This window comes from Sciurus carolinensis, chromosome 3 (assembly GCF_902686445.1).
Source record: "Sciurus carolinensis chromosome 3, mSciCar1.2, whole genome shotgun sequence".
NCBI lineage: Eukaryota > Metazoa > Chordata > Mammalia > Rodentia > Sciuridae > Sciurus > Sciurus carolinensis.
The window spans coordinates 18,835,249-18,902,413 of record NC_062215.1 but is presented as its reverse complement, the minus strand read 5'-3'; the positions used below and the strand labels follow the sequence as shown (position 1 = coordinate 18,902,413).

Genomic DNA, 67,165 nt, shown 5'->3' with positions numbered 1-67,165 from the left:
CAGAGGAAGATGAGATATGCCCTTCTAATTGCCTTTTTGCCCTCCATGAAGGAAGATCTTCACCAGTCTCTGGCTGTCCCTGGCACACCTGGGGACTTGGAAAGGTACAGGTGAATCTTGACCAGTTCAGTGAATGCCTCTTTCTGTAAGCAGGCAGCCTTGAAGCAGCTTCCCAGGAACAAGGTCCCTAACATGGCAGTGATGATCAAGTCCCTGACTCGGAGTACAATGGATGCCAGTGTGGTTTTCAAGGACCCTACAGGTAAAGAGTTAGGTTCTATGAGTGTTTCCTGAGTGGCCTCTGTTGAGGTCAAGAGAGGAGGAGAAATCACCCCTTCCATTTGCAGGTGGGAACATTGAAGCAGTGAGCACCCCACTTCCCAGCCGGGGCTCAAACCTGTTGCTGTGTTGCTCTTGACCCTGAGACTGATGGACCATATGGTATTTGCAGGAGAAATGCAGGGGACCGTGCACAGGGTGCTGCTGGAGACACGCCAGAATGAGCTGAAGCCTGGCTCAGTGCTGTTGCTGAAGCAGGTATGGGAGTCCTAGGTGGGGGCCCTCCCACCCTGGAGAGGGCCCTCAGGTTGCCTGTGTTCTTACCTAGGTGGCTGCCTTCCTTCCTTATACCCAGGCAAAGAGGGACTGGACTATTGTTAGGCCCTGGCTTGCTAAAGCTGAGGACAGGCCTATGGCCCTTGAGCTGCTCCTATTCTTTGGAGACGGATGGAAATGGAGGGTTATGTTGAGGAGAAGGGTGTGGTAAGAGCTCCACTCTGGTACCAAGGGGGACAGGAGTGATTTGTGTGATGCTGGTGCAGAGGATTCTCAGCAAGAAGTAGGCAAGTACCAGGTGGCCATCTGGCAGCACCCAGTTCTCCATCAGGACACTGACCTTCCCCTTCCTCAACAACAGATTGGGGTGTTTTCTCCCTCACTCCGAAATCACTACCTCAACGTGACACCCAACAACCTGGTCCATATATACAGCCCAGATTCTGGGGATGGGAACAGCAAGCCATCTCAGCCCTTCCCCAAGGTAAGAGGAGCAGGATGGATGGGTACTCATGGAGTGTTCTTTCTGCCTGAATCTTTTTAGTTCTTCTCTCCTCCACCCTGGGAAGCAGAGGTAGGAAGGGGGCAGTTGCCCTGAGGTGAAGAGGTGATTTGGGGACAGAACCATGTCCTCCTGTCCCTGCTATAGCCACCTGCTAGACAGTTAACAGTACCTAGAAGCACAGTTGACTTCTTGATGATCCCTGAGTGTCTGGTGGCAGGCTTGAACATCTGAGAGGACAGCAGTCACTTGAGCACTAACCAAGGTGAGGGCTCACTAGGGGTGGTGACAGAAAATGACCCAGGGTCAGATCTGGCAGGGTGGGTATCAGTGCAAAGAACAGTGAGCTACAGTGGACTTTCAGGTGAGCTAACACTTGCTGTGTGTCTTCCCTCCTGGCCTCTGCCTTTGCTGGGCAAGGCAGAAACTACACAGAGTACTAGGGGAGCACTGCTTTAGGAATCGAGGTGACCCTCTACTATCTCTGGGAGGTGATGGCTTTCTAGGAAGCTCCACTCCAGTGTAAGAGTGCAGAGCCAGGCTTTTTTAGCTGTGTGCACCCTTCTTGGGATCCTGGCCCATAGGATAGGAGACTTGGGTCTTGTCCCAGCTCTGCTGATAATTTCTGCTGTGACCTTGGGCAAGTCCTTTCCCCTGCCCTGCCATTGCTTCATCTACAGTACAAGTGTGTAAGACTTTATGACAGCTAGTCAGCTTGAGCCATTAGCTCTAATTTTTCTACTTATATTTCCTTTATTTTTCCTCTCAACACCTCCACATTCTCTTAAAATCACCCCACTTCTAAAAATAATCCTTATTTTTCTTTTAAATTTCTAATTTTCCATACTCATTGTAATGGCATAGAATAAGCAAAAAATGAAACTCATCCTTCTCCACTTTCATTCCCTAGGGCTAACCATAGTTAACAATTTAATTGCCAGCTTTAATTACCTGCCCCTATATTAGCTAGTTTGGAGATTGTTAACAGCTCATTTTTTATCTCAGGCTAACTTTTCAACATATTTCTGAGTGGCCTCTTTGCTCTCTCCTCCACTTATATAGATTCCCTAAAACACTAGAAACCAACAGAATTAGGAAAAAAAAAATTACCCCTAAAAGGTTTGTTTTAACTGTCTATTGGTTTGGGTATTTGGTTTTTCAACTCCCTCCCATAGCCTGGGCCTGGGTAACCCCAGTCCCTGCCACATTCCTTCATTATGTTTCTTTCCTAAGTCCCTACCCAGCGCTTTGAGGTCATTTGGGTAAAGGTGGTACCCTCTGGAGGGATTTCATGGTCATGGGCACTGGTAACCAGCTCCTCTGTCCTCAGGATCTAGGAAGTTTCCATGGTGGCCTCCAGCAGGATGTGGCCACAAAACCTAGGGAAGTTCTCGGAACAGCACAGAACCCAGTGGCAGGGATGTCCCCTGAGGAAGAACTTCCAGAAGCAGGTAAGGCAATCAGCTTATCCGGATCAAGAAAGTCTCTTTCCTCTGGCATAGCTGGGCCAGAATCCTCCTGGCTGCATCTTGTTCCTCCTCCTGAGTATTTGGATCTTGCATAATCTTATTGAAATCAAATAGGGTATCTTGTTTGGCAAGGCTGCAGTCTACAAACTAGCTGACAGGCACTTTTTTTTTTTTTTGTGGTGCTAGGGATTTAATAGGGCCTTGTGCATGTGAGGCTAGCACTCTACCAACTGAGCTATATCCCCAACTCTGGACAGGCACTATTTTTGTGCCACATTTTGATTCCTCTGTGGGCTGAGGACCAGACCTTAGAGGCAGATTTCTCCATTCTGACTAAGTTCAGAGGCCCACTAGAGGGTGCTGAGAAGTTACATCTCCATGTGCTTAAGTGGGGGATCAGGATACAAACCTGAGAGGCCCAAGTGTAGACCTCTTGTGTGTAGGCCTCAGGAAGCTGTATCACCCAGTGAAACACAGTCCAGAGTTGTTTCCTTAGCTTTTTGATTCTAGAAATTCAATCCTGTCTGGCCCCAAACTTCATGGGATTATGGGTAGTTGTCTCTCACTAACCATTCACAGTATGCTAATGGATAGACTAAAACCCTTTTATAGAGTATCTGTCCCTATGCTGGGATCTTGCATTGTCTGGAATCCTGTGCAAGTTTGATGATAGGCCCAATTGTAAGAATATTACTTGTCAGGTGTGGTGGCACATGCCTGTAATCCCATTGACTCAGGAGGCTGAGAGGGAGGAGAATCACAAGTTTGAGTCCAGTCTCAGCAACTTAATGAGACCCTCAGCACTTTGGAAAATCTTGCCTCACAAAAGAAAAAGGACTGGGGAAATAGCTCAGTGGTAAAGCATCCCTAAGTTCAATCCCCAGTACCAAAACAAACAGTGGTTGCTAGTGTAGAGTGACTACTTTTTTTTTTTTTTTTTTTTTTTTTTTGCTATAAGGAAATTCTAGCCCTGCCTCCTGAGTACAGTGCTGATCGCCTTAATTAAAATTTGAAGGCTGGGTACAGTGGCACACTCCTGTAATCCCAGCGGCTCGGGAGGCTGAGGCAGGAGGATCGCAAGTTCAAAGCCAGACTCAGCAACTTAGTGAGGTCTTAAAGCAACTCAGTGAGACCCTGTCTCTAAATAAAATATTCAAAAGGGCTGGGGATGTGGTTCACTGGTTAAGTACTACTGGGTTCAATCCCTGGTACAAAAAAAAAAAAAAAAAAATTTTTTTTTAATTCTCCCCAAACTAACTTCTTTCTTAAATACTCAGCAGCAATGTGCATTGAGTGCTCTTACTAGACTTGGACCAGGCTCTTAGGTGTAGTACATGGAGAGTCTGATTTACTTTTAGAACTCCTTATCCTACTCAGGAAGTAGAGTTTTCTAATTGCCAGTAGTGGCTCTGGCATCACTTGAAACCTGAGTATGCTCATTTTGGGCAAGTTGTTCTACCTCTTTGTATCCTGTTCTCTCAGGTGAAGTGGGGTTTATCATAGAAACCACCATGAGATGCCCTGTGAAAGGTTACTGAGACACAGAGCAAGCACTTAGTAAGTTATTAGCTGCCATTATTAACAAAAAGAAGGTCAGTAAAGATTACTACACACCTGGAATCCCAGTTACTCAGGAGGCCGCGTCAGGAGGATTGCAAGTTTGAGAACAGCCTAAGCAACTTAGTAAGACCTTGTCTCCAAAAATTAAAAGAATGTAACTCAGTGGTAAAGAGGCTCTGGGTTCAGTCCCTAATATCTTAAAAAAAATAAAAAAATTACAAGGTTGGTTATGTTTCCAGAATCTTGGGCATAAACACACATTATCTGAGAACTGTGGTCAGAAACATTTTTTTTTTTTTTTAATGTTACAAGGGATTGAACCCAAAGGCTCTTTACCACTGGGTTACACCCCATCTCTATTTTTTATTTTTAGATAAGGTCTCACTAAGTTGCTGAGGCTGACCTTGAATTGATGATCCTCCTGTCTTAGCCTCCCTAGTAACTAGGATTACAGGCACTGTGTCACTTTACCTGACAGGAATGGTTACTTTGTGCCCCTACTCCCACTCAGGAATTTTGGGGAAGGAGGTGATGCTGTCTCCATCCATCAGCCGAGAAACCAGATTAAGGAGCTTTGTGATTCTGGACACATATAATGGCTTTTGTGTCTTCACAAGAGGGTTGCACTGGGGGACCTCACAAGCCTTCCTGCTTGGTACTGTGCCTCTGAATGAAAGGAGAGGATCCATTGAGCCCAGGGGGATTCCCTTTCTGAATGACCCAGGCATTATGCCCTGCCTTTTGTTGTGCACATGTACTTTGGGAGCAGAAGGGAGATGGAAGTTAGGCCTGTCTCAGGCCCATTGGCATGGGCACCGCTGCCCAGGGGAGCTATCCCGCTTTCTGAGTAGTCAGGCCCTGGCCCTCCTGAAAAGCAGGTACTTTAGGCGCCAATCATGCTGAACCTTAATGTTGTCACTGAGGCTACCCCCTTTCCCCTGCAGATGACTTGGATGGACTCCTGAGTGAGCTCCCTGAGGACTTCTTCTGTGGGACCAGCAGCTGGGACTGCCCCAAGGCAGGGCACCCACCATGAGCAAGCAGCCTCTCAGTTGCCAGGCAAGGCTCTGGGTATGTCTGGTTACATGCAAGGGAAAGAAGGCCCATACAACTGGAAACTGGCCAAAGCTTGGGCTTCTGTGGCGCTCCCATCCTGGATGATGAACCTGAAAAGTCCCTCATCTTGGATTCTGCAGTTGCAGCTTTGAGACTTCCTTGGCACTGGCATCCCAGACCTCAGCCAAAGACTGAATCTTAGCCTTCCTGTCTTCCAAGCCTCTGGTGCATCGTTCTTTTTCCCGCCAACAGGAAAGTTGCATCGTTCTTCCATTTCAGCTGAACTTTAGGGGATATTGGGCCTAGTTTGCTTGTCTCCTTACTCCCTACTCCCAGGAAAGCTGAGGAGCTAAGAAGCATTGCACCATGACAAAGTCGACAACCCACCTGTGCCCAAGGTTCCCAGGTGCAGGGGCAGCGGTGTGAGCTGTTGTACTTGGTTCTGAAATAAAGCAGCTTCAGGCAGATACATAGGCCAGGGCAAAACCAAGCAACTCTGGTTCTTTTTGTCTTTTTTTTTTTTAATACCTTTTTCTTTTAGACAATTTTATGTTTATAGAATTATTATAAAAATAGTTCAGCAAGATCCCATATACTGTGTCCAGTTTCCTCTATTATTAACCTCTTACACTTATCATAATTAATGAACCAATATCAGTACAATATTGCTAACTCACTCCACACTTTTTTCAGATTTACTCAGTTTCCCCTTATGTCCTTCCACAGTTTCAGAATCCCACATTACATTTAATCTTACTGTCCCTTTAGGCTTCTATTATTGGTGGCAGTTTCTCAGACTTCCCTTGTTTTAGACAACTTTGACAGTTCTGAGAAGTACTGACTGGGTGGAGTGTAGGATACCCCTCTGTTAGGATTTTGCTGATGTTTTTCTCATGATTAGACTGGGGTTATATAGGTCTTGGGGAGGAAGACAGAGGTAAGGTGCCATTCCCCTAATGTCTTGCTAGGGTTCGTGTTGACCTGGGTCACCTGGCTGAGCTAAGATTCAGGCTTCTCCGCTGCGTAGTCGCTGTTTTTTCTTCTCCTTTCTGTCACGTTGGAAGTCACCATGTTCAGTGTAGGGGAAGTTCTGCTCTACCTCTTTAAAGACAGAAGAGCTACATATATTATTTGGAATTCTTCTGCACAGGAGATATCTCTGTTCTCCCTCACTTATTCAATGATTTATATCAGTGTGGACTCAGAATTTATTTTATACTTTGGGTTGTAATCAAATACTACTTTATTTTGTTGCCAAGTAACTCTTCATTGCTGTAGCTTCTCTGTAACACCTTTCAGACAGGAGTTGACAAGGGCATGGGTGTGGCATAAAAGGACTAATTATTCAAGTTACCAACCTTGTTTTCCTTTCCGGAATGGGAGAGGAAAACTCTCCCAACTCCTAGGCAAGAAAGGGCAGGTTAAAGAGCCCAGATTGACGCCAACCATCCCCTGCAGCAGCCAGGGGCCTCCCAGGGACCTGGGCTCTGCACTGCTCTGGGAGGAGGTATTAATCTCCCTTTCCCAAAGAGCGGCTGAACCTATAAAGCTGAGTCTTAAGGCAGAAGTGAGCAAGTGCCTTGAAAACTCCATGTTCAGTTGACTTGATTGACGTGGGCCCTACTCCAGAAGGCTGTTGTGCTCCTAGGCCAGGACAGGAGAGGGCTAATTTCCCAGCACTCTTGCCCCTTCACATTCCCATTTGGCCTTCCTACTTGAACATACCATGCATTTCGTCCGCCCACTGCTAACTCACAGCTTTGCCTCTGTAGCCTAGATCTGGGACAGAGCCCATCTGTGCCATGGTAGCTAGATCCCCCAGCACCCTGGCCTGCAGTGCTCTCCCCGACCCCAGACACTTCTGAGTCCTGGACCCCACTGCTCAGTCTTGACTCATATCAAACTACTGCAGGTCCTGGTTTCTTGTGTGCTTCAGGCTCTGAACTCTCAAAAGGCAGGCTGGGCATTGAATCTCCTGGCACGGTTCCCTCTAGCACTTCTGGGCTCCTGTGGGCCCATGGGCAGGCTGAAGCAAAGGCTTTCTTTCTCTGCCCTCAGGAAGTGAATGCTAAGTACAAGGAGACCCACACACACAGGGATCTCTAAGGGACAGAGCTGTAGTCAGCACCTTCAGGCTTGTGTGGCAAGAAGGCAGGAAAAGAGGCCGGACTGGGACTGTTGTGTGCCTTAGGGGGAAAGGGGACGCCCACCACCTTGGCCCCTCTTGGCCCCACCTGGCCTTGCCAGATTCCCAACCCTGGGAACACAGCTGTGGGTGCTCAGCCTGACCGTTGGCGGGGCAAATAAAACACCAAATGGGTTCCAGCAGGGTTAATCACAGCTGCGTCTATAGAGGAGCCTTTCTCTGAGGATCTCCTGGCCCTTACTGTGCATGATCTCATTCCTCCTCTGGGATCCCCCACCCTGGACTACTACCAAGAAGTTGGGGCCAGGGAGAGAGTGAGTGAACAGAGGACCAGGGCAGTGCCGGAAAAAGCCCAAGCTGCTGCCACCCACTTGGGTGGGCGGATGAGTGTTTGCTCTGGCAGAGAGTAGGGGCCTCCATTCAATGCACTACACATAAGAGGCCAGTTTGCCTTGGGCCAAGCGCTCCTGAACACCACAGTCAAGACTGACTATGTGCCCTGGAGCCCCGTGCAGCATGGTGGAGCCATGTCTATAGCATGGTATAGGTGCTTCCAAAGCCTGCCTGGAGTTCTTTAGGAGCACAGATTGGGGAGTAGCTGGAACTTTAGGCTGGAACACCTGGGGTTGCTGTAGAGACATCTCCCCACTGCAGGTGACCTTGGAAGTGGGCTTGGAGGAATGAGTACGGAAGAGAGGAATGGCAGGGAGGAGCCTTGAGGGGAATGCTAATGTCATGGGGCCAGCCCAAGGAACTGGGGTGTAGCTGGAGAGGGCAGGTGCTGGATATCATAAGTTTTAGTTTTTAAGCAAGTGAATTAACTATTTTAGATCATTCTGGCAGGGAAGTAGAGGTGGGTATGGCCAGAGGTAGGAATACCAGGTCAGAAGTTGAGTTGATCTTGGTTTAAGGCTTTCAGAGCCTGAACTTGACAGTGACTGAGAGTGTGAGGACAGGAGCTAGAGCGAGTCTGTGTGCAGGGGACCAAGGAGAGGACAAAGTGAAAGACACCCAAGCAGAGGTTGCAGCAGGGCCAGGGCAAGGAGGGGGCACCAGGAGCTTACTGCGCTGTCGGGGCAGACAAATGCCACGGCTGCAGCCAGCCAACTCTGGGGTTAGAAGAACTTTGACCAGCTGTGGCTGGTGTCCCTCCGCCCTCCCCTTCCCCAGCGTGGCAGTCACACCAGCTGGGTGGTTTCATGGTCTCATTCCTCCCCCTAGAGGCTCCTGGAAGCAGAGCCGCCTCTTCAGGGTGAATAGGTTTGCAGCTTGAAGATCTTTTTTGGTTCAGTCCCCAGAGTTTCAAGGTCAACCCCTTGCCTCTCCGCAGGCAGGCATGTGAGTCCCCTTAGGAGCTGGAGGGACACTAATCACTGAGGGCAGTTTGTGGAGACCGTAGACCATACTGTCCTGCTCAGGGAATGGGGAGGCTCACAGAACTGTCTTCACCACACGTGGTCATGGCAGCTGGAGCCAAAATGCACCGTCTGCGGCGTCAGGCTCACTGAGGTCTTAGCTCTGGCCCTCAAGCCATGTGACCAGGCTACTGATTTTACCTTGTTAAGCCTTAAGTCTGTAAAACAGAGCTAAGGCCACCCCACTCGGTGTTCAACTGAAAATTAACCTAACCATATTATTTACTGTCCAAACCTGTTTTGTATTACTGTATTGTTTGCCTGGTCACCCAAATGAAGATGGATATGAATGTGACTTAAATTCTGTAAAGGTTCACACACATGCAGTGACTACTATTACTATGGATGCTGGGAAGAGCTCTGCATGTCAGTTATCTGCCTCAACCTCCCCTTATTTCCGTGCCGAGGTTGTCCTCCCCTCCATGCGCGCTAACCTGGTCTCCTGCCCTCTAGTCAACATCACAGGCTGTATCACCCTTCCTCTCTGTCCTTCCCATTCCATCCCATGGCTGCCTGCTTCACTCGTCTTGAACCTTGCCAACCCAAGAGGCACACTAGAGACATAGGAGGATACGAATCCTGGGGTCCTGAGGTGGCCTCAGTTGAGGACCTGTTGACCAATCAAATGGTACCAGCAGGGCAGGAGCTGGCCCAGCACCATCTCTGCACCAGGATCATGACTCTGGGCAAACTGTTTACCAGAGTAGTGGAGGGCCTATTTATAGCCTCAGCTGCTCTTCTCCCTGCTCAGGGGGCAGGGGAGGGGATAGGGTGGTTCTCCAGAGCAAGGGTGGTAGTTGAGCTGAGGAACAAGGATTTGCTCAGGTGCCACTGCCCGGACTCCTGGCCCCCTCCCCATGGCAAGGGAGACCTTCCCCTTCACCTCCTCTACGCTGCGTGCTCTCCGCCTGCAGCGGGAGTGGTTGGAATGGGAGGATCGGCGACGGGCTGCTGCCCAGCAGTGCCGCAGCCACAGGTGCGCCTCAAGTCTCCGGGCCCGACTCACAAGGCCTCGTCGCTCCTGCCGGGACCCAGCTGTCCACAATGCCCTCTTCTCTGGTGACCTACAGCAAGTCCAAGCCCTGTTCGAAGATGAGGAGGCTGCCAACATGATTGTGGAGACTGTGAGCAACCAGCTAGCCTGGTCAGCAGAACAGGGTAAGGAGCACCAGGGAGGAGGGAGAACCAAGAGGGATGGGGGTGGGGAGGCGGAGAGCCTAGGTCCATCCCCTCCCTGCACACCCAAAACGAGACCATCCCTTGCCACCACCCATCAGAAGTGGTGGTTTGTGTGTCTTTTCAGAATTAAAAGTTATATTCTTTTAGTATATTATATATAGATTGTGTAAATTTTATGTTTAGTTGACAAATAATATCTCCCACACATATGAATTTTTTTTCTTTCATAGAATGAAATTATATCCCACATGCAATTTTATTTTTTAGTGCTGAGGATTGAATCCAAGGCCTCTTGCATGCTAAGCATGCATTCTACCACTGAACTACACCCCCACCTCACAAGCAGTTTTATAACCTGATTTTTTTCTTGTAACATCCTTCCATGTCAATAACCATGTCTAGAAAATATTTTTAAGTAGATGCATAAATTCTACTATGCAGGTGTACACCATGATTTATATAACAAGCCCCCCAATACAAGGGGTAGATTGTTTCTTCTTCTTTTTTTTTTTCTTTTGCGGTGCTGGGGATTGAACCCAGGGTCTTGTGCTTGCAAGGCAAGCACTCTACCAACTGAGCTATCTCCCCAGCCCAGATTGTTTCTTCTAAAAAATATTTATTTAGGTCAGGTACAGGAGTGCATACCTATAATCCCAGCAATTTGGGAGGCTGAGGCAGAAGGATCACAAGTTCAAGGCCAACCCCAGCAACTTAACAAAACCATTAGCAACTTAGAGAAACCCTGTCTCAAAATAAAAAAATAGAAAAGAAATAGGGAGTTAGTTTAGTTACAAAGCTTCCCAGGTTCAAACCCTAATATCACCCCACCCAAAAAAAAAAAAAAAAAAAAAAGCTCTTCAAACGTTTATTTATTTATTTTTTGTGGTGCTAGAGTTCAAACCCAGGCATGCTAGGTAAGCACTCTACCACTAAGGTACATCCACAGTCACCCCTTAACTTTATTTAAATTTCATTTTATTTTTTGTTGTGCTGGAGATTGAACTCAGGTCCTCAGGCCCCCCTGATTATTTTAAATGATAGTGTGATGAATATCTTTATGTACTTGCCAAATGATTTCTCTAGGATGTATTCTGGCTAGCAGATTTATCCCTATTAACCAATACCTCAAGTGAGATTGCAATGAAGATTGACAGAAGATTGCCTCAGACCCCATCCCTGGATTGAGGGCTTCAAAATCCTGGGGAGAATTTACAGATTCAGGACTCACAGTTAAATACAGGCTGGAAACTCTGCCTGACTCTGACCTCACCCAGAGTATCCTGGTCTTGTCCTGCAGCATGCTCATTTTGGATGGAGTCTAGTCTTAATTTCAATCTTAATAAAAAACAAAACATGCTTTACCAAAGATTTAGAGAAATCAGGGATTTTTTTGCTAATATGCAAATAACCTATTAGGCATCTCTATCTTTTAAACAAGTCCTGGACTGTTTCCACCTTTTGACTCTAACACCAGTCATATGTCATCCCCCCTCCTCATTCCTTTTTTTCCCACCCTCCTCCATCCTTCCCCCTATTTCCACCCAACCCTCTCTACCCAAGGAGCACCCTACAACTCATTTCTCTTCTTCAACCACTCCCAGGTTCAGCCCAGGCCCACCTGTACATAACTATCTTTCCACGCTCAAAGCCAGAGGTGAACAGAAAGAGCCACCAAATCCATTAGCAGCTCAAAGACCCTGATGTTTCCTTAGTTGGCTGTTATGATTTTACAGCAACTATTTCTTTCTGTGACACATACTGTTTTGTTACAGACTGGGAAACTTTTCTAAAAAGCTGTTCACACTCCCAATTTAGGGCTTGAGTTCCTTTCCACAGGTACAGCCTGGCACAGTGTTTGTGTTTAGCAGACCGTGCAGGGGGAAGGCCAGCACTAGCTGTCAGCTGTAGGCTGGCATCCCTACTCTTGCCCTTCCTCATACAGTCCATCAACACTACCTATTCTTAGGGTTCTGGGTACTGACACCCAAGACCAAGCAGATGGTACCCCTCACCATCGCTGCGGCCAGAGGCTACACAGACTGCGCCCGCCACCTGATCCTGCAGGGAGCTGAGCTGGATGCCCGTGTTGGAGGCCGGGCTGCCTTGCATGAGGCCTGTGCCAGAGCCCAGACTGACTGTGTGCAGTTGCTGTTGACCTTCGGTGCCAAGGCTAATGTGCTGTCGGAGGAGGGGACTACCCCCTTGCACTTCTGCACAGCCCCTGAGTCCTTGCAGTAGGTACCCATGGGCTAGGATGATTTGGCGAGGAGTGTGCATGTGCATGTGTGTCTTCAGCTTGCATGGCCAAGACAAGGAGAACTTAACATCCATACACAGCTCTGTGGTTCCCAAAGAGCCCTACCACTGAGCTACAACCCCAGCTCACTCCCTTTTTTGAGATAGGGTCTTGCTGTGTTGCCCAGACTGACTTCAAACTTAGGATCCCCCTACCTCAGTCTCCCGAGTACTGGGATTGCCAGCGTGAACCACTGCCATAAACACTTACTTTATAACAACCTGAAGACAGGCCTCATTCTATGAATGAGGAAAATGAGATTCAGAAAGATTGTCTTGTCCAAGATCATGTGTTAAACTGAGGAGACAGAGCCTTGTTTCTTTTGGGAAAACCCCTATTCCAACTCAAGTTTCAGATTCCCTGTGAATCCTCTATAGCCAAATTCCTAGTTGTTTTAAGAAAGTTACCAGGAAACATCTAGTCACATTTCCCAGCCTCACCATGAGGCCCTCTCCTTTGCTTTTCCTTCCTTTTTTTAAGGTCAGCAGCTGTGACCCCTTTTGCATGATGATATTTGCCCTTTTACAAATCAAGTCAACAGACTGGGCTAGCAGGTAATGATAGCAGCCATATGCTAGGGAACTCTCTCCCTGCTAGATCTAGACCAGTGGTGGACCTGGAAGTGATCCAAATTTACCAGCCCTTTCTTAGGTTCTAATGGGTGTGTCTGATGTGCCTGGGCACAAGCACTTCCTAATAGACTTCATCCTTTTAAATAAAATGAAAATGGCCACTTTCTGGAACCCTACTGAGTGAACTTCTAAGTGTCACTTAAATTAGTATTTATTTATTTATTATTTACTGTGCTTAGGATCAAACCCAGGCAAGCATTCTACCAACTGAGTTATATCCCCAGCCCTATATTTATTTTTTGGTATCAGGAATTGAACTCAGTGGTGCTCAACCACTGATCTACATCCCCAGCCCTTTTTGAATTTTGTTTAGAGGCAGGGTCTCAGTGAGTTGGTTAGGGCCTAAGTTGCTGAGGCTGTTCTTGAACTTGCAATCCTCCTGCCTTAGCCTCCTGAGCTGCTGGGATTACAGGCATGCATCACCACAGCCAGCAGCTAAATTAAGTATTTAATAACAAAAATTAGACCATGATTAGAATTCGCTGAGGAAATGAATTCAGTAGTTCTTGAAAGACTGGATGTTACTTGATTCTTGGACACTGAGCAAAACACCTATTGGACTGGGGAGCTGGCATCCTAACCATGTGGGGAAAGGACACCTGGTTGTCAGGATTTCATTGGGGTTGATGAATCTGCTCTTAGCTTTCCAGCAGCTGCCATTCTGGCCTTTTAATTATAAATTACTTTTAGTTTAGTTTCATCATTATTAATTTAGTTTGTTGCATGTTTGGTTTTGTCCACAGTGGGTGATAATGCGTGTTTGCTGCAGTTGATAATTTTTCCAGGCTCTCAGAGACTGTGAAACATGTGCTCTCTAAAACGTTTTTTGCTTGATTTTGTTTTTTCTTTGGGCAGGTTGAGTAGGGAGATCCCCAAGTGCCTTTCTTTGCCCAAATGAGCATGGCTTAGTCTACAAGAGTGGTCTTCATATTTGGGGGCAGGAAGATAATATTAAAATTTCTATTTATTTTTATTTTTGCTTCATATGCTTTAAATTTGTTTCATAGTGTACATAGGAATGGGTTTTCAAAATCTTGTGCTATCAAAATGTTAGACCACTGACAAATGATTTAAGCTCAGGCCTTGGGGTTCCATTCTAATGAGGAGTCAAGGAGAAATAAAGGAGAGAATACTAATTCTGGTGCAGCCACTAATTTGCTGTGCGAGACTTTCTGGGCTTAACTTTTTCATGTGAAAATTAAGATGCTTCTGGTAGCTCTGATGGGGCCTTCTGGTTCTGGTGTCTGTCAAGGGGCTTTTGTGATCTGGAGAACTTGAGGCTGCACCTCGAAATAGAGGAGTGGGAAGGGAGGGGGTTGTTCTCAGTTCCGACCTTGGGCCCTTGCCTTCTGTTCCCAGGTGTGCCAAGCTGCTGCTGGAGGCCGGAGCAACCGTGAACCTACCGGCTCAGGAGAGCGAGGTGACGCCCCTGCACGTGGCGGCGGCTCGTGGCCTGGAGGCGCACGTGGTTCTTTACCTACAGCATGGCGCCAAAGTGGGCCTGCGCACCAGCCAGGGTGAGACAGCGCTGAACGCCGCGTGCGCTGGAGCTGAGGGCCCGGGCAGCAGTCGGCAGCACGAGGCCGCAGCACGCCACCTCCTAGAGGCCGGGGCTGATCCCCGGGCGGCTGGACGCAAACGCCACACGCCACTGCACAACGCCTGTGCCAACGGCTGCGGGGCCCTGGCTGAGCTGCTGCTGCGCCACGGGGCCTGCGCTGGGCTTCCCAACGGGGCAGGCCAAACACCCATGGACTGCGCACTGCAGGCTGTCCAGGATGCCCCCAACTGGGAACCCGAGGTCCTCTTCGCAGTGCTACTGGACTACGGGGCCCAGCCTGTGTGCCCTGAGGTGCGTAGGGGAGGCTGAGGAAGGAGGCTGTGATGGGGGTTAGGGGGCCGAGGTTGCAGTATCCTTGCCTCTGGGGAAGAGAGTGATCAAGAGATTGGAAAGGCCACCCTCAGTGGCCAGAAGTCTCTCCCCATCTTGAGAGTGGAGAGAGGGTTGAGGGGTGCAGTGTCCAAGGGTGGAAAGAACTCTAGCCAAGAGGTTGGAGCATGCTTGAGGCTGGGGTAGACAGAAGCATGGGAAAGGATGAGAAACTCAGATCCTAGTTCTCCAAACAAAGGTGTGAATGGGGATTTGAATTAGGCTGTGCTGGGTGAGGGAGGCAGGGTGCTCCTGAGACCCTCTTTTGATTCCTAGATGCTGAAACATTGTGCCAACTTCCCACGGGCTCTGGAAGTTCTGCTTAATGCCTATCCTTGCGTCCCATCCTGTGACAGCTGGGTGGAGGCAGTGCTTCCTGAGCTGTGGCAGGTATGTCCACCCCAAGGGCAGAGTTCCTTCCTGAGGGGATGAAGAGAAAGAATGAGCCACAGGCCTATCCCTCAGGGACCAGCTTCTGGAGGGAGGAGCAGGAGAGCCCCTGGCAGAAAAAGCTGGGCAGAGTGAAAGCCCTGGTTCCAGGCCTCCCACCCCTTGCAGCACAGGCTGACCTCTGCTTTTACGCACCTGCCCAGCCTCTCACCGACATGGCTGAGACCCTGCCCTCAAGTTGTAGGCCTGGCTCCCTCACCATGGCAGGGCCTCTCCCCTCTGAATCCAAGTCCTTCCAGATGTACCAAACACCAGGTAGATGCAGGTTGCAAAAGCCCAGCACCTCACTGCTTGGTTGCCCCCAGAGGGAAGGGCAGAGCCCCGGGTGTTGGGCCATCTGACCCTCCTTCCCTCCTGGTCTAGGAGCATGAAGCCTTCTACAGCTCGGCCCTGTGCATGGTGAACCAGCCGCGGCGGCTGCAGCACCTGGCCCGTCTGGCTGTGCGAGCTCAGCTGGGTAGTCGCTGTCGGCAGGCTGCCACCCAGCTCCCGCTGCCCCCTCTCCTCAGGGACTACCTACTGCTGCGTGTGGAGGGACGCATCCAGTGAGCCCCAGGCCAGGCCACTGCCACAGCTGTCCTGCCCCCTCCATCTGCCCCTGTCCCCAGCCCTAGGGAAATGATCGCTGGCCTTATCTTCGTGCTTCACATGCCCTCCTGGACCAGCTCATCCCTCCACTGGCTTCTAAAGCCCACTGATGCCCTCCAGCCAGCACGAGCTTCAAACCCTCTCCCCAGGGGAAGGTCTGTACTCAGCCTGTTCCCCAGCTCAGCCTTTGCCCACCTCCCCTGCCTGGGATGGCTCCTCTATCCACCAGGGCCCCAAACTAGGAGTGGTGTCCCTGTTGCTTCTCTCCCTTGGCACCATATACCTGTTCGGCTCTTAAAGAGTGACAAGACCCTGCCTCTGCCTGCACTGTTATGCCCAACCTGCCTTTGTCACTTCAAGGGAGGTCTTGAAACCCATGCCTCGAATGGATGCTGAAATAATCTGAGTCACAGCTCTGATCGTTCCCTGTAGTGGCTCTCTCTACCTTCAGGCAAAATCAAACCTCAACAAAAGGGGTACTGGGGGTGTAGTAGAGCACTTGCCTAGCATGTGCAAGGCCCTGGGGTCCATCCCCAGCACTGCAAACACAAACAAAACAAAGCAAAAAGACCTCAACAAAATGAAGTCTCTAGACATTGGCCTCTGCATGTTCTCTGGCTTCCTGACTCCCCTTCCTGTCCCAAGTTCCTGTAATCCAACCTTAGTAAACTAGTTACCAATTGCTGGATATGACCGGCTCTTCTTTGCTTTCAGGAGTTTGCCTGTGTGATTCCCACTGCTTGTGTACCCTTTTTTGGCCTGGTCAAGGCTGATTTGACCCTCAAGACTCAGTTCACATAGTCCTATCTCTTCAGGGCCTTCCTGGGACCATCCCAGCTGTAGCCTTTCCTGACTTTGTACTTCTTTTTTTTTTTTTTTTTTTTTTTTTTTTTTGCGGTACTGGGGATCGAACTCACGGCCTTGTGCTTCGAGGCAAGCACTCTACCAGCTGAGCTATCTCCCCAGCCCTGTACTTATTTCTTAAGTGCCCATGTCTGCTTCCACTAGGCTGAGACTAGAGCTCTGTTCCCTAAATAGGCATCTTAGTAAATGCATAAAGCCTTGGACATTTATGATGTGATCTCCCCACCAGCAAGTAACACATGGTATCTTAAATAGCAGTCACTACAGAATGGTCTCTGAGGGCCCATGATGGGAGGGCCAGCCACCAGCTGTTCCCCCTGTCACTTCTTCTGAAGTGACACAAGTACACTTACCTTGAGGAGTGAGCTTTTCAAGGCAAGCCAGTTTTTGTGAATGCAAAGAAAGGATTTATGCACAGAACTAAAGTGTGGACATTGTTCGGTGTCAGTGTGACTGAGGTCCTATCACTCTGTGCTTATTTTCCCACTCTGCTCTTTTTTGGCTTCCAAGTTTTCTGCCCTGAGCTACTATTACTGGTAATAGGAAAAGGTTATAGAACACAAGGTCCCTCACAGATGAGCTGATGGAAGTACCACAGGAGGAACAGAGGGGTGCCCAGCAGCATGCTCTCCTGTTCTTCAGCTGAGGGATCCTGGGCTCTTCCATTACCAGTTGGACTCTGGCAGCAGCAGTGGCAGAGACAGAGATCAGAAGCCCTGGGTCTGCCTCTGGCAGCCTGTTCAGCCCTCCTTTCTCCAGGGAGTTGTGTCTGCAGAGATTCCCTTTCACCAGCACAAGACAGTCTTTGACCTGGTTAAGCAGAGCAGCAACCTCTCCTTTCTGGGTGGAGTTTTGTTTTAGTTTCACATAGCCAAAAGGGCTAACAGAAGAAAAGGAAATCTCCCTAGTCCTGGACCCTGGCCGGGAGTCTCAGATGTTAAACTTTCTGTCCTGTTACAGCAGGCGGACCCCAGCCAGTCAAGCCTTTTCTATTACTTTTACAACAACAAGATAACCTGCTTAAAAAAAAAAAAGATACACCTGATTATATGTATTATTTTGTGACAGGAAAAGATTTTTCTAGTAACAAGCATAAAAGATTAATAGAGCAAGGATACAGGAAAAGGTTAAATTAGGTTTCATAAGCACCAAGTCATAAACATAAGTAAAAAGCAAAATACTGGAAAAGTTGTTTCCAGCTAAAAGACATCATTTCTTTGATCAGTGAGGGAAGGAAGGACATTTTTTGGGCGGGTATGGGGGGGCACCTAGGGACTGAACCCAGAGGCACTTTACCAATGAGCTACATCCCCAGTTCTTTTTACTTTTTGTTTTAAGACAGGGTCTTAAGGGCTGCGGTTGTAGCTCGGTGACAGAGCGCTTGCCTAGTGTGTGTGAGGCACTCGAGCCTCAGCACCGCACCACATAAATAAATAATAAAATAAAGGCATAAAAATACAATAACACACACACAAAGAAGATAGGTCTTGCTAAGTTGCTGAGGTTGGCCTCACACTTGGCAATCCTCCTGCCTCAGCCTCCCCAATTGCTGGGATTATAGGCCTGAGCCGCTGCACCCAGTGTATCCACCTTGTTCACTCAGTGCCTTGATGGTGCCTTGCAGAGAGCAGACCCTCACATACCTGTCAATCAATGAATGATGATGCTTCACCTCACCACCAATCAGGGAAATACAAATTCAAATAAAACATTATCATTTCCTCACTGGTTTGGAAAAATTTTTAAAGATTGGTAATATACAGTGCCTGTGATGAGATAAAGAAATAAAGAGCTGAGGATGCAGCTCAGTGGAGTGTTTGCTTGGTATGCCCAAGGCCCTGGGTTCAATCCCTAGTACTTAAAAAAAAAAAAAAAAAAAAAAAAGAGCAGGGCTTGGTGGTGCATGCCTGTAATCCCAGCAACTTAGGAGACTGAGGCAGGAGGATCACAAGCTCAAAGCCAGTCTCAGTAACTTAGTGAGACCCCCATCTCAAAAAATAAAAGGAGCTGGGGATGTGGCTCAATGGTTAAGTACCCATGGGTTCAATCCCTAGTACACCCCCCAATAATAATACTAACAATGATAATAAGAGGTGGAGAAATGAATTCTTGCAAATCTTGTTGGTGACAAATTACTTCTTTGGTGAGCAATTTGGCAGTATCTGTAAACACTGTTCCCCACTTACATAAAAGGCAGGCAAATACCAGAATAGTCATCTCAGCATTGCTTGCAACAACCTAACATGTGGGAGGGAGTTAAACAAGCCCATACTATGGCATACAATTTAGCCCTTACAAAGGGAGGTAGCCATAGCAAGATAGAACTGGGAAGAAATTCCAACTGACCAGCATGTGTATTGCCTTGAAAAGATTTTCAAGACTGTTGTTAAGGAGACAAAAACAGTTCGGGATATAATATGTACAGCAAACAAAACAAAACTCCATGAGAGTAAAATAGAAAAAGACCTGAAAGGTTGGTGACCAAGAATTCCCCTCTGGAGAAGGAAGAGAAACTGTGCTGATGGGATTTTTATTGTGGTATTTGAGTTTTTTTTAATAAAGGGGTATTCATGCATCCTGAAATTTTATATCATCTATCTCGATATATCTATGGCTCTCTGTACTTTTTTTTTCTTTCTTTCTTTTTGTGGGGCTGGGGATTGAACTCAACACCTCACACATGCTAGGCAAATGCTCTACCATTGAGCTATATCCATTCTCAGTCCTGTTTTTTAATAAAATGGATTTCCCAAAAACATTTATTTAAGGCAGCAGCCAGGATTTAGAGATATATTCACCATCTATAGCCATCATAATTATACATTAAAGGCATAAAATGCCTAAGTTCAATAATTAAGAAAAATAAACTACATCATGAAAATGTCCAAAGAGTTAAGATCCATTAAAATACTCTGTTAAACTGGGCATGGTGGTGCCTGTAATCCCAGCAGCCGAGGAGGCTGAGGTAGAAGGATCCCAAGTTAAAAGTCAGCTTCAGCAACTTAGTGAGGCCCTAAGCAACTTAGTGAGATTGTCTCAAAAAATAAAAAGGGCTGGGAACGTAGCTCAGTGATTAAGTGTTGCTGGGTTCAATCCCTGGTAACGAAACAAACAAAAACAACTTAGTTTTTAATTTTAAATATAATTGTTATTTTACCTGAAAGGAACCAGTATTGGGCATTGAGATAGTCCCTAGTGCGGGCTTTTCTTTCCTTGCTTTCCTCTTGCAATTTCTCCACCCCCAAAGACTCAACCCTAAAAGCCCCTCTTTCAAGACACCTTTTAACTTAGCTATATCTTTTTATTTATTATTATATCTTGTCTTTTGCTGGACACACTCCTCAAAGTCATCTCCTTGTCAGCTTCGTCCACTTTTCCAACCCTTCATCCCAAACTCTGGCATTCTGAGTCTGTCTCCAGCCCTAACCAGTCCTACCTTCTTCCTTTCCATCTATTTGACCTCACTGCCAAGACTATATTGAGACTTCACCTCTGGCCAGTAGATGACAGAAGTCTCTCAAGTTCCCGACCTCTTCCCATAAATCTTTATCAGTGAGCTGAGAATGTAGCACAGTGGTTGACCACTTGCTTAACAGTGCAAGGTCCTGGGTTCAGTCTCCAGTACTTGTGGGGAAAATCTGTATCAAGAAAGCTGAAATAGATTTTGGGGTCACAGGGGAAACATACACACACACACACACACAGTTCCTGATCTTAGGCAATTTGGTAAGACACAATAATAAAAAATGACAATGTAGTGTGATGTTATGGCAGATGTCAGTCCATGTAGTGGGGGGAGGGGAGAACATTGTGTGTTTACTTAAATGCACCCAAATGGGTGGGTCAGGTGCCCAGTGCCCTGGGTAGGCCAGATATCCCACCCACTGCCCGGGGCAAGCCCAGCCACCTGCTTGATCCTTCCCTACCTCCAAAGAACACTACTCAGTAATCACTCCCTTCTCAAATTGCCTTTCTCTTCACTTCTTCCCTTCTCTGCTTCTCCTTCTTGGCATACAAACATTTTTAGGATTCTCTCATCTCTTGCAACCTCCCCCATCTAGTCTATACTTCTCTAGACTATACCTTATATTTTTGGGGGGGAGGGAACTTCAGGGGTACCTCAACACACAGCTGGGAATAATGGAATTATATATAGCCTCTCCAGAGGACAATGTGACACTATGTATCAAAAACCTTAACAGCAGGGCACTGTGGTCCCCAGCAACTCCGGAGGTTGAGGCAGGAGGATAGCAAGTTCAAAGCCATCCCCAGCAAGACCCTGTCTCGGGCTGGAGATATAGCTCAGTCAGTAGAGTGCTTGCCTTGCAAGCACAAGGCTGTGGGTTCCATCCCCAGAACCACAAAAAAAAAAAAAAAAAAAAAAAGACCCTGTCTCAAAATTTTAAGACTCAGAGTGTAGCTCAGTGGTAGAGTACTTGCCTAGCATGTCCAAGGCCCTAGTTACAATCCCCACCAGTAGGAGAAAGGTGGGGGGAGCCAGACAGTGAAAGTGGGGACTCAAGCAGATATAAGCCAGGTGTACTAGTACACATCTCACAATCTCTACAACTTGGAAGGCTGAGGCAAGAGGATCACAAATTTGAGGCCACCCTTGGCAACTTTGTGAGACCCTGCCTCAAAATAAAAAAAAATTAAAAGGGCTGGGGACACAGCTCAGTAGCAGAACACTCCTGAGTTCAGTCCTCAGTGTTGGGGCGGGGGGATAAGCTCAGATACTTGTATATTGATGTTCATAACAGTATGATTCACAATAGCCAAAAGGTAGAAACAACCCGAATGTCCACAAGCAGATGAACAGATAAGGAAAAATGGTATATACATTCGGCGGAATATTACTTAATCTTTTTTTTTTTTTTTTTTTGTGGTGCTGGGGATTGAACCCAGGGCCTTGTGTTTGCGAGGTAAGCACTCTACCAACTGAGCTGCATCCCCAGCCCTTATTACTTAATCTTAAAAAGCAAGGAACTTGAGAGGCACAGTGGCACATGCTTGTCGCATATGCTTATAATCCTAGCTACTACTTGGGTGGATGAGGAAGGAGGTCCATGAATCCAAGGACAGCCTGGGCAACATAGCAGATCTCATCAAAAAGAAAAGAGAAAGAAAGCAGCGGTGGTGGTGGGGGACAAATACTATATGATTTCACTTAGGTGAGGTACCTAGAATAGGCAAATTTACAGACCAAAAGCAGAATAGAGGGTGAGGAGGAATGGGGAGTTACTGTTTAATGGGTGCAGAAAATGGACAGTAGTCATGATGGGTGCATAATGTTGTGAATTACTAAATGCCATGGAAGTATACATGTTAAAATAATTTTAACTATATATGTATACATGTTAAAGTAATCAAAAAAATTTTTTTTCAGTGTGGGATGAAAAAAATTTTTAAGGCCTCAAACATGCTAGGATTACACCCTGCCCTTGGGCTACACTTTCAGCTAAAATAAATTGTATATTATGAATAATTATCATACTAAAAAAACTTTAAAAAGAGCTAGACAACAAAATACATGTACTTTTTGATTCAATTTATTCAAAGTACAAAAAAAAAAAGCCTCTCAGAATGACACAAGCCTGTAATACTAGCTACTCAGGGGACTAAGGCAAAAGGATCATAAGTTCAAGTCCAGCCTGGGCAACCTATCTCAAAAAAAAAAAAAAAAAAAAGGGTTGAAGATGAAGGTCAGCAGTATATGGCCCCCAGAATCAATGCTCCAGTACCACACGCGCGCGCGCGCGCACACACACACACACACACACACACACACACACACAAAGGGGGGGGCATTGCCTGGATGGCACTCAATAACGTACAAAAAGAGGAAAAAATAATCTATGGTGACAGAATTGGCTACTCTTTTAGGTTAGTGGCTAGAAGAGGGCACGAAAGGGGTCAGCCGTAGAGTAATTTTCTATTGCTTGATGTGAGTGATGGTTCCACCCTAATGTTCACTTAGGTCTAAACCACCACCAAAAGTTCTTCCCTTATGTTTACCCCTGTCTGCATTATTTATACTTAAATCAGTAGTTCACCATAAACTGAGCACAGTGGAGCAAGCCTGTGATCGCGAGTTCAAGGCCAGCCTCAGTAATTTAGGGAGGCCCTAAGCAACTTCGTGAGACCCTGTCACTAAATAAAATATTTTAAAAGGGCTGGGGATGTATCTCAGTGATTACGTGTCCCTGGGTTCAATCCCTGGTACCAAAAATAAATAAATAAATAAATAAATAAATAACAGTTCACCATAAAACAAAACTCCTTAGCAAGTCTTTAGAAAAAAAATTAATCGTAAAAATCGGGATAAATTCTTGGATGTTGAAATTTTTCTTTTTTTGGTTCCTGCTTTTCTTGTGCTCTAACATTGTGCTAAATCTGTGTCTTCTTTGAAAGGCTTCCTCGAATTATTTATCAAGGTCCCACTCTTCATGCGCTGGATAACAAATAATTTGTCTCCTCGTCTGTCTTCCTGACTAAGCCAGAGCTGAGGGCGTTCTACTGCTGAGTTACATACCCAGCCCTTTTTCTTTTTTATTCTGGACAGGGTCTCCTTGAGTTGCTCAGGCTGTCCTCAAACTTACGATCCTCCTACCAGCCTTCCAAGTAGCTGGGAATACAGACATGCGCCGACTCAGAGATGAGTCCTTGGAGATCAGAAAGACCAGACCTAACTGATCCCACTAACCTGGAATTTGGGGCACGTTGCATAGTCGTAATGAATCCCATAAGCCCGGAAGGTACTGAGCAGGGATGGAAGAACCAGGATGGCAAAAGGGAAATCTCATTCAGGGTTTACCCAGTAGCGCCAACTAGGGCAAACCTTCCAGAAAGGAAGTCACGCCCCTTTCTCAAACACTTCCCTCAACTCATTCCCCCTCTTGGCCCTGCCTCTCTTCCCTAAGACCTAAGGCCCCGCCCACCAGGCGTGGCCCTGACCCCGGAGGGCCACGATCCCGCCAACAATGACTCCGCCCCTCCTTCCGCTGAGAAACCTGTCCCTTTTATTTAAAGATATGTTTACGTCAGTCCGTCTTACGTAGCTTTGCGTCATCAGTGCAAGGCGAGGAGGCGGGATTTCCTGTCCCTAGTTCTAACAGCTTCCGGGAAAGGCCGGAAGAGACCGGACCCTGAGCAAAATCGGGGATTGCCCGCCCTTCCCCCGGCCCGTACGGGAAGACGAGTCCAGGGGCCGACCTGGCGAAGTCAAAACATTTAGCCTGGGCTTTTCAGGTGAGGACCTCCTTCCTATCCAAGCACAGTACCAGTCCAAGTTCCTTTTCATTTCCCATGACTCCCCGCGTCCTCAAGCCCCGCCCCTAGTTCCCCAGCCCCGCCCCGAAGTTTGAGGGGTGTGGATGGTTTGTGACCCCCTCCCCATCATCGACTGGAAGAGCAGGGCTTGAGTACTGCGCCCTGGACCCGGCAGCCCTTTGGCTTCGGGGTTCATGGACTCCATTCCTTTGGCGTGGAAATAGGACCGCCCATACGCGGAGCCTTTGCCTCGGAAAAAGTAGGGTCCGGGTCCCCTGCTTACGGTGGTCAGGGTCGCTCACAGGCTGAGGAGAAAGCAAAGGCCTCCGAGTCAGGAGACCAGGGGTCCTACTCGGCCCCTCCCCACGACAGTACCCTGTGTTTGTGCAGTCGTTCTCGTCTCTTTCCGCCGCAGTTTCCTTTCCTGCAAACCACGGTTAATGGCATTAACCTTCTTACTATCGGGGAGTTAGTTGTGGGAGTGATACATAATTACTACCATTTGTTTATTGAACAATTGCAATGTGCCAGGCACTGTGCTGATTATTTTGCTTCAATGATTTCACGTCATCTTCAAAACAACCTTATGAGGTAGGTACTATTTTTAACCCATTTTACTGATGAGAAGGTTGAGTCTCTGGGAAAGTTGATTGAGGTTTCATAGCTAGTAAGAGACAAGGTTATAGTTTTGTTTTGTTTTCTCACTTCAGGGCCAGTCTGTTAAGTCAGGATGTGGAAACTATTCAGATGTTGATATGTTCCACAACTTTTTTTTTTTGGTACTGAAGATTGAACCTAGGAGCATCTAACCACTGAGCCACATCCTTATTCCTGTTTTGTATTTTTTTTAGAGACAGGGTCTCACTGAGTTGCTTAGGGCCTTGTGAAATTGCTGAAGCTGGCTTTCAACTCCATCCTCCTGCCTCAGCCTCCTGAACACTGTTGGGATTACAGGCGTGCACCACCACGCCCAGCTTTCCATAGTTTTTTTTTTTTTTTTTTTTTTTTAGTTTTTGATGAACCTTTATTTTATGTATTTATATGCAGTGCTGAGATTCAAACCCACTGCCTCATACATACTAGGCAAGTGCTCTACTACTGAGTCACAACCCCAACCCTCCACAAGTATTTCAAAGTAACTATTGTGGCATTATACTGGGCTCTTCAGTACAAAGAGAAATACATGTGATCCTTGTGTTCCAGGAGTCTAATAAGAGAAGTATAATGAAGTTTTATAGGTGCTGTGAGAATAGTCTGATAATGATAATCACCAGATGGATTTGTCCAGGGACAGCTGTGAACACAACAGATTCTCCAAGGGAAAAAGTAGGTACTCCAAGGACCAAGCAGAAATCCTTCCTAAGAAACTGCAGAGAGAGAACCTTCATAATATGACAGACCGAGGTAGGGATTGTGAGAGTTATTGTGGAATCATTTCCAAATCAGTTCCATGTAGACAGCGGTTTTTGCAGTTGTGAGCCCTCAGTGACCCAGAAGGGTAGTGTTTCTGGTGTTTGTCTCATATACTCCCCACGGCTGGCCAGAGAATTTGAGAGGAGGCAGAGTTACCATTTGCTTATGGCTCCTACAGAATTGCCCTTTTGGGGTAATCCAATTCTTCTGTTGACAATAAGTTAGTTTTCTTTAGCTCCTGACACCTGGGTACGGGCTGTGACCGTGAAAGAGATGGGACTCAAATGAGACAATCCAACAAGGGGGACTGTATAACACCTCCAAAGGTGCTCCAAAATAAAGTATTTCAGGATTTTTGGTCCCTCTGTCTCTCTGAAGTCAAATTGGGGGCTGTTCAGGGGGCACATTTGCTTGAGCAAGTGTTAGAAATCCTAGAGAAACTTGCTAAGTTCAAAGAAACAAATGTTTTCCCCATCAATGACCAAAAAAAGAAGTTGCAGCAGGCACAGCAGCAAAGCTCTGAGGCTTTCCTGATGATCTGTGTTCAGTGTGGGCATGGCATCTGTGAGCTAGTTTTGTGATAGAAACCAAGGCTAAGTCCTTAACTTGAGGTTGGGGGTCTAGAGTTAGGGAGGTTTGTTATCCTCCTACAGAACATTGAACTACACTTATTTTCAGGTCTGGCTCAGTCAAAACCTAAACTAGGGGCCTTGTTGCAACCCCTCTGGCTCTGCTGATGCTATTCCCCTTTGTTCCTGCAGCGTGGACCCGGTCAGCAACCAGGCCATGGAGCTCTCTGATGTCACCCTCATTGAGGGTGTGGGTAATGAGGTGATGATGGTGGCAGGTGTGGTGGTGCTGATTCTAGCCTTGGTCCTAGCTTGGCTCTCTACCTACGTAGCAGACAGCAGTAGCAACCAACTCCTGGGCACTATTGTGTCAGCAGGCGACACATCCGTTCTCCACCTGGGGCATATGGACCAGCTGGTGGCAGGCCAAGGTACCTCAGAGCAAACTGAACTCCCCCATCCATCAGAGGGTAATGATGAGAAGGCTGAAGAGACTGGCGAAGGTGGGGGAGACTCCACAGGGGAACCTATTGCTCAGGGTGGTGTGGAGTCCAGCCTTGAGCATCTCCTTGACATCCAAGGCCTGCCCAAAAGACAAGTGGGCACAGAGAACAGCAGTCCAGAAGCCCTGCTGAGATCTGAGGACAGCACCTGCCTTTCTCCCAGCCCCAGCCTCATCAACGTGCGGCTCAAGTTCCTCAATGATACTGAGGAACTGGCTGTGGCCAGGCCAGAGGACACTGTGGGTGCCCTGAAGAGGTGAGTGGGCTGGAAAGTGGGAGGCTGCTGATGTTCCATGTCCCCAGACCTTGGCTCCTCTGAGGAGACTGGTATAGAATTGAGAGCAGCAGGGATCACAAAACTAAGGGTGGAGGAGACTTCCTCAGAAATCTACCCATCAGTTTTTCCCTTTGCCCGCCTTTGTTGGTCCAGGCCTGTTTATCCTGTTATGCCTCAACCTCTGTCTTTCCTTCTCTTTCATCTTTGCAGCAAATACTTCCCTGGACAGGAGAGCCAGATGAAATTGATCTACCAGGGCCGCCTGCTGCAGGATCCAGCACGCACACTGCGTTCCCTGAACATTACTGACAACTGTGTGATTCACTGCCACCGTTCACCCCCAGGGGCACCTGGTACAGGCCCCTCAACTTCTCTGGCACCCTCAGTCACTGAGCCACCCAGCCTTGGCATCAGTGTGGGCAGTCTCATGGTGCCTGTGTTTGTAGTGCTTTTGGGCGTGGTCTGGTACTTCCGGATCAATTACCGCCAGTTCTTCACAGCACCTGCTACTGTCTCCCTGGTGGGTGTCACAGTCTTCTTCAGCTTTCTCATATTTGGGATGTATGGACGATAAGGACATAGGGAGAAAATGAAAGGCATGGTCTTCTTCTTTATGGCCTCCCCCTTTCCTGGCTAGAGCTGGGCCCAAGGGCCTGGGAGGGGAGGGGTGGAAAGGATGTGGTGAGCACCCCATCCATAGGACACAGGAGGCAGGTATGGGGCCTCCTCTCATGTCCACAGGGGTACAGACATCCCCTCTGTGCAGGCACAACTCAGGTAGAAACAAGGATGTCATCTTCCTATACTTTTAGAATCCTGAAGGAGCTCAGAGCCAAAGGCCAAGCTAAGTGGAAAGGCTGGGCTTTTATTCCCTCCCAGCTGTGGCCCTAGTCCTTCCTAGTGTCTTGCATGTCTGTCCTGTAGCACTCAAGGCCACCTGCCAGGGCAGCCCAGCATGGCCCTGGTATACTTCTGTAGGGAACCTGGAGTATCCTTCCATTCCTTAGTCAAGTGTTGGGTCTCTTGAGACAGGGATGAAGGTTGTGCCAGCTTACCCTATGGGTACCCAGCTGCACTCCACCACCTCCCTCTACCCCTGTAACAGGAATAGGGTGTTCTCCCTCTTTCAAAGCACTTTGCCTTTTTTTTTTTTTTTTTTTTTTTAATACTCTGTAGAGCTCAGTCAGGAAGGGGATTGGGACACAAGGCCAAGCCCCTAGCATTGGGAGAGGCCAGGCCACAGCTGCTGCTACCCTAGGCCTAAGGCTGTAAGCAAGACAGCACTGGCCCTCAGCCAGCACCCTACCCTGCCTGACTCCAAGGACGAGCTCTGGGTATGGATCACTGGGCCCTGGGCCCTTGCCTCTGGGACTCTTGGATGGAGGGCCAGTGTCTGATTAAATAAAAATTCCATTTTGTGGCTACGGAGCCTCTTTCTGTGACATTAAGAGAATGGCTTTACTCTGCCCCCAGCAACATGGTAATGAGGGTGGGTAGGCCAGGCTACCAACGGGAGATGCAGTTTATTTACACCAGCAGCCATGGGGGCAGAGGGGAATACACAGCGTTTACAAAGTTAGCTACCTGTACAGGATGGATTACATATGCAAAAATAAAAATCTCAAGACCACAGGACAGCGTGAGCCCCACCCCCCTCCCCCAATGACCCCAGCATGCGGTAATGCCAGGCGGGTGGCCCCTGGGCATGCGGGGGGGAGTGATGCATGGAAGGAAAAGCCACCGGCCATGGAAATTAGTACAGAACCCCCCCACACACACTCAGACACATGATAGGATACAGGGTGGACGACACCTAGCCGGGGCGGGGAGGATGGGAATTGAAACCCACACAGCCTGCTGTTAGAGGGAGGGGGTGGGGAGCTCCTAGCCCCTGTTCAACTACATGGTAGGGGGGGCACTCTCCCCAAAAGGAAAGGGGTTTGCTCCCTCAGGGTCCCTGCTGGACCAAGCCCATCTCTTACCCAGCCTGGGCAGGGGGCTCTGCCCTGAGGGTGGGCCAAGGAACAATGGGGAAGGTTATGTGGACAAACCAGTTCCCAAACTACTCCCCACTTCTCCCTCCTCTGACTAGAGGGGGAAAGTGGGAGGCCAGAGGGGAAAGGGTATGTTAGGGCCTGAGCTACAGCTGCCTCTCAGAAGGGAGAGTGGCTCTAGGCCTTCCTCCCTTCACCTTCAACCAACTCCCAAAACTTCATTTGGAAGTGGCTGGAGGCCTGCTGAGATCCTCCTCTCCCTCTGGCTTCCCCTTAGAGGGAAAAGGCTGTGAAGGGCCAAGACCAGAGGAGCCCAGGCCCCAGGATTTATTCTAACTCCTGCCAAAATTGGTTTGGCTTTTTAAAAAATAATCACAATGCTTGGGTTAAAAACCAATTTGTAACCAGGCATCAGCCACAATCAGAACAACCCCAGGGGAAGACTGGGGTTCCAGACAGGGTATTGCAGCCCTATCTCTGTTGTTCCCTTAACCCTCTAGGGTCCCTAACCCAAATCAGTCCAACCAGTCCTGGGTACTAGCTACCCAAATGTAGGAGTGGCTCCTCCTGGGAGAAGGGCAGGGGACACGTCCAGCAAGTGCCAGATAATTCGGCTCAGGGTCAGCTCCATCCCTGTGTCAGTCAGCTCTGCTCCCAGCCCAGATTGCAGTCCTCCAGCTCGGCTCCTGGGGGTGGTGTAGCCCTCGTGGAGGTGGGACGGTACATCTTTTCAGGATGTAGACCAGGCAGGTGGGCACACTGGCATGACAGTCCCAGAGAAGCAATGATACCCTTCCCCCTCCACTGACAACCCAGGGCACAGAGACCACCCTCTTCCCACCCTACTCCTAGCAAAGGGGGAGAGGCACAAGATTAGGATTTTCCTCAGAGCCCCAAACCACAAGTACAGAATAAATAACTTAAAAGCGGCGAAGGAAGGGGAAACAGGGCAGGCTTTGGAGGCAGGAGCATTGAGAGGAACTGAAGCTGGTCAAGGTGAAGGAGTGGCAAGCAGCAGCTGGGAACTCAGGCTGCCCCAGCAGGGCAGTGGGGCAGGGTGGGCAGGAGGAACATGGGGCCACCCCAGGAGGGTGAGGCTGGGCCCCTTCCTGGGGCAGGGAATGAGGTAAGAAAACATTTCAAATAAAGCAGCACCGTTCCCTCTCACCTTGGGGCCCCACTCCTCACCAGCCCTGGGTCAGGGAGGGATGGAAGGGGGGAGTAATTCTGATACACAACTCCCTCCTCCTATCCTCCCCTTCCCATTCCTTGAAGCTGTAGAGGCTGGAGGCCCTTTCCTGGCACCCAACAACAAAAGGACAGCTCAGGGTCAAGGAGGCCCACGGGGATCGAGGGGAAAGGGCTGCCCTGTGAGGCAAGGAAGGCGGCGGCAGTTCTGGACGCCTACCTCAGCAGACAGCACTCTGTGCCTGCCACCCCTGGGACTGGGGGCACTTGATAGGACTCTGCACAAAGACAGGACATGCCCAGCCCTGCCCCTCAGCTCCAAGCACCGGACCCATTCACATTGCTGAGGGCAGCCAGGGGAGGCCCCCTCCAGGCTCAGCTTCCAACCCACAGCCTCCCGGGTAGCCATAATGCCCCTCGGCAGGGCTTAGTCCAGTTCCTGGGGTGGGGGGCAGGCAGTGCGCTGGCACAGTGCCCAGGTCAGGCCCCTGGCCTAGCTGGACATCCAGTAACTCACAGAATAAATAGGAAAACCGCCTCCCCACCAAACTTATGTCCAAGGCATAATGAGTCCAGGTCTGAGTCCTGCACGCCGAGGGGTCGTGCTCTATTGCAGAGGACCCTGACACCCCCCAGGGGCGCATAAATGGATCCTCTGCCTGCCTGGCCCACCAAACTTCCCAAGCCCAAACCCCCAGCAGCCGTCCATTTGCCAGGCTATGCCACCTGGGTGGGGGTTGGGAGAGAGGGCTCTGCTCAGCCAAAGGCTATCCCTTGCACCCAAGTCAGTTGATGTCATCATAGATGCTGGGCGTTGGGGGTGCCGGTGGCTTTGGCTTCTTCTTCTTGTTGGAGCCCAGGCCAGAGGCAGTCCCTACCAGGCTCAGATGGGATTTCTTTTTCTTGGTTTTCCTTGACTCGGAGCTGTTGGTACCTGCACAGAAAAAGTTATAAGGGATGAGAACAGGGTTGTGGCAGGAGAAATGGTACTCCATGAATTGGGACAGAAAATTCCTAGGACCCAACTGTATCACATACCTAGACCCCATCCCTGATTTTCACTCGTCTTGGAGGAGCCTGAATCAGAGGGTGAGAGATCAGAGGAGCCATCCCACTGAAGCCGGCTGATCAGGGCCTGGCTGTCGGTCATATCAAAGCTGTCATTATCCAGGGAGCTCTCAACCTCCGGAAGGACTCTGGAAAGGGGAGGGATCAAAAAAGGGCTTTAGAGATACCCATCACCATCCTAACCTACTACAACCCACCACCCTTCTGGAAGGGTCACTTACGCTGAGGGCCCAAGGAAATAAATCCGCACAGTTCGCCTCTGCTCATCCGTGTGCTGGGGGCAACGCAGAGACCTGGTGGGGATGGAATTATCAGACCCTGACAAAACAGGAAAGGACCTGAGGAACTCAGGGAGAGCCCCTCCCCTCAGCAGAGGCAAAAGTGACAGGGAAGGGGTAAGTGGAGAGCACCCCGACAGAGGCCTAAGGCCTGATCATTGGAAGAGGGGAGGGAAAGGGCGGGAGCCCCATTGCTCAAGTCCAAGGGTACTCCTGACACATGCCCAGAGTGAGTGTGCAGGAGGGCCCCCGGCCCCCTTTCTAGGTTCTGTTCTCACCTTGTGCACATCTTCTTGGTGTGTTCAGAAATCACCCCACATTGCTGGAAGAGGAATATAAGCTGAAAGGAGGGATGGAGGGAAACCTACTCTAGACACTAGATGCTCCCTTCCGCATCAAGGCTAGACTGCACACGCAGGAATGGCCCCAAGGTGTCCATATAGTCCAGACCACTGTGGGCCAGGAAATCTACTTCTACTTCTAGAGTAAGAATTCTAAGGCTCTAACTGCTGTCACCAGCATCCTCCAGGGTGTTGACCTCTGCCTGTGGCTCCAGCCCACTCCCAAAGGCCTCCCCTGCCCCAGTTCCTCACCGTGGTGAGCAGGCTACGCAGCTCCTCTGGCCCCAGGGTCTCATAGCTGATCCCAGTTGAGTTGCTATACTGTGAGAGAACCAGAAGTACAGGTCAGAGAAGTAAAGCAGCAGCAGACAAAAAAGGGGGCATGGAGGCTGGGAATGTACATCAGTGGTAGAGCACTTGCCTAGCACATGTGAGGTCCTGGGTTCAGTGCCCAGTAAAACACACACACACACACACACACACACACACACACACAGGGAGGAACAGAGAAAGTCCCTCCCATTCCTGCCTCTGTGATAGAGTGAGTTCTTTCATTCCACCTGCACACAGATAAGGGAATAGGACACAGAAAGAACAAACACAAGACTCAAACAGCCTGATTAACGCTTCTGGCTGTCAGCATTCTGATCCTACTTCTCCAAATCCCAGTCACCTCACAAGGACAATGAAAAAGAATGTAAGGCGGGCAGCCTCTACTCACCTTAAAAGGATCCGAATTGCTAAGTTCCCCTGAAGAAGAAAAAAGAAGGGGAAGGGTGTTTGATGCAGAGGTACAGACAGAGAACCCTGAAAATAACCAGAGAGGAAGTGGGGGGTGACAGAAGGATCACAGGCCCTCCCTCCACACCCCTATCCCCCAACTCCCTCCACCCTCCCCCGAAAATGAGTCCCAGAAGACACAGCTAGCAGCACCCCTGTCGCTCCAGCCCCACTTACCATTTTTGTGTTTTAAAGACTTGGATCTTCGAGGGGAATTGGGGTTCTGGAATGGGAGATACCATAGCTTTGGGGAAAGGGCAACCATAAGGGGGAGCCGAGAACCCAGGGAAGGAAAAAAGATTTGACAAAGAAATATCCTCAAATTCCTATTCTTCTCCCCCATTAAGAGGCCTGTCTGCCTATATTTCCTCCCCCATGCCAAGGCCTCTGTTGACCCCTGCCCACCACATACACACCCTCATCCCCGAACCCAAAGAGGCCCCCAGTGACCTCAGACTTGAGTCAAGACACCCGAGGACTCCCTGCCCATAGGGGAGGGTATCTGTCCTTCGCCCAAATTTCCCCCATGCTCGCCCCAGCTCTCACCTTGTCTGATTTTCTTTTCTTGGCTATGGGGGAATGAAAGGATATAAGGAAAGGTTACTTTTAAGTGTTCAACCTAAGAGTATTTAAAGAAAACTGCAAAAGCACACTCTCCCTATCATTTAAAACAGTAATTTGTGACCAAAGTATACCCAATTCCTGCTCATCCCAGTGTCCCCCAAGATCCCCCAGGTCCCCAAACACCTTTCTTCTCTGAGCCATAAGACCAGTCGTTGTCATTGATGTCATCATTATCCTCTTGGTCACTCTCAGACTTGTTCATGTTGTTGCTATTGGCAATCCTGCCAAGGGTAAGGGAGAGAAAGGGTTAAAGTGCCTACAACTTGTATAGTGGAACATCTAGGGTCAAGAACAACCCACCCTCTGTATCCTACAAGCGCCCCTACGGGCCTACACCAAGGTACAGGCTGCAAAAGATGAGCAACTTTAGTTCTATCCTCACCGGCGGTTGGCGATTCGGCTGCTGTTCCGCCCCATTCCCAGGCACTTCTCCAGATGGGGAGCAAAGCGGGAGGCGGCAATGCTGCGGCTGCAATTGGGGCAAACACACTCCTTGCTCTTCCACTGGTTGAAAACCTGTCCAAAGATGTCCAACCCAGGCTGGTCCACGATCTCTGGGGACAGGAGAGGCGTGGCGATCAGGGTGGGCAGGGAACCCTCTCCTCATTCCCACCCGTGCTGTCCCATGGCCTCTTCAAAACCCCCTGCCTAAGCTTGCAGGAGTACCAGGATCCACAACTAGAGTAGTTTCCAGAGAAAGACCCTCCATGCACTCTTTGGGCAGGGCTAGACTTCTCTCCTTCCACCCTGAAGCTCACCAAAATCCTTCATGCTATCGGGGTCTGTGTCGTCCAGGAAGAAGTAGCCACACTTGACAGCTCGGTGTACCTCAAAGCAAAATCCCAAACAAGAATCCTCGACCAGGTCCGCATATATCTCCTGAGCGATGGCCTGAGCCCCAGAGGAAAACATCCACAGTCACAAGAGTCACAGACCTCTGGACTGCCAGTGACTCTCACCAACCAAATCTCCTGGCCCTGGCCAAATATCATGCTTTCTTTGCCATTTTCCCCATCTTGATTTTGAATTCTTTCTTCTTCCCTTTAAGGAACAAGGCTGACTACCCAAATTCCTCTTTGGTGTGGATGCCAGATATAGTGACACAGAGACACCAAGAGAAAGAACTAGAGGCACACGTGGGGGAGCCCTCACCTCTAGTTTGCTGTTATCCAGGCCAGACAAAGACATTTCCTCCATTTTCATTTGTAAACTCTTGTGGAGACGGTGCTCTGACTGCTCATAGCACAGCGGGCGGCAACACGGCTGTACACATGGGGATGGGGGTGTTGGTGTGAGTCCAAGGTACCTCTGAAGACTGCCACTTCCCCTCACCTCAATGCCCAGGGCTTAATCCGGGCATCAGAGTATCTCCCTCCCAAAGACCCAGGACCACTAAGTCTCACTGGTCCCTCAGGGCCTGAAACCCAGAGGTAACCTAGTCCTTTCCAGGCCTGATATCAGGCCTGGTCTCTACTGCCAATCAGTGTCTGGATCTATAGGAGGCAGCAGCTCACCCCAGGTCCCCAAAACTCAAACCCCTCTTTGATACCCATGGTGCAATGCAGCAGGGGGAGGAGAAGGAACTCTTAAGGCCTCAAAGCAAACCCACAGGGTGTGGCAAAGAACTGCACAGACTCCTAAAGACACCCCCTTCCCTAAAGGCTCTCCTCAGAGTCACCTCTGCTTTCAGCCAGGATGTCCACTTGGGGGGGTACTGCTACCAGAAGTAGGAATGGCCCTAAGACCCTACAACCTTCACCCCACTGTCTTTCCTTGAAATAAGCTTGCCACTGCTCGGAGAGGAGCAGAGATCAGAGAAGCACAGAGTCAAAGGGGCATTTCCAGCCACCTGGAGCAGAAGGGGGTAGAACCCTGTGGGATGGCACTGGAGGAGTGGGCACTCCCCTTACCTGTTCTTCTTTTAGATAACACCCTCCCTCCCTCAGGACCAGCCCGGAAGTCTCTCCAAGAGCCCCAAAGTCCAGAAACCCCCACCAAAGGATTCAGAAACAGCGCCCACAGTCCGGGGGCCCCTCTGAACGGTGGGTACTAGTTTAAGGAGCTGCCGGCCTAGAGTGGGGTGGGGACTGACAAACGAGCCAGGGGCACTGGGAAGGGTAGGAGGCCGGGCCGCGGCTCTTCCCCCGTCCCTGCGGCACTGCTGCTGCATCATACCGACTGGGGGGAGGAGAGTCGAGCCGCCCGAGGCCGGCGCCGGGCCGGGACAGACCGACCCCCAGAGAGTGGGCAGAGTGGGACGCGTCCCGGCCCCTCTCCGTCCCCGCCTGCCGACAGCACCGGCCGGCCGGGGAGAGGAGTCCGGGAGGGTGTCTATTGTCCCGGGGGCTGGGGCCTGGCTCCCTAACAAAGGCCCCGCGCCCCCTCCCCGGCCAGCCCTGCCCCGCCCAAGGGGGACCCAGCCAGGGGGAGAGCAGGGGGCCCGGGCCGGGCCGGGAAGCCGGGGGAAGCCGGGCGTTTCCGCGTCGGGCCGGGGGGAGGGGAAGGGGCGCTGACCCAGACCTGGGGGGAGGGGGCCCAAGCCCCGCCTCGGGCCCCGCCCCCCGCCCCCCGCAGGCCCCTCCCCCGTTCCCGTCTCCGTCCCGTACTCACCCCGCCCGGGGGGCCGCGCCGGGGCCCGGCGGCCTCTCAGGGCCGCGTCCTCCGGCGGCGGCGGCGGCGGCGGCTGCTCCGGAGCCCCATGTCCGTCGGTCCGTCCTCGCCTCTCCCCGGGGCCCAAGGCCCGGGGCCGGGGGGTCGGGCCGCCCCCCCGCCTCGCCGCCTCACCGGGCGGCCATGGCCCCTTCCCCTCCCTTCTCGTCCCGTCGCCGCCTCCTCCTCCTCACCTCACCCCGCCCGCGCGCAGTCCGCGCGCCGTCCGCGCGCCCCTCCCCCCGCCCCCCACTCCAGCCCGCCTCTCCCGGGCGGGGGGTGCGGCGCGAGCCCGGAGCGCGCGCGCGTGCCGCGACCGGAGGATGGATGGATGGAGCGAGCGAGAACGCGAGCGTGCGCGCGCGCTCCCCTCTCCCCCTCCCTCCGCGCGGGCGCGAGGCCAGGCGCGAGCGCGCTCCAACCTCCTCCTCTTCCTCCTCCCGCCCCTCCTCAACACCCCGCCCTCGCCCTCCCTTCCTCTTCCTTCTTTCGCTTTCGCGCGCCCAGCGACGGCTCGCGCCTGCTAGAAGGGCCCGAGCGCGTGCATCTGCCCCGCGGCCGCAGCTCGGCAGCATTTGCTCCAGGGGGCGGGGACCGGGAGGGGAGGAGGGGCGCCACGCCGCCGTCCAAAGTACCGGCGGACGGGGACGGGGGCGGAGAAATGGGCGGGGTCTTCGTGGACTAGCCCAGCCAATCGCCGTGTCGTTTCGGCCCCGGAGGCCCAATAGGAGGGGGGTGGGTGGGGCAGCGTTCAAGGTGAGGTGCGCGGTGCGCTGGGGGCGGAGACGTTGTGCCGTCCCGGCCGGCTCAGGGGCGGGGGCAGCGGGTGGCGTCGAAAGAGAGCGCCGGCTCCCAGCCGAGCCTGGGACGCCTTCCGGCCCAGGCTCCCCCGCCCTTCCCTCGGGGCTCCCCGCTCTTTCCTCCCCCCTGTCCGCTCCCCACTTTTACCCCGAGGCGTGCAGCCACTTCTATGAAGCGGACGGATTTGAAGTGGGGCGCAGTTAAGACCTGAGGGCGGAAAACCCTGGGAGCCGAAGAGACTCGTTCGCGCTCGTTTTCCCGGTTTCTGGGCGGGTCTCAGCCCCTTCAGGCCTGCGAACCTACAAGCTCCCGCGATGAGGGTCCACCGCTGAGGGCGGAGGCCGAGCTGCGCTCTTCTGAGCGAAGCGCCCTCCCCACTCATCCTAATTTAGATCCCACACCTGCTCGCCTTTCCTGCTTCCGGAACTCAAGCTGGACCCCCTAGTGTCAGTCTGCCTGCCGGACACTGGCCAGACCCTTCCCCCGACGCAGTGGTATTCCCCTGGGGGTGCCCATTCCGCACCCTTTCAGTCCCCTCTTACCTTCCGGAGGAACGAAGCTTTTCTCAGCTGCTGTAGATTCCTAGACTGGCTCTTCCATCTCGGATAATCTTGTCTGGTGCCCTAGAATGATTGTGTGACAGCCCTCTTCCCTCAGGAGATAGGATTAAAGTCTGAAATCACATATTTTGAGACCATCATTGGGTCTTTAGTCTCCAAACATTTCTTGAGGTATATAATATTTCGAAGGAGTCGGATCTGAATTTAACTCCCTGGAAATGGCAAATGAATTCCCTGTACCTCAGTTTCTTCCATTGTTAGTGGAATATGTATCATTAGGTTGTGAGGATTAACAAGCCAGTGCGTGTGAGACTCGTAGGTCAGTGTAAATGCTTGGTAAATCTTAAGTTAACGGGCTGCTGGTGCTGGGATACAAAGATGAAATAAAACAGTTGTGCTTCCTCAAGAAACTTAAAATCTAGTGGAATAGAAAAACTTGTCGGAAAATAATTGCATAATAGTGTGATAAAAACAAAAAAGACATATACAGAGTTCAGAAACCGCCAGGAAGAAGCACCAAAGGATGTAAAAGAATTGGTCAAGAAAGGCTTCTTGCAGGGAAAGATGAACCAGAAGGTCAAGACAGCATTAGATATCCCAACAGTAAGCTTCAGAATATGGATCAGTCTTGGGGATGTAGGGAACATAGGAATGGGTCAGGGAGCTGCAGGAGGTGAGCAGGCCAGATCATATAGGTCTAAGGGTGCACCAAGGAGTTTATGGGCTTTAACCCTGCAGGCAGTGAGGAGTCCTTTAAGGAAATTGTTTGACCAGACTTGCACTTTAAGTTGATCATTCTGAGAAGCAGTAGATTTTCATCATTGGCTGAACTGTATGGGGTAAAGGAGAGGGAGGCTCTGAAAACTCCTTTAACCAGTATGAGGAACTCTGCAGAGGATGCAGGAGTATGACAAGTTCAATTTGGGATACATTGGCAACTGGTAAAGACTCGGAAGGTGGTTGAACTTGAATCTAGAGCAAAGGAGTTAAGGTCTTTAGGAACTTATACAGCATGGCATCAGCCTTCCTTGCCTCTTGTCTTTTACCTCCCTTTGAGGAATTCTCTAGTCCAGTGATGCTGCTTTATTTCTTAACCTAAATATATCCATAGTGTCCTCCCCTAAGGAATGCCCAAGAAACCTTCCTGGCTCCTCCCTCTTTACCTAAATTCTTCCTCATATCCCCTCCTGTGGCCATTCTCATACCAAACTTTTTTGTTGTGGTGGTGCTGCTACTGGGATGGAACCGAGGACCTTGCACATGCTAAGCAAGTGCTTTAATCACTGAGCTGCATCCCCAGCCACTCATATCAAACTTCTTTACAAGTGGATTGCACTATTTATTTGGTGCTTGGCCTGGGTTGTTTTGTGGTGGTGACCTCTTTGGGCGCACGCCCAGTCTCCACAGTTAGTACCACTTAATAAACACTAGGAATTGAGCTGGTTCTGGCTCTGGGTGAGGCTCTGGGGTTACAGCAACAAGGGAGACACACGGACCTTGTCTTAGTGGAGCTGACAGCCTAGCAAAACCTGGCTTGGAAGAAACAAGAAACAAGTCTAAGTGTGGAGGTGTCCAGGTCTAGGTGGCTGAAGAAACATATGACATGGAGACCTTTTTTGTCAGGAGTTCAGGGGCCTCTTCTCTCCCCGGAGGAAGTGGCTCTCTAAGTAGAGCCCTGAATGAACTAGGCAGAGAGGACAGCATGTGTATGGACCTTAGAAGAGAAGGTGGTATGTTGGAAGCATAGACAGCTAATGTGACTGGAGTTGGGGCAGAGAGCCCAGCAGGAGCAGTGGACCCCCCTGCATCCTGAACCTGTGAGCTATACTTAGTCACTCATTGAGACCATTTTTCTTGGGTATCATATACATGCCATGCAGCTTTAAGTAGTGGAATTACTATAATGAACAAGAAAGTAAAGAATCTCCTTTGGAAGATAGACAATAGATAAGTAAAAAAAATAAATAAACAAGGAAATGTAGGAGGAGGGCTTTTTGGGAGGTTGGTCAGGAAAGGCTTGTCTGTGAGGTAACATTTGAGCTGAGGCCTGAAGGATGAGAAAAACAGTTATGTGTATGAGAAGTACAAAGGCCCTGTGGTAGGCATGCTCAAGAAGCAAAAGAGAGACCACTTAGCTGGATCATTGTGAATAATTAGGAAGAATGGGGCAAAAGGAGAGAGAGGATGCAGGGTCCAGGCCTTGTATGGCTGTGGTAAATTTTAAGTACCAGAGTATTCCGAAGAAAACTTCAGAAAACTCTGAAGTAATCAGAGTTTCTTTGTTTTGTTTTGTTTTTGAGTCTCACTGTGTTGCCCAGGCTGGCATAGAGTTCCTGTGCCCACCTCAGCATTGCAAGAGCTGGGACTACAGTGAGTACCACCCTGCCTAATTTTTCATTTTTTTGTTTGTTTGTTTGGTTTTGGCATTAGGATTGAACATAGGGGCATTCTGCCATTAAGCTAAATCCCACCCCTTTTATTTTTTATTTTTTATTTTAAGACAGGATATCACTGAATTGCCCTGACTGGCCTTGGCCTTGCATCCTCCTGCCCTAGCCTCCCTAGTCACTGGGATTGCAGGTGTACACCAATCCACACAGCCAAATTTAATTTATTAGACACCTTTGGCTGCTGTGTGCAGAATGGACTGTAGGGGGCAAGAGTGTAAATAGGAAGACCCGTTTAAGAAGGTCTTTGCAGAAGTTGGGTGATGGTGATGGCCTCCACTAGGACGGGAATGGCAGTTGTGAGAAGGATAGACAGGTTTGAGAGAGATTTAGGTAGTGGAATGGACAGGTGTAGGTGATGGGCATGCAGATGAAAGAGGGAGAGAGGAGTCAAGGCTGACAGTCTGGTTTCTAGGTCAAATGACTAAATGGTTGTTAATCATTCTGGGTCTTGAGGTAAAAGGTGCTTCTGAGATACCCCAGAGGATGCACAGGTATCTACACAGGTCTGTAGAAGCAGTGTTTTAGACCATATTCTGCTACTGTAGCAGAATATCAGACTGGATAAATTATAAAAATAGAATTTTATTTGGCTTGTGGTTCTGGAGGCTGGGACATCTGGATTATGGCACAAGCATCTGGTGAGGGCCTCTGTGCTGTTGTACCATGGTGGGAGCAAGCACACAGGAGACAGGAAAGGAATCTAGCTGGACTCATTTTTTAGCAAGAGGTTTAGGGAGAGAATGCAGAGGGAGGGCTGACACCAGCAGAGTAGACCACGAAAGCAGGACACAGTCAAGTGTCCTGGATGTAAAGATGGACATGTTGGTGACTGGTCAAGAGTGGCCTCAGAATGGTGAGTGGGAATGTTTTACAAGTTTGACCCAGAACAGGAGGGATCAGACTTGGAGTCCTTGGACAGAAGTAGGGTTTTCAGTCCTTTGCTGTTCCAGAAACCCAACAGAAGCCTGTTCAAGGAAAGCAGAGGTCCACGGTTGCAGAGAGCGAGTCATCCTGTTCTAGCCACTTTCTATTAGAGGTCTGGGTGGTTAGGAAATCATCTAGACCCTGGGAGGAGCTGAGGGCTCAATGTGGGAGGGTGCCCAAACACCACTTGATAAATCCTGCACCAACCAGGAAAGCTGGCATGCCCAGGATGAACTCTTGACCTCAGTGGTTCATCACCTCATTTCCCAAGGGAATGCCCTCTGGTGAAAAATGCGTCTGTTCTCAAATTTCTGAGTCCTTTGTGACTGACAATCTCAGGTGGACAAACTGAATTTAGAAAGCACAGTACAGTAGTACAAAATGATGTAAAACGTAGGTTGCCCATGGAATCTTAGATGGTTCTAGAAAGGGCAAACAAGCTAGCTTCAAGGGGTTTATCTGACCTACTGGGTCGCCCCTGCCACCCACTTTCACTTATGCCAGTGACCAGACAGCAGTCAAACCTTTGTTTTTCACTTTATTATACAAAAAAAAGGGAAAACAAAACTTCCACAGTTGGCCTTAAGCTTAGGCAGACACCTCTAAGCCATTCCCTCCCACCTCCCATAATACAAATTCAAGTGTGGTTGTTGTTGAAACCTACAAAACACTCCTTAAATATTAGAAAAAAAAGGTGGGGGAATGGGGGTCTTCCCACCCCAGCCATCCCGTCCCAGTGCCAAAATGCACTCAGAGCAACCTCTTACAGCACCAACACCCCCACCCCCATGGCCCTGTCTGTACTGTAAGAATTTTTCAATTTTTAAAACAGGAAAAGTGTCCTGTTCGAAGTTATTTTTAAATGAAAACACATTCCACTAAAACATAATAGTGCAGGGGCATTCAGATAAGGAAGTCGGGGGGGGGGAGGGTGTTTGCAGGGGTTCTTAGAAAGAAATAACCTATAAACCCCCGTACTTAATTCCTGGGTCAGGATAAAGGAAGGGGAGTGGGAGTGGGGAGTGTCCCTCCCTACGCCTCCCCATCCAAGCACCAGGGTCCAGGCAAAGCAGATTGTCTGCTTTCATTTAAGAGACCCACAGCCTATCTGGGGTGGGGCCTTTACCTTTTCTGCCCCACCACCTTGGCAGAGGTCCCACTTCCCCCATTCCTGGCTTTCATTCAGAGGGGAAGGTGGGAAGCACAAAGCCCCGATTAAATAGGTCACTGACATGATTGTAAAAAAAAAATTGTTTTTTGAACCAATTTAGTAAAAACCGCCAACAATGAAAATTAAGTCCACAGATAAGGTGGCTTGGCTTATTAAGAGTCAAAGAATCAGGGTACCAAAAAGCTTGGGATGGCTGGCAAGGGTTAGAGGGACAGCTGCAGAAAGCAGCTTCTGTAGCCCCTTTCCCAACTGTAAGGTTGGGGGGCAAGGAAGAGGGGGAGCAGACCTGAGAAATCAAAGGAAATGGGGTGGCCAGAGGACATGGGGGAAGGCAGTTAGGGATGTGTACATAAGAGCTCCCAACACATTTCCTGACGCCCAGATTCTGTGCCCAGAGTGGCCAGGCTGGCCCTTCACATGAACTGGAAGGCCTTTTCCACCAAAGAAAAGCTTTAAGGTTCACACCATTGTCTGCCTCTTCCCGCCTTCCTGCTGGACAGTAGGGGCCAGCAGCAGCTCAGATGCACATGACCCTGGCACAGGGAAACTGGCATAGGAAGCATCAAGAGTGGCTTCTGTGCCCTCCCCAAATAGAACCAGAGACCAGGCAAAGCGGAGACATGCAGAGAAGGGCAGCCTCAGCCTGTTCCCACCAGGATCACCATCTCCCTGGCCCTCACCAACCCTTTTCCAGATTCACAAAAACTGAGGTGGGCTCCAGGACAGACCCCTTCTCTCTTCCACACACACTCACACACACCCACAGGTGCATCCATGCTATATACAGCGCGCACGCGCACACACACACACACACACACACATACTCACACACTCTCTCTCTTCCACACACATCAAGACCATTTAAAAAAAGTTCCAAATCTACCCCCTAAACCCTCCCTCTCCCAGAAATGACAACAGAGACGGCGGCCGAGATCGGTAGGAAACGTCTCGTTGACAGCTCAGAGCTTAAAAAAAAAATATATACACATATATAAAAAACACTTCTGCCCCCCCATGAGTGGGTCCAGGCAGCTCCTTCCTGCAGGGGCAGGGGAGAGGACCATCAGGGCAGTGCCCGTTTTCTCAAAGGCACCTGTCCTCCTCTCCCCACAGTTTCCCTGCCTCCAGTTCCAATGCAGGGGTCCAGGTGGTGAGACCCTCTGGGAAGGAAGGGGTCCTCCCCAAACTTCCACCCCACCTTGGTTTGGGTTGCAGGTGTGGAGGGCCTCACTGAACTCTTTGGACTCCCCACCCCTGGTCCATTGTCCATGCCAGAACCGCAAGTGCAGAAGAGGGGTAGGGCGGGCCGGTCTGGTCCAGTGCTGGCTCAGTCTGATGGTTGCTCTCCCTGGAGGACCCCCAGGGTTGATTGCTCCAAGGCTACAGAGTCCTGGCCTGGGCTCCTCCAGTCCCCTACCCCACCATATTTTGTTAAAAAAAAAAAAAAAGAAAAAAGAAAAAAAAAAAAAAAAAAAGAAAGACAGAAAGTGGGGGAGGCCAGGGGGTAGGGGATAGAACATGGGGGAGAGACAAAGGTGGTCAGTCGGGGAGGGGAGCTCTGGGGCTCTCCCTGGCTGCCCCGGGGGCTGAGCCTCAGTTGGAGTCAGAGTCTGAGGAGTCCCCTGAGGAGGAGGAGCTGGAGCTGCTGCCCTCGGACTCGTTGTCTTCGTCCTCATCGTCATCCTCGTCGTCATCCTCATCCTCATCATCCTCCTCGTTCTGGGGGAAGAAAGGATGTGCAGTCACCAGGTGGCCCTCCTTAGGGACCCCAACCCTCCTCTCTCACCATGCCCCGCCTGTCCCACCTCATCCCCGTCCTCGCTCTCGTCTTCACTGCTGGACTCAGAGGAGTCCCCACCATCCTCAGAGGAGTCCCCATTCTCATCATCTTCCTCTTCTTCGTCCTCATCCTCATCATCCTCATCCTCTTCATCGTCCTCCTCAGACTCCTGGAGGGGCAGAGAGACATCAGTGGTCTTGGCCCAGGCACTGGGACCCTGTTGTACAGACACCTGCCCGCTATCTGGGAGAGGCTCCTTACCGACTTGGACTGCAGGGTGGTCCGGCTGGACTTGGGGTTTGGGCCTCGCAGCTTGGTCATGCTCTTACGTTTCTGTAGGAGAGGATGGGGGTGCAAAAGGGGCAGCTGTGAGTTCCAGGCCCTGGGGAATCCCTACCTCCACCCTGCCATCGCAGGATTCCCAAACTCACATTGGAGATGTACTCTTTATATGCTGCACGGTCCTGGGGAGACAGACTCTGGGGAGACAGAGAAGTGGGGGTTGGAACATTCCCCAGATTACTGTCAACTGAGCACCCTGAGTTCCAGTCGGGCAGTAGTCTGAGGACTTTATATCATCCATCTTTACACCAAGTCTCTGCAGAGTGCCCCTGAGGTCTAGGAATGCAGCTCAAGTTTCTGCTGACACTATCGGCCTCCTCCCCCTGCCCTCCCAGTACTAGGGATTAAACCCAGGGCCTAGCCTATGCTACGCAAAAGTGCCACCACCAGGCTACACCCCTAGCCCCTTTTATTTTTATCCTGAGACTAAACTGTCAATGATCTAAGTTGTCCAGGCTGGCCTCAAACTTTCCATGCTCCTGCCACAGCCTTGATTACAGGCTTGTGCCACCATACCTGGTTGAGGTAAGCCAGCATGCACCAAGACTGCTGATTTTCATGTTCCTACAGTTGCTCTGCCCAAATGGAGGCTCCAGAGATGGGGCCTTCTTTAACTTAGAAGCCTCCCCACAATGACTCCCAGAGCCTGGTATCATCAACCCCACTTGGTTCCCAGTCTCCTGAGCCAATGATGAGGCACTGGGGCTCTCCAAACTTTTGGAGCATCTAATCCCTGTTCTCTCTGGGTCCTTGGTCAATCTGGGTGCTGGGGAGAACACAGATGATTCTCCTCACTTCACAAATCTTACTGCTCAACCAAGGTATAGAGGGGAAGCTCAGAGAGGAGTCAATCTAGAGCCTAAAGAGTACTCCTAATCCCACATGGAGAGAGGAAAAGGCAGTCTGATTTGGATTTTTCTGACTACTGTATGACTTTGGGCAAATTACTCAACCTCTCTGAGCTTTGGTTTAAAAGGGTGACAGTAAGCATTACCCTACAGGACCGTTGGGGTACTGAAGGAAATGATGAATAAGATAGCATGATGCCTCCCTCTCCCTTCCAAAGGTCCTTTGCCCTCTCACCTTGACCCAGAGGTCCAGGTGCACCTTGTACTGCTTCTGCTGCTCCTCGGCCAGCTTTTTGTAGTGCTCCTTCTGGCTTTGGGAAATGCGCTGCCAGCGGCTGCCTATTTCCACCATGCGCTCTTTCAGTGGCAGGTGGTTCAGCTCTCCATTGGACAGTAGCTCCTGGGAGAACTTCTGGTAACCATTCCTGGGAGATGGGGGTTGTTCAGGGAGGGTCAGGACCCCAACCAAGAAGCCCTCTAGTCCTGACCCTCCATACCAAGGCAGGCTCTGGCCCCAGGCTCACATGGGAGGCTTCTTGGGTTCTCCCTGGAACTTCATCTTCTTGGAAGAATTTGTAGCAGCTGGAGGTGCCCGCATCTCACTCAGCTCTCTCTGTGGGGAGACCTGGAAAAGTCACACTCGTCCCCACACCCCCTGAAATACTGCTGCCTCCTGCCCCACTCTGTCATGCCTTAGCTGGTTCTCCTTTTATGTGCCAGAAAGAGAAGTAACCAAAGCAAGGCCAGGGAGCAACTACCTATCACCTCATGTCAAGCATGACAGTTTCAATGTGGTTTTGGAATTGAACACATGTACCCCAACAATCACCCTGAAGGTCAATACTATCTCCTCCATTTTGCTGAAGAGAGACTGAGGTCCAAGGAGTGGGGGATCTGAGACTGGTTCAGGGTCACAAACAAGACTGAGACTTCTGGCTCAGAGCCCCAGCTTATATGGAGAGGGGTGGCCCAGTCTTCTTTTCACCTCATATCGCTTTTGGTCTTCAGCGGCCTTCTTAATCCACATCAGTTTCTCCTTCTTTTCCATGTTGTTCCAGGTCATCTCCATGGCTTTCAAGGCCTTTACCCTATCGTTCTGGGGACAGACAAGGGTATCAGCTGTGAGAGGGGTCACCCAGGGCTGGAGGCTGTAGAAAAACCCCTGTCCTACTCCCTGCTACCTTGAAGCGGGCCAGGTAGTCGCCGATGACGCTCTGTTGCCAGATCTCCTCAGCTCTCTTGGGCGACTCGGGCAGCTTGCCCCGTTCTTCGCGCTCGGCGCCTGGCTTCCTCTCTGACTGTGCCTTCAATGCCGCCTCCCTGGCCTTGTACTTGGCCTATGGAGGACCACACGGATGTCAGCCTCCGAGTCACCCCTAGGGGGCGCGCTAAGCTCGGCCAGCAGCAGCTGCAGCTCAGGGTGGGGAGGAGGGGCTGGCAGAGGCGTGGGCGGTGCAGATGTCCCCGCGGGCTCCACCCCGCCCACCCGCCGCTCCCCCGGGAACCAACAGCCCTTGCTGACAGCTTCCCGCCTTCTGGCTCGCCGGGCTCCCAGCATCTGAGCCCAGGCACACGTGTGTAAGCCACACGGGGCAGGGGCGAGGCTGCGCAGCAGCCCCAGGGGAGGAAGTAGTCCTAGCAGCCCCTCTGGGGGCACTGGCTTTTAGGAGCAAGCCTAACCTTCTTCTTCTCCGACAAGTCGTTCCACATGCGGGCCAGCAGGCGGGTCAGCTCACTCTCAGAGAGCTCTGGTCTCTCCTCCTGCAGCTGCCGCCGCTTCTCCTCAGAGAAGATGAACATGGCTGACACCGGCCGTTTAGGCTTTTCGGAGCCACCCTGGGAAGGTGCAGAAGGGTTGGGGCTCACAGGCTGTTTACCAGAGCCCAGCGCTCCCACCTCCCACCAGCTGGGCCGATGTGTCCTTGCCCACCTTCCCTCCTTCCTGGGTGGGCTTCTTGGAAGCTGGGCTGGTGGCTTGCTTCTTGTTGATGTTCAACATCTTCTCTTCTCCCAGGACCCGCTGCTGCTCCTCCTCAGGCAAGCTCTGGTAGGGAAGAGGAGCGTGGGGCTGCAGTTCACCTGCTCTCCAGGGGTTCTTACTCCTCCCCTGGCTTAGCCTGTCTTTTCTGCCCAGTCCCCAAGTGGAACACTCACCTCGAGGAAACGGAGCATATCCACCTCGTAATCTTTCTTTTTCTGGGAAAGGGAGGGGAATTAGGGTCAGTTGCGGATAGGCTCACCGGAGACTCCAGTATCAGGGACAGGAACCCTAGGTAAGCCTCCCCCAGGGCCTGCTCTCCCCCAACAGATAGTAATCAAGAGGCCTGAGCTATCTGCCTTGACAGGCCCAGATGCCAAACCTAACACACTGCCATGTTGGAAGCAGATGCCCAAGGCACCTATAACCAATGACTGATTTGAGCTTTGCTAGGGTTAGATTTCACACTTGAAACCCCCAAAGGAGGGCCCCAAAGTCTCAATGGGTGATCCCTGCCATGAAGCACCTGGTCGCACTTCTTGTGATAGGCATCCTTCTCCTTCTGGGACAGCAGCTTCCACTGCTGGCTGCATAGCACCATGCGCTCCGTACTGGGCACGTCCTTCATGTTGGCCATAAGCTCTGCGCAGTACAGTGAGTAGCTGTTCCTATCAGAACAGGCAGGAAGAGAGGCACACCCCATGAGCAACTGAGCAGTTGGCCTTCTCACTGTAGAGCCTGGGCCTACATCCTTCACTGGCCCAATTCCCTAGCTGTCCACCCACCCACCCCGGGACAGTGCTCACGGAGGTGGCTTGGTGGGTCGCCCATCAAACTTGTCCTTGAGCTGGCGTTCAGCCTTGGTAAGGGTGGACTTGGTGATGCCCTCCTCACTGATGTTCAGTTCAGGGTGCTTCTGGATATAGTCACGCATAATCTCCTGTAGAGTGAGGTGGGGGGGTGGGGGGCAACGGGGTGTGGGGTTAGCCCGGGGCAGGGGAAGGGGGAGAGCCGCTGGGGAGGGGGGGCAGGGAGCAAAGCTGGGGATGGCCGTGTCTGCCATTTCACACGGAACATGGTGCCCTGCCCTGCCCTAGCCTGAGATCTCATGAGGGGTGGGGGTAGGAAAGGTAGAGACAGAGGTGAGGGGCCCAGAAGGCCCCTCCCTCAATGGAGGGCTGGGGAGTGACTGCCTCCCGCAGCATGCGGTGGCGCAGAGTCAGAGGGCAGAGGCTCGTGAAGAGCCGGACGGGGAGGAGCGCAGCGGAAGCCTAACCTCGTACTTCTTCCGCTGCTCCAGGGCCTTATGAATCCATTTCAGCCTCTTTTTGTCCGAGAGCTGAGACCACTGCTTCCCCAGGGAGTCCTTCACCTCCTTCGTAGTGGCCTGCAAACCAAAAGCCGTCAGACACACACAGGCAGCCAGGGGCAGGGGGAGGGGGGTAGGGGGCACAGAGGCCCCCGCCCCCTCAGGCCACAGGAGGTCACATTAGTGTCCCCCACAGGCCAGGAGGGGAAGGCAGAGAGGCGGGGATCCCGCCTGGGTGCAAGGGGACAGGCTCACACACACGCGCACACACACGCTCGCACGCCAGCTGGCCCAGGCCCTGTCCATGCAACCCACCCCTGGGGAGGGGCCTCCTCTCCTGCTCCCCTGCACCGTGCCTGGCCGACCTGGTGCGGCTCCCCCCTTGCCACCACCGTGCGCCCCCACCCGCGCCCCTTGGCCAGACACTCACATCTGGCCGCACTTTGAGATACACCTTCTTCTCATGAGTGTACCACAGCTGCTGGGGGGTTTTGGGCTTCTCAGGGATGTCCGACTTCTTGGCATTCTGGATAAGGTCGGGGTGGTCCTCCCTAGCCAGGGCATGGGGAGCAAGGGTCAGCGGGGAACACTGCCGGGGCAGACCCAAGTTAGCTGCCCCACCCACAGAGCCTCCTAGGCCTTCCATCTGGGGCTTAGTGGCAAAGAATTATTTGCCTGTCCCTGCCCCTGAGCGTAACACATTAGGGTCTGTATGTGACCCATCATGTTCCATGTTTCACAGATGGCCAGCATCAGGCTCCAGCCAGCATTAGCCTATCCTGTCACACCCGGTGCCCCGTGGCCCTCCTTTGGGCTCCACTGCCTTACCTGAATCGGGCCAGGTTTCGCTCGAACTCCTGTTTCTCCCTCTGGAAGTCCTGAATATATTTCATCTGGGGGGAGGAGGGGATGGGGTCATCCAGGACCCAAGGCCTATCTCACCCGGAGCTACAAAAGCCACCAGGAGCCCACTACGCTAATTCTCTCGCCTCCTGCTATGATGTGGACAGATGGTGGCCTGTGCCTTCTGGTGGGCTGGGCTCACCACATACCAGACCTGGTGACCGAGAACCATGCAGTGGGAACTATAGCGGTCTTTCAGACATGGAATCCTATTTCTATTCTCTCCATTTAATAGATGGAGAGTCCCAGAAGGGGGATTTGGCATTACCACAGTCACTTGGTGGGCAGTGGCAGGACTGGGATTGCCCCACCCTTTTCTCTGACACCATCAAGTTCTCATGAGTCTGGTGGAAACCCTGCTCTGGTCATCCCCGCCTCCCTGGCCTGAGGCAGCTGATACCAGTATGGAGATGGCCCTTAGGGCCAGGCAACTGAATCCTGCTTCCAAGGCACAAGGGGAGATTGTGTTGAAGGAAACTCAGAATGAATTCTTATAAGGCAAACCATATCCCAGTAGATCTGTCTCTTGGGTTTTTCTTTCCCATCTACACTCCTCTGGGGCTCCAGCTGCCCCTCACACTCCTTCACAATTGTCACCATTCCCTCTTGCCTCAGCTACCACCACCTTTCCTACCTCTGATCCCTTCCTCCAGGCTCCTGGTTGATGGCCCCTCCCAGCCCCCTATTCCCCTCTGCCACCTGGCTCCCTTCACTCTCCCTTGCCTGCCTTTCCCTCTACCTGCCTCCCTTCCTCCCTCTCCAAATCCTACTTGCACCTCTTTTCCAATCCTTCCCCTTCCCTATCTACCTTCTGTCTGGTAGCTACAAAAAGAGCCATCTCTCTTTTCTCCCTCTTTTTCCTATAATTTCAAGAATAGCACTGCAAGGGGCAAGGGGCTCACAGTGACCAAGCCAACCTCTGCCTCTCACTGCGGACACAGCCAGTACAAAGAGGTGGCTCTTTCCCCTATGGTTCCCCCAGAAAACTGGGAGCACAGCACTGTCTCCTCTGCCCAGTCGTGGTCCTCCACAGGCAAGTTTTTGGAGCCAGAGGGCACCTCCATGGATATGGCTTACTCCACAGACAAAACCAGGCCCAGAGAAGTGAAGGGACTTACCGAAAGGACCCACACATAGCAATGTGGTAGTAGCCCAAGAGGACAAGTCTGTCCCCAGTCCAGCCTCTCGTCCACTCTACCCATTTCTTCTGTCCCTCCCTGGTTCTCAAGATCCTTTGCCTCTCCCTCCCACTCCATGAGTTTTTTTTTGGTGTTGTCACTGTCCCTTAACCTCATCAAGGGGTTAATCATAGCTCCAGCAATCACAGCTCCTGCTTAGCTTGGGCAGTGGCCACAGAGGGCTGGTTTTACCCACCAAGCTGGTTCCATTTTGGGTTTAGCACCAAGAGCATGTGTCTACAGCCAGTGTATATAAACCAGGACAAAAAGGCCACCGAGTGTGGCAGCAGGCATCACTTTTTGAGGGCTGGCTATGTACAACTTTGTCTCTTTTCCCATTGTGCCTTTTGGACTCTCCTCATGGCTTTCATCAACTTCTCTCCTTGGCTCCACCTCATTATACAGTATCTCTTCTTCCTGTCCACCTCCTCACCTCACTTTACCCATGTCCCTTCAGGACTCCTTCGGTATTTTGTTTCTTGTCTCTGCATGGGACCTCCTGAGCTGTCCTTGACAGTGTCCATTGCTGCCTGGGAAGCTTAGGCAACCTGTGTGCCCAAGGTCATCAACCTCCCTGACTGTCTGGGTCAGTGCATGACCTCTGCAGGGGACAACATGAGGCCAGGAAGGACAAGGTATATTCTTGCACACGGGGAAGAAAGCCCATTTAACGTGTGGATGTGGCTGTGGGAAGAGCACCCCACAGGGAGCTGGTGCCAAGGCCGAGTCCTGATCTAGCATCATTACTTGTGTGACCTCAGACACTCAACCTCCCTGCATCTCAGTTCTTTGCACACAAGCATAAGAACAACCCCCTTTCCTGGGGTTTCCTGTGTGAGGATATTGCAAACATTAAATTAGGCCATAAAGGGAAATGTGGGGGGTACAGAACTGCTGTGAGGCCCAACAGTGAGGATGAATGTGTAGCGAACTGAATGAAGAGAGAGCACTGTAGATGGTCCACAGGATGAGGTTGGTCTGAGCAACTGCCTAGGCCTGGGTTTCACCTTCAAGGGTGACTGTTCTGACTGAGTGTGGGCCTGGGATGGGGCAATCAGGTATGGCTGCCTGAGACCCCACTCTGCTTGCTGACTCCTATGTCCCTGATGCCAAGTCCCTCTAAGCCCTGCCCCTGCAATGACCTACACACACCAACTGCTCCCAGCCTCTTCCTTCCCCCAACCTGAACCCCCCTCCCCCCACCTTCTTCTTCTCTGGAAGTTCCTTGTATTTCTTGGACAGAATCTTGGTCAGGTCCAGGTTGCTCATCTCGGGGTGGAGTTTTGCATACTTGGCCCGCTTCTCCATGAAGAAGCGAAAATAAGGGGTCAGGGGCTTCTTTGGGAAGTCTGGGTGTTTCTGGAAGGTGGGACAAAGACACAACAGAGGTTAGACACCAACCCTTCTTTGGACCACTCCTTCCTTAACCCTTGCGCTCCTCCTCCTGGTAACTCACCTTGAGTTTTTTGCCTTTATAAGGATTTTTAACATGTTCTTGAGCATCGAGGATCAATTCTGTCAATGTACGGAACTTCCTTACCTGGAGGAAGAAGGGAGGTAGGTGGAAGGGGAAGCTGGAAAACACCACCCCACAGCAGAGCTCCCTTTTCCAATGGGTTTCCACCACTGTCTACCAGACTGAATTTATTGAAGAAGCAGAGCGGAGACCAACAGCCCCACAGTACAGGCAATCTCCCACCCAGGCACTGACTGACGCAGGCCTACTGCAGAGGCCCGGGTAGTTAGCACACACCAAAGAACAGTAACAAGATGACTGCCTGACCTCAGCGTCCCTAGACAGTTTAGGCAACAGAAACCCCAGGACAGTTAGTAGTCAAGGCCACCTGAGAGACCTTGAACTCTCAGAATTGAGACCTGGAGGCTGGTATGTTAATGGTGCCATCTCCTCCCACAGGCGCAAGGTCAAATAGAGAGCTAACAAGTGACCACATGAACACCTCTCCTGGTCTTCTTCCTTCCTGTTTACAGACTTCTGTCTCATCAACCCCTCAAGGAAGGACAAGGTAGGGTTATGTGTAGATGTATATTCATGTGTATCACAAAGGGGGGGGGGTTCAGTTACCTCATTAGAAATCTCCACCCACTTGAGCTTGCACATGTCTCCAGAAAAATCTTTAAATGCTACTTTTTCCCAGTCCATATGTGACTCAGTGGTTTTGAACTTGGAGCTGTCATTGGATGGAAGGTTGTTCTTCATGCATTCCAGCAAAGTTAGCATATCTTCCTGAGACCAGCGGTCTGTTGAGAGGTAAAAGAAGTCATCACACCTGGCTCATGTCATCACCCTGATCTGCTCCCCAGTCCTTGAATATCCAACCTTTCTTCCCCAGAGACCCTGACTGCTTCAGATCTAAACCAAAGCATCTTTCCTTAAGCACTGCTTATCCCTAAGAAAACTGGTCACAATGGATTAGGGCAAAGACTAGTCCAATGCCACATGTGGAAAACCTGGCTTGAACCCAGGACTGGCTTCCTTCAGGGATATTTTCATTTCTAACATTCCAGGCTTCCATGGGCCTGTACTGATGGTAGGAAGGGGGCAGGGGAAATAAAGTTCCTGTGAATTGTGGCCCTATGGGAAAGCAATTAGTTTATCAGGAAAGAAAGCAGGAAGGCAACATATCTAAATGTGTTGCCAAATTCAAATTCTACATAGATACCATAAATGTTCAAGTGCTTGAAGAAGGGGTGTGGACAATAAGAAGACTCCAAACAGCTAAAAGCCAACATTAGAGACAAGAGAGATCAGAAAAGAATTTCTGGCAAATAAAAATGGGAAGGATATGAAGAACTATACAGGGCAGGTTTGAGGTAATCATATAGGTGGCAAAGATTCTCAGGGTCCTGCGCTAAAGACCCCCCACTCCCCCAAATTCCAAGTTGTACTCTTGCATCAACTCCCTAGGGAAAAAAAAGGGAATCTGAACCTGCTATTTTCAGTCACTGAAATGCAACTCAGAGAGCTTGGGTCTCTCTAGAGAGTGGCTGTACTAGAAGGTGAGCTGGGGTAGTAGCCATCCATGGCTCTAAGTCAAAAGGGCTCTTCACTTTTATTTGCATATGGTAACCTGGGTCAGGGTTTTTGCAGAGCAGGGTCACATGGACCCCATAATCTTTTCTCCCCTCAGTGTCCTACAAGCATTGCCCTTTGCTGAGATTTGTTCTATTCCCCATGACCAAAAGTACTGGATGGGTCCCTGCTGGATGAAGCAGGGGTCTAGCTGTGTATATCACTTACATGGCCTGGGGCCTTAAGCCACTAAAACACGAATTCTCTCCACCTGCCTCTGCCAAAACTTTATTCTTTTAATAACAGTAAGAGAACCTAAAAAGCTGGGAAACTTCGCACCCCCCACTTCAATCCTCATCCTTCCTTCCAGCCCAAGAACCAGAGCAGGGACACACTTCAGGATGAAGGGAACCCCAGAAAGAAAACTTGCACGGGTCTCCCTTCTCCCTCAAACACAGGGGCAGGGGGCTGTGTGAAAAAAACAACTTACAGTCTCAAAGTCAAATAATTTGGATTTAACCAAGCCAAATTATTCCTTCCGAGTGTAAAGGATGCTCAACTCATAAAATAAAGCTCAAGACACTCTCCCCAAGTTCAGAGAATACAGAATGGAGGAACCCTTTAGAAGGAGAGTCCTGCAGACAGCCATGTGGGAAAAAAGATTTAACTTAAGAAGGGCTGTGGGGTGGAGAACCCCTACCTTGGCCTTTGGGTGCGGCCATTTCCAGGTCTGTGGGACAGTCGGCTTCTCCGTTCATCCTCCAGCTGTCGGGCCACCTCCTCGGTCGCGCTGGCCCGGCAACCCGGGGTCAAAGCCACCTCACCCTTTAGAAGACACACCAGTCCCCACTCAGACAGGCTGATAGGTGGGGGGTTTCTTATCCTACCCCCATCCCAAAGAGGAGGGGGGAACAGGTCCCGGCTCTCAGTAAGACCCAGTCAGGACGCTCAGACTTAATGGGTCGGAGGGTGTGGGAGTGCGCCCCTCTTCTTCCCGACCCCCTCCCCCAGCCCCTGCAGCCCGGCTCCGCGGCGTGCGCCCTCCCCTGCCCACGCGAGAGACTGCTCCCAGCTCCCGCGTGCAGTGAGCGCCCGCCCTCCTTCCCCCACCCGGACTAGAAAAAAAAAAAAAAAAATCTCCTCCTCCTCGGTGCGCCCGCCCCGGGGAGGCCCCAGGCTGGAGGGCGGGGGAGGAGGAAGGGCGGGTAAAGGGCGCGCGCGGCCACGGAAGCGGGCACGCGCCCCAGTCTCCTCCTCCCGCCTCCCCCCGGCCGGTTCCCCCCGCCTCCGCAACCCGGCGGGGACCCGGACGCAGCGCAGCCGCCGCCAGCCCCGGAGCGCAGCGGCCGCACCGCCCCCGGGGACCGGATCCGGATTCCGTCGCTCCCCCCTCCCGATCGCCCAACGCCGTTCCCGCCCGCCCGGGCCGGCGAGCAGCCGGAGAGAAGCGGCCTGGCCCCCGCCCCCGAGCCACCCACCCCGGCCAGAGGCTCTGCCACCGCCCAGCTACCCCGACGCTCACGGAGGAGCCCGGCGCAGAGGCGCGACCGCGGCGGGAACCGCCGCCTCCTCCCCCGAGCCTGCGGCCCAGCCCCGCCGGCGCCCCCGCCCCGGCCTCCGGGGAGCCGAGCCAAAGAGAGGGCGGGAGGACGGCAGCCGGGAGGCGGGGGCGCAGCGCTCACCGGCCCCGCCGCCCCCTCCGGCGGCCGGCGAGAACTGCGCCTGCCGGCTCCGAGAAGCGCGGGCTCCTCCGCCTGCGGCCCGGACTGATCCGGGCCTCGCTTCCTGCCCTCCCCTCCCCCGGCTTCGGTGTCCTCCCCAGTGCCCTGGTCTGGTCGAGCCTAGTCCCCTGCTCCGAGGTCGCTCCGGGTCCTCGCCCGGCGTCCACCGCACCGGCGGCTCGCTCCCTTGCCTTCAGGCCCCGGCCCCGACCCTAGCACGCGTCCTCAGCCGCCTCGGTTACCCGGCGCAGCGCGGCCTCCGGGCTTCCCGCTCCGGCGGCTCCCTCCCCGGCTCTGAGCGGCGGCGCCCTCCCCCGCTCGGCCGGGCACAGCCGCAGCTCCCTCCCGCGGCGGCAGCGGCTCCTCCTCCCGGCGCGGCGGAGGCGCTGGGGCGGCGGCTGCTGCTGCTGTGGCGGCGGCGGCGGCTGTGGCTGCTGCCTGCTGCTCCTCGCGGCGAAAAGCACAAAGCACAGCGCCCTCCGCCTGCAGGCAGCCCGCCCGCCGCCCGCCCGCCGGCCCCGGCCTCAGCTCGCACACCCCCCGCCGCCGCCGCAGCCTCCGCCGCCGGAGCGGGGAGGAGGAGGGAGAAGGGAGGAGGAGGAGCGGGAGGGGGGGCGGGAGAAGCGGGGCAGCGAGCGCGTCCTTCCCCGTAGAGCGCACACCGACCCCCGGGGAGCGAGCGCCAGCCCGCCCGCCTCGCCGGCTCCGCTCCCTCCCACAGCCTGCCCGGGCGGGCTCCGCGGGGGGCAGCTGGGAGGAGGGGCGGGAGCTGGGGGGACCCGGGCGGCCGAGGCGGAGGGAAGGAAGAAGGGGAGGGGGGTGGTGGTGGTAGTAGTGGTGGTGGTGGTGGTGTCGGCAGCGGCAGCGGCTGCCGCTGCCGCCGCCGGAGCGGGGGGGCCGGGGCAGGGAGACACGCAGCCGCCCGGATGGCGGTGGGGCGCCGAGCCGAGGCGGGCGGGCGGGCAGACGCCGAGAGCGACCTCGCCAGACCCGCGGGGGAACTAGCAGCCTTGGCCGGCGCGGAAGGGAGGGCCGAGGTGCGGCCGTGGAGAGGGTGCCCGGAGGGCCCCCCGGTGGCCGGTAAGGCTCAGGGGGTGTCGGCAGCCCAGCTCCGGGGCTCTCTTCCAAGTCTTCCAGCTTAGGATCGTACTTGCAGGCCAGTCCTCACCCTTTCCCTTCTCCCGCCTTCCGAGGCGAGCTATCGGCGCCCACCCTCATCCCCGGAGCGTGGCCACGGGCTTGGGGCGCACGCAAGCCGATAGCGGCGCCAGGCTTCGGCGCCCACCTCGCGGTCCCCTTGCTGCCGAAAGGCACTCACGAAACTTGGGGGGTGGGGGGGTAGAGAGAAAAAGAAACAACACCCCGACACCAAAAACAAAAAGGTTCCTTTTGGTCCTTAAAGCCTGGAAACTGCGAGCGGGCTCCAGCCCCAGCGGTGGAGCAGCTCTGGGAGCCGGTTCAATCCAGCCCGGCATGGCTCCCCAGGCCTGCCCCGGCGCATGGAGATCGGCGCCGCCGCCGAGCAACCCCTTTCCCCCGAAATCCGTGGCACCGAGGCTCACTTACCGAGTATGTGGATGGGAGCGCGGGCCGGAGGCACCTGAGAGCGCGGCGGGCGGAAGAGCTGAACCGCAGCTCCGCCGCAGCCGACGCTGGGGCAGCTAGTCGCCAGACAAAGCCCGAGATGGCGAAGCGGAGCGACGGCTAATGGCGAGCCCCACGCGCCGCGCTCCGCCCGCCCCGCTCCGCCCGCCCGCCCGCCTCGGCGCAGCGCAGCGCCGCTCCGAGCGCTCGCCCGTCAGAGCCGCCTCGGCGCCGCCGCCTCCCGGGCCACCCCGGCCTCGCCTGGCCCCTCCGCCTCCTCGGGACGGCTCAGCCTCGCCCCTTCCCTCCCACCGCTCTGGGGGCTGCACGAAAATTAAAAAAAAAAAGAAAGAAAAGGAAAATGCTTTCTTTTTTTTTTTTTCTTTTTCTTTTCTTTTTTTTTTTTTGCAGGGCGGGCGTGTTTAGACTTTCGTGTCTTTTTTGCCCCCAGCTCGCACTCACCTGCGGAGCCTCCGGCAGGGCTGGGGGTGGGGGCGCGCGGGGCTGGAGCCGGCGAGCGCGGGTTGAAAGCTAGCCAAGCTCTGCAGCGCCCGACCCGGGCGTGTACGCCGCCGCCAGTCCCCGCAGAGAAATCGTCCTCCTACCCCCGCCTCCATCGCTCTGCGTTTCTCTTCCAATCAGCCGGTCGCTTGGCGGCTCCTCCATTCTCCGGCCAAGCCCGCTGCCTAGTGCGAGCTCCACTCCTCCATCTGTTCGCCCGGTTCCTTGCTCCCCTGCCGGGGCCGACGAGGCGGCTTGGGGCCGGAGGGGGATTTGCGAGGGAACCTGCCTGCTTCCCGCTCCCATTGCTCCATTCCCGCTGCCTCCTGCTTCTCTCCTGCGTCTTTCCAACTCTCTCCTGTCGCCACTGGTGTGTGTCTGAGTGTGTGCGCGGGTTTTTTTTTTTTTTTTTTTTTTTTTTTATTGCTCTTTGCTTTTGCAACCCCGAAGCCAAAGAGGGGAGGGGGGAGGAAAGGGGGATGTTATAAAAGAAAAAAGCAAGAAAGAAGCTTAGATTTGCAACACATCGGAAAACCGGGGGAGCACCCCGGCTGGTCCGATCTCCGTGCCCCGCGAGGGCCTTCCGGGTTTTGGAGCGAGTCCCTCGTTGTTCGCAATGCCCCCCACTTTCACCAGGCTTAGGATCCGAGAAATCCAAGTAAAAAGTTCTCCCCCTGGGTCGTAGTGAGGTGTGTCAGGGTGAGAGTTGGGATTTTTCAGGAAGCAGCAGCCATCCCTCCTACCCCGGCTTCGGTAACTGGGCCAGAGCCCGCGTGGGGATAAAGAGCAAAATCCTGGTGGGTTTGCGCGAAGGAGCTTCTAGGGGGAAGTTGGAGCCGGGAGATCGTGCTTCGCGCATCTCCCCCTCGGTGTCTGCCTCCTGTCCCCTGCCAGCTCCCCCTTTAATTATTATTTTCCCCCCCTCTCCTTTAATCTAATTTCTTCCAACTCCACCTTTGTTGTTACCGGCGTCACGCCCGGGCCAGCCAATCCCCGCTACGCAATCAGCTTGTCAAAAAGGCTCGGCCAGCCCTGAGAAAGCAGGCCTCGGGCGCTGCCCCCCGGCGGCGACGGGGATCCACGAGGGGAGCCCTGCACCCCGGCCTTGCGGCCGGAGCTGCAGACCAGCAGCCCTCGGTTGACCGCCCGCAGTTCACCATACTGCCGGTCGGGGAAGGAAAGTCCTGGGCGTGAACCACTCTTTAGTCTCCCAGTGCCTTTGGCTGTGGTTTGTCCATCTTTGCCTCCTCTCCTCAGAGGAAAGGTTATCAGGACAGGACGCAGGGAACCAGAAGACAGTGTGAAGGACGCCTGCCCCTGCTTCCAACAGGCCAGCCCATGGTTTGGGCCATCTCTCACGGGACAGCGCCACTGATGCTGGCTCCCAGGCTGCCAGTTCCCACACCAGCACTGCTGCTGCCCATGTCTCAACCAGCTGGGTCACACGGCCCCTTTGGACCGTCCCCTGGCACACTGCCTTCTCCATCCTCGCACCGCCTGGCTGCTGCTGTAATTCCTCTTGTCTCCTGGGAGAAATGAGATTCCTTTCCCAGGACTTCCACATCCCACTTCTGCCACGTTGCACAAACAGGGTGGGAAACGCTGTCAAGATCTGGCGTGTCCGGTTTTTTTTAGAGGGCATGGCATATAGGAGAAGCAGATTAACCATGATACTAATGAAGTTTAATCGTCAAGGCCCCTTCCTTACAAGGCCTGTTTAAGGCCTGTACTCAATTTTGTGTTCATTATTTGTTTGTTTTTTTAGAGTCCCTCCCCTCAATTGTACATCTCCACAAACTCAGATCTGCTCTTGGAGTATACACAGGGCATTTTGTGCAGGATCAAGTCATCTCGCACTACACTAAAAGCAGGTGTGGAATTGACTTTATTTTTTTGACAAGGAAAGAGTAAAGGGTTTGGAATCAAAAGTCCCAGCTTGGCCTGGGGGTATAGCCCAGTGGTAGAGCACTTGCCTAGCCAGTCTGAGGCACTGGATTCCATCCTTAGCACTGCATAAAAATAAAAAAATAAAATAAAATAAAGGTATTGTGTTCATCTACAACTAAAGATAAACAAACAAACAAAAAATAAACAAATGAACAAAATGTCCCAGCTTTCCAACTTCCCCACTTTTTTTTTTTTTTTTTTTTAAATCAGATCTGGGGATGGAACCAGGGCCAGCCCCCCACCTTCCTAATAGTGTGTGAGTTTGGTCAAGTCCTAACCTCACCTCATTTGATCCCATTTCTGTATCTGTGTAATTAGAATAACAATTTACTCTTGTTTTCCTAACTAGGATTGAGCTTGGAAGGTCAAGTGAGATGATGTATATAAAACTGTAAGAATCTCCACACTTCACTTGCCACAATTAACAACAGGAGAAACTTAGACCCGAAGGAAGATTCTACACCAAGATCTGGAGTCCAGGTGTTCTGGCTTCTGGCCCTGAACTTCTTGGCTGAGCCAAGGGACTTTTTGGTAAAGTGCTTTGGAATAAAACAAGATGAACATGAATCACAAGAATTATTGTTATTGATTCCTTGGGCAGCAGAAATCATGGCTGGCACGTTCCCATTTGGAAACCAATTGGCTTGTTTCACATCTGTTGCGTCTCTGGTGAGGTCAGGAGACCAACACTTGGGCGATGGGCCAGAGCACCAGGGAATCTGCCCTTGGCCTTTTTCTTTGCCCCCTTTCCCAGTTTGCCTCCTTTCCTCTTCCAGCTTGCTGGCATGTGCCTTGAAGCAGAGCCTAGGCATTCCATAACCCCAGCCCAGGATGGTGACAAAGCATAATCCTAGCTATGCAATCTCTACTTGGCCACAGTGCTTCCTTAGGTTGCCAGCATCCTAGCACCAGCTCCGTAAAACCCCCAGAGTGCCTGGAATGGCTTAACCAAAATGTGGTACTTGAATTCCTGATGCACAGGAGTAATTTTAAATGATATATAGATAAAACTTTAACATTTTAACATGTATGAGAAGTGTTGTTTTTAATTTTTTATTTAAGATGATATAAAACCACCTTGTGATCTGCTGCCCCTTATATAGGGATTTATTTATTTACTTATTTTTATTGTAGTATAACTTACGGGTGATAAAGCGCATACATTTTAAGTGTACAACTTGATGAAATTTTACAAATGTATACATAGTATTCATTATTTGTTTATATGCAGTATATATATGCTATATATATGTATATTATATATATATATATCATGTAACAACCACTCAGATCAAAGTATTAAAATTTCCAGCATCTAGCAAGCTCAAAGTCAATATTCCCCCCACAAATGTCAACAGTACTCTGAGCTCTATTACCATAGACAAGTTTTGTCTGATTTTGTGGCATTCCGTGTTATGAATATGCCACAATTTATCCATTTACTGCTAATGAACATTGAAGTTGTATCCAGTTTTTCTTAGGAATAAAGCTGCTTTGTGCATAACTTTTGTTGGATATGTATATTCATTTCTCCTGGGTATATTTCCAGGTATGAAATTCCTGAATCATAGGATATAAATATATTGAACATAATAGGTATTGCCAAATGCTTTTCCAAAATGGTTCTAAAAATTCACCACCCCTGTACACCAGTGTATGGAAATTATAGGTGCTCCATATCTTCATCAACACTCGATATTGTTATTCCTTCTCATTTTAACCACTCTGGCTAAAATGTAGGAGAATTTTCATTGTGGTTTTGTTGTTGTTGTTTCAGTGCTAGAGATTGAACACAGTGATGTTCTCTACCACTGAGTCGCATCCCCAGCCCTAGAGCAATATTATTTGATGCAACTTTTTGTGATGATAGGAATGTTTTATATTTCTACTGTCTGATAAGGGAATCATTAGACATACATTGCTATGGAGCATATGAAATGTGGCTAGTATGATTGAGTAGCTGAATTTCCAATTTTTAAAAAAATTAATTTAAACAAATAGTCACATGTGGCTAGTGACTTCTATGTTGAATAGTGCAGCTACAGTTTCTCAAACTTCATTCACACACCACTTTAAAGATCTTGGTGCTGGGCACAGTGGCACACACCTGTAATCCCAGTGACTCAGGAGGCTGAGGCAGGAGGATTGTGAGTTCAAAGCCAGCCTCAGCAACTTAGTGAGGCCCTAAGTAACTTAAAAGATCCTGTCTCTAAAAATATATATAAAAGGGGGCTGGGAATGTAACTCGGTGGTTCAAGCCCTGGTACCAAAAAAAAAAAAAAAAAAAAGGAAGAAAGAAGAAAAGGAAATCTTTGCCAGATCTGTATCATACAGAGAATTTATACCTTTGGTCAAGGGTACATGAGTAGCTGAGCTCCCTTGCTGGAACCTCCAAACAAGCTCTTAAGATAGGCAGGTGGGGCATGGTTGGAAGAAGTAGATCAGTTGGAACTCTGTTTTGTCCCTGACCCCTTCCTTCTTCTCTCTCTGTGCTTCCTGGCTGCCATAAGCTGAACAGTTTTCTTCAATTACACCCTTCTGCCGTGATGTTCTAACTCATCTCGGACCCAAAGCAAAGAAGTCAGCGAACCATGGACTGAAACCTTTGAAACTGTGAGGCAAAATAAATCTTTCCTCTTCTAAGCTGTTTTTCTCAGGTATTTGTCACAGTGATGAAGAGCTGATTAACACAGTGCTGATGGGAAGAATGAAAATAAACCAAAGTGACAGCTAATGTTGAGCTCTCACCATGAGCCCAGCCCTGGGTCAAGGGCTCTGCATGGTCCATCTCATGGAATCTAGACAAAAGCCCAGTGAAATTCATCCTTTTACCATCTCCCTCACCAGGAGCAAACAGACGTAGAAATGTAAAGCAACTAGAAAAATGTGGAGCTGGGATTTGATCCCAGACCGTGTGAATCCAGAGCCTAAATCAAGATACCAGGGGCTGTGACTCAGTGGTAGTGCACTTGCCTAGCATGTGTGAGGTACTGGGTTTGATTCTCAGCACTGCATATAAATGAATGAATGAATGAATGAATGAATGAATAAAATAAAGGTTCATTGACAACTAAAATGATACCAGTAGCGTGTGCATGCACGTGCCCAAACACACACACATACACATGCTTGCACACACAAAAGGATTGTTAGGTATCTTATTGAATTTGAAAAGTTCTTTGTATTTGATGGTCCTTTGTCAGATGTGTCTTTTGCAACTATTTTTCTCAGTCTATGGCTTGCCTTCTCAGTCTCTTGACATTGTCTTTCTCAGATTAGAAGTTTTCAATTTTAACAAAGTTTAGCTTATCAATTATTTCTTTCTAATGTTGTGCCTTTGGCTTTATATCTAAAAAGTTATCACTGTACTCGAGTTCATCAACATCTCCTATGTAATTTGAAAGTTTTATAGTTTTGAAGTTTATGTTGCCTATGATCCATTTTGAGTTAGTTTTTGTGTTTATGGTCTATATATTCATTTACATATACATTATATATGTTATATATAATATAGATAATCCATGTGTGTGTATGTGCACGCCACGTGTGTGTGAAGAGAATAAGGTATGTGTCTAGATTGATTTTCTTATGAAGGGTATAAGATCTGTGTCCAGATCTTCTTTTTTTTTTTTTTTCAGTACTGGAGATTGAAACCAAAGCACTCTACCACTGAGTTATATTCACCAGCCTTTTCATTCTTTTATTTTTGAGACAGAATCTCACTAAGTTGCTGAGGCTGGCCTCAAACTTGTGATCCTTCTGTATTAACCAGGGTTACAGGTGTTCTCTGCTACATCTGGTCCCAGTTCATTTTTTGGCAGGTGGATGTCCAGTTTTTCCAGTACCACTGGTTGAACAGACTATTTTTGCTCCATTGCAGTGTCTTTGCTTTTGGTTCAAGGACCAATTGACAGCCAGGTGCTATGGGGCACACCTGTAAACCCAGCAACTTGGGAGACTGAACAGGAGGATCCCAAGTTCATGGCCAACCTCAGCAATTTAGCAAGGCTCTAAGCAACTAAGAGAAACCCCGTCTCAAAATTATAAAAATTAATAATGTATGTTTATTACCCAGTGCCTTGACTACATGTATGTGCATCTATTTCTGGACTCTATTCTATCCCATTGGTCCATTTGTTCTTTTACCAATGCCATTCTTGTCTAGATTTACAGAAAATCTTAAAAGTCAGTTCACCTACATTTTCTCCAATATAGACTTGATGGTTCTGGGTCTTTTGCTTCCCCATATAAATTTTAGACTGAGTTTGTCAGTATTTGCATAATAGCTTGCTGGGATTTTGATTGGAATTGTGTTGAAATTCTGGATCAAATTGAGAACTCACATCTTGACAATATTGAGTATTCTTTTCTATGAACATGGAATATCTCTTTATTTAGTTCTTCCTTGACATCATTATCAGCGTTTTGTAGTTTTCTTTATATATATCCCATACACATTTTTTTTTTTTTTTTTTTGCGGCACTGGGGATCGAACTCAGGGTCTTGTGCTCTATACCAGCTGAGCTATCTCCCCAGCCCCCCATACACATTTTATTAGATTTATACCTAAGTATTTCTTTGTGAAGGGTATTAATGTGAATGGTAATGCAGGTTTTTAATTTTATTTTGTTTTTGCAGGGCTTGGGATAAAACCTGGGGCCTCGAAAGCTCTGCCACTGAGCTGTACCCTCCAGCCCTAATAGTAATGTTTTTCACTTCAAATTTCAGTTTTTCATTGCTGGTGTCTATTGTTTCATTTTGCGTATGTGGTATAAGGGATTGAACCCTGAGTCTCACACATGGTAGACAAAGCACTCTACCACTGAGCTACATCACCAGTCCAACAATTAACCTTTGTATATTAACTTTTGATCCTGAAAATTTGCTATAATTACTTATAAGTTCCAGGATCTTTTTTTTTTTTTTTTTTTTGGTAGAGTTTTTCAGATTTTCTACATAGACAATCATGTCATCTATGAACAAAGACAGTTTTATTTCTTCTTTTCCCAGTCTGAAAATCTTTTGTGTCTTTTCTTTTCTTAATGTATTACTAGGACTTCCAGAATGATGTTGAAATAGAGTAGTGAGAGGAAACACACTTGCTTTGTTTCTGTTCTTACTGGGAAAGTTTCAAGTTTCTCATCATTAAGTATGATGTGATCTACAGGTTTTGGTCAATATTTTAAAATTAAAAAAAAATTTTTTTAGTTGTATATGGGCACAATACTTTTATTTATTTATTTATATGTGGTGCTGGGGATCGAACCCAGTGCCTCACATGTGCTAGGCAAGTGCTGTGCCACTGAACCACAACCCCAGCCCACTGATTTTCTTTTTAAATCCTGTTGAGCAAATTCTCCTCTACCCCTCTATTCTTACTTTGTGAAAGTTTCTCTGTGTGTGTGTGTGTGTGTGTGTGTGTGTGTGTGTGTGTTTTACTGGGGGCTGAACCAAGGGTGCTCTATCACTGAACTATTTCACCAGACTCCCTGACCCCAAACCCTCCCTTTATTTTGAGATATTCTCACTAACTTGCCCAAGCTGACCTCAAATTTGCAATCTTCCTGAATAATAGGGATTATAGGTATAGGTCACACCTGTTTATTAAAGGATTTTATCATGAAGATTTTTGGGATTTTTGTCAAATGCTTTTTCTGTATCTACTGATATAATCATTTCTTCTTTAACCTCCAAAACATTTTGTTGTTGTTGCTGAGAACTGAACTCAGGACTTTGCATATGCTAAGCTCATGTTTTACCACTGACCTGTGTCCCCAGCCCCTTCTTTTATCTGTTAATATGACAGATTATATTAATTGATTCTCAGATGTTTAACCAGTCTTACTTTGTCATGGTATTATATAATTTTTTATACTGATTTGTTAATATTTAAATATTTACTAATATTTTGTAGAGGATTTTTGAATCTATGTTCATGAGAGCTACAGGTCTATAGTTTTCTTGCAACATTTTTGTGTGGTTTGATTTAAGGATAGTACTGGCTTTATAGTATAAGTGAGGAAATATTCCATCTATTTCTATCTTCTGGAAGAAATTGTATGGAATGAATATATATTATTTCTTGAATATTTGACAGAATTCATCAGTGAACTGATCCGGGTCTCATACTTTGTTTTAGGTTACTAATTATTGACTCAATTTCTTTTTTCTTTTTCCTTTTTTAAGTGCTGGGGATTGAATTCAGGGTTTTGCACATGCTAAGGCACACATTCTAACACTGAGCTATACCCCCAACCTGACTCAATTTCTTTAATAGATACAGGCCTATTCAAATTATCTATTTCTTCTGTGTAAATTTTGGTATTGTTATGGGGTGAAACTTAAGAACAGACTGATCACCACTGAGAAGTCCAAATTTGAGAGTCTTTATTAAGCCGGCAGGGTGACTGTCTCACACAATGCCCCCAAAAATGGCTATTGTTGGTGCTCAGTGGTAGAGTACTTGCCTAGCACTTGGGAGGCACAGGGTTCAATCCTCAGCACCACATAAAAATAAACAGAATAAAGGCATTGTGTCCATCTGCAATTAAAAAAAAAAAAAGGCTATTGGGAGAACAGCCCCGACCACAGGGTTGTAGGGGTTCTTATATCAAAAATCATATTAATCTTAAGTGTCTGTTGCTATGATTTGAAATTACACATTAACATCATGAGATCATCGACAGAGGGGGAAGTGGGTCAAAATGACCCTTACCTAGGTACAAACTACAGAATGGTTACTAACATCCACACAATCACTGTTCACATGGTACAATGTTTAGGAGCAATAGGAATCAAAAGAGAGCAATTCTTTACTACATAGGAGTTCCAATGGGAGAAGCTTATCTCCTACATAACATGGAGTCTCAGAGCAAAATGGAGTCTGTTTAGTCATTTCCCTTAGAGTCTGGCCTATAACATTCTCATGGAGTCAGATCTGTCAGCCCATCACAGGTATGTCTTTCGAGATAACGACCCATTTCGTCTAGTTTATCAAATTTGTGAGCTTAGAGTTGTTCATATCATTCCTTCCTTGTCCTTTTTCTTAAAATAGTTTTTTAGTTGTTAATGGATCTTTTATTTTATTTATTTATATGTGGTGCTGAGTATGGAACCCAGGCCTCGTACCTGCCAGGCAAGCGCTCTACCACTGAGCCACAACCCCAACCCCTCATTAGCCTTTTAATGTCCACTGATCTTTAGTGATATCCCCTTTTCTTTCTGAAATTAGTAATCTGTGTCTTCTGTCTCTTTTCTTAGTTAGCCTGGCTAGAGGTTTATCAAATTTATTGATTTTTAAAAGAACTAGCTTTCATTTTTCTCTATTGGTTTCCATTTTTAATTTCATTTACTTATGCTCTAATTTTATTATTTTTCTTCTACTTATTTTAGATTCAGTTTGCTATTCTTAGCTTTTCTATACATCCAGATGCATCTAGATTCCGTGAACTGCCTGAAGGTAATCAGTCTCAAACGTGCTTACCATTATCAACACTGAAAATTTATTTGTCCTTTGAGAGAAAAATATAATTTGTTATTCTTTCCAGTAGTGCCACTGTATTTTTCTGCAAATAAAAGATTATTGTAGTATGTGTTCATAAAAATTCTAAAACAAAAATTATACGGATCTAAAGATTAAATTAAAATATATAGCCAGACATGAAGGAGCATGCCTATAATCCCAGCAACTCAGAAGGCCGAGGAAGGAGATCACAAGTTCAGGCAACTTGGCAAGACCTTGTCTCAAAATAAAAAATAAAAAGTGTTGGGATGTAGCTCAGTTGTAAAGCATCCCTGGGTTCAATACCCGGCACCCAATACACGCACACACACAAACACATACATATTTACATGTATATTTACATACATATATATTTTTAAATATAAATGCACACACATATACACACGAAATGTTTTTTTCTTTTTCCTTTTTTTTTTTCTTACTCAGTACTGCAAAATTGATTGAACCCAAGGCCTTATGCCTGCTAGGTATGTACTCTGCCCCTGAGCTATATCCCCAGACCTAACAAACTGTGCCAATTTTATAATTTTATAATTGCACAGTTTGTTTAGATTTTTTCTTATTTTCAAATTCCAGCTTATCATTATGAGGCCCCAGAAATATATTGAAAGATGAACAATGTTTAAAAATAGAAGAGTACAGCTGGGTGCAGTAGCGCACACCTATAATCCCAGCGACTTGGGAGGCTAAGTCAAGAGGATGGTGAGTTCAAAGCCAGCCTCAGCAATTTAGGGAGGCTCTGTGAAACTTAGCCAGACCCTGTCTCTAAATAAAACAAAAAAGGGTGGGGATGTGGCTCAGTGGTAAAGTGCCCCTGGTTTAAATCCCTAGCACCAAAAAAAGGAAAAAAGAAAAGAAAAACCGGGCGTTTGAAATGATTTTTAAGATTGTATTTATTTTATATTGTTTTATCTGTCTTTGCAAATAGTTTCTTTTTAAGAACTTTTTATAGATGTTGATAGACATTTACTTTTTATTCATTTATTTATATGTGGTACTGAGAATCAAACCCACTGCCTC

General features: G+C 50.1%; 6 protein-coding genes and 1 long non-coding RNA gene across 14 annotated transcripts in view; 5 read left to right on the top strand and 2 right to left on the bottom strand.

Annotated features, from left to right (window-relative positions):
- Positions 1–5,592, top strand: part of Hrob (homologous recombination factor with OB-fold) — a 13,522-nt gene extending 7,930 nt beyond the window's left edge. The window contains exons 6-10 of the mRNA XM_047546518.1: positions 154–262; positions 452–537; positions 917–1,039; positions 2,388–2,508; positions 5,031–5,592. Coding sequence (XP_047402474.1) covers positions 154–262; positions 452–537; positions 917–1,039; positions 2,388–2,508; positions 5,031–5,122 — 531 coding nt within the window. The 3' untranslated portion in view covers positions 5,123–5,592. The remainder of the gene's footprint in view (positions 1–153; positions 263–451; positions 538–916; positions 1,040–2,387; positions 2,509–5,030) is intronic.
- A 3,874-nt stretch (positions 5,593–9,466) lies between these two features.
- Asb16 (ankyrin repeat and SOCS box containing 16) lies at positions 9,467–16,466 on the top strand. The gene is made up of 5 exons (XM_047545838.1): positions 9,467–9,861; positions 11,849–12,116; positions 14,170–14,662; positions 15,017–15,130; positions 15,554–16,466. Exons 1-5 carry the CDS (start codon positions 9,561–9,563, stop codon positions 15,737–15,739), a joined length of 1,362 nt encoding a protein of 453 aa, XP_047401794.1. The 5' UTR covers positions 9,467–9,560; the 3' UTR covers positions 15,740–16,466.
- A 7,294-nt stretch (positions 16,467–23,760) lies between these two features.
- Positions 23,761–28,283, top strand: Tmub2 (transmembrane and ubiquitin like domain containing 2). Of its 4 annotated transcripts, XM_047547223.1 has the most exons (4): positions 23,773–23,890; positions 24,443–24,502; positions 26,086–26,652; positions 26,884–28,283. In XM_047547223.1, the coding sequence occupies exons 2-4, from the start codon at positions 24,468–24,470 to the stop codon at positions 27,245–27,247; spliced, it is 966 nt and encodes a 321-aa protein (XP_047403179.1). In that variant the 5' UTR covers positions 23,773–23,890; positions 24,443–24,467; the 3' UTR covers positions 27,248–28,283. The 4 variants fall into 4 exon arrangements, with proteins under 4 accessions (XP_047403181.1, XP_047403179.1, XP_047403178.1 ...); XM_047547225.1 differs by lacking the exon at positions 24,443–24,502 and having other exon boundaries at positions 23,761–23,890; positions 26,884–28,281; XM_047547222.1 differs by lacking the exon at positions 23,773–23,890 and having other exon boundaries at positions 23,920–24,502; positions 26,884–28,282.
- Atxn7l3 (ataxin 7 like 3) lies at positions 28,178–35,976 on the bottom strand. Of its 4 annotated transcripts, none has more exons than XM_047547218.1 (13): positions 35,557–35,976; positions 34,099–34,209; positions 33,705–33,837; positions 33,329–33,500; positions 33,070–33,167; positions 32,869–32,891; positions 32,500–32,566; positions 32,264–32,349; positions 31,795–31,863; positions 31,480–31,523; positions 31,145–31,216; positions 30,894–31,051; positions 28,178–30,789 (listed from the first exon to the last, which is right to left on the bottom strand). In XM_047547218.1, exons 2-13 carry the CDS (start codon positions 34,147–34,149, stop codon positions 30,641–30,643), a joined length of 1,122 nt encoding a protein of 373 aa, XP_047403174.1. In that variant the 5' UTR covers positions 34,150–34,209; positions 35,557–35,976; the 3' UTR covers positions 28,178–30,640. The 4 variants fall into 4 exon arrangements, with proteins under 4 accessions (XP_047403174.1, XP_047403175.1, XP_047403176.1 ...); XM_047547219.1 differs by having other exon boundaries at positions 32,500–32,545; positions 35,557–35,975; XM_047547220.1 differs by having other exon boundaries at positions 32,264–32,292; positions 35,557–35,971.
- Positions 35,977–40,851: 4,875 nt separating this feature from the next.
- On the bottom strand, positions 40,852–56,335 carry Ubtf (upstream binding transcription factor). 2 transcript variants are annotated; one of them, XM_047547216.1, is made up of 21 exons: positions 56,158–56,335; positions 53,571–53,695; positions 51,923–52,098; positions 51,296–51,379; positions 51,043–51,198; positions 48,587–48,651; positions 48,189–48,309; positions 47,726–47,836; positions 47,256–47,389; positions 46,976–47,117; positions 46,626–46,667; positions 46,402–46,515; positions 46,152–46,307; positions 45,653–45,808; positions 45,457–45,567; positions 44,996–45,084; positions 44,707–44,896; positions 43,713–43,760; positions 43,543–43,614; positions 43,307–43,450; positions 40,852–43,220 (listed from the first exon to the last, which is right to left on the bottom strand). In XM_047547216.1, the coding sequence occupies exons 2-21, from the start codon at positions 53,626–53,628 to the stop codon at positions 43,095–43,097; spliced, it is 2,295 nt and encodes a 764-aa protein (XP_047403172.1). In that variant the 5' UTR covers positions 53,629–53,695; positions 56,158–56,335; the 3' UTR covers positions 40,852–43,094. The 2 variants fall into 2 exon arrangements, with proteins under 2 accessions (XP_047403172.1, XP_047403173.1); XM_047547217.1 differs by lacking the exon at positions 47,726–47,836 and having other exon boundaries at positions 56,158–56,333.
- LOC124979249 (basic proline-rich protein-like) lies at positions 53,828–55,244 on the top strand. The gene is made up of 2 exons (XM_047543770.1): positions 53,828–53,839; positions 54,186–55,244. The coding sequence occupies exons 1-2, from the start codon at positions 53,828–53,830 to the stop codon at positions 55,242–55,244; spliced, it is 1,071 nt and encodes a 356-aa protein (XP_047399726.1).
- A 763-nt stretch (positions 56,336–57,098) lies between the features above and the next one.
- On the top strand, positions 57,099–59,190 carry LOC124981047 (uncharacterized). The gene is made up of 2 exons (XR_007107907.1): positions 57,099–58,547; positions 58,973–59,190. It is a non-coding gene; the product is annotated as an uncharacterized LOC124981047 (long non-coding RNA).
- Positions 59,191–67,165: the final 7,975 nt, after the last annotated feature.

Bases quoted from the DNA above. Each gene is read 5' to 3' on its own strand.
- Ubtf (XM_047547216.1), bottom strand. From the start codon at position 53,628: ATGAACGGAGAAGCCGACTGTCCCACAGACCTGGAAATGGCCGCACCC. The intron at 45,568-45,652 runs GTAGCAGGGAGT...GTCTGTCCCCAG, and splicing joins ACTACCTGGCCCGCTTCAAG to AACGATAGGGTAAAGGCCTT. The intron at 43,221-43,306 runs GTGGGACAGGCG...TTCTTCCCCCAG, and splicing joins AGAGCGAGGACGGGGATGAG to AACGAGGAGGATGATGAGGA.
- Tmub2 (XM_047547223.1), top strand. From the start codon at position 24,468: ATGATTTCACGTCATCTTCAAAACAACCTTATGAG. The intron at 24,503-26,085 runs GTAGGTACTATT...TTGTTCCTGCAG, and splicing joins CTTCAAAACAACCTTATGAG to CGTGGACCCGGTCAGCAACC. The intron at 26,653-26,883 runs GTGAGTGGGCTG...TCATCTTTGCAG, and splicing joins ACTGTGGGTGCCCTGAAGAG to CAAATACTTCCCTGGACAGG.
- Atxn7l3 (XM_047547218.1), bottom strand. From the start codon at position 34,149: ATGAAAATGGAGGAAATGTCTTTGTCTGGCCTGGATAACAGCAAACTA. The intron at 32,892-33,069 runs GTGTTTGGGGAC...ATTCCCCCATAG, and splicing joins TTATGGCTCAGAGAAGAAAG to CCAAGAAAAGAAAATCAGAC. The intron at 31,052-31,144 runs GTAAGTGACCCT...TCCCCTTTCCAG, and splicing joins TATTTCCTTGGGCCCTCAGC to AGTCCTTCCGGAGGTTGAGA.
- Asb16 (XM_047545838.1), top strand. From the start codon at position 9,561: ATGGCAAGGGAGACCTTCCCCTTCACCTCCTCTACGCTGCGTGCTCTC. The intron at 9,862-11,848 runs GTAAGGAGCACC...ACCTATTCTTAG, and splicing joins AGCCTGGTCAGCAGAACAGG to GGTTCTGGGTACTGACACCC. The intron at 12,117-14,169 runs GTAGGTACCCAT...TTCTGTTCCCAG, and splicing joins ACAGCCCCTGAGTCCTTGCA to GTGTGCCAAGCTGCTGCTGG.